Source organism: Rattus norvegicus, chromosome 6 (assembly GCF_036323735.1).
Source record: "Rattus norvegicus strain BN/NHsdMcwi chromosome 6, GRCr8, whole genome shotgun sequence".
Classification (NCBI taxonomy): Eukaryota; Metazoa; Chordata; class Mammalia; order Rodentia; family Muridae; genus Rattus; species Rattus norvegicus.
In genome coordinates, this window is record NC_086024.1 from 130,583,875 (window position 1) to 130,648,474 (window position 64,600).

Consider the following 64,600-nt stretch of genomic DNA (forward strand, 5'->3'; position numbering starts at 1 on the left):
AAAACGTGGGTTCTGGCAAACAGGGGTCAATGATCAGAGGCCCAGATTAATGGTACAAAGGAATGGCGTTGACGAAAGTTTGGCGGATACAGGAGCTGATGTTGGTATACTTTTCCCGAAGTCTTGGAATCCAGATTGGCCATGGGAAAGAGGTCCACTTCCCCCCTTATCCTAATAAACCTTCTCTCCCGTTCCCACTGATGGGTGGTGGGCCCGAAGAGGGTTTAAAGCATTTAAGAACGTATACTAAAAGGAGGTTTTGAAAAATCAAAGCTGGCAGTCGAGGCTTCTGTCCTGTTCTTGTGCCTTCCTGACTTCAGGGCCCTTGAGCCTTTGCTCCTGTGACATTGGTCCCGCTCTTGCTGGGCTTGGGGATTCTATGTGTTCTCAGTCTGACACTCCTCCGGTTTCCATTTCTATCGAGGGGCCAGGATGTCACCTGTTCTTCTGTGAAGCAGGGCACTGTGGGATGCGGTGGCTCTCCGGTTCTGGCTTCCTTGGGCAAACCAAGAATATCAAGAAAAGCGTGAGACTGTGGAGTCGGGTGAAGATTGGTGCGGGGGCTGTCTTGGGAAACCGGCAGAGAACAGTCATCAGTGGCTTTCCCTGTAGAAGGTCCAAAGTCCAGCACATGCAATACAGTTCTTGCTTTGGCCCTCTGCTCTCTGGAGCACTGTTTATATTTCCCCACGGCTGTTGGAAGTCAGCGCCAGGGCATTCCACCACAGAGCATGCGCAGCCTCCCTCCCACCCCGCCCCTTCCCTCTGGTTACAGCAGTGTCTCTTTCCTGCTTCTCACTGGTTCTTTTCCTGGTCCTTGTCAGCGCCCACTGAGGAACTTCATCTCATGACTGTGCTTGGGTCATCTCACTGAGCAACCCGTTCCGTGATTTCCAAATGCATCTCCCTACTGGGGGTCACCTTTAAACACATGCTGCTTCCCCCACTGCTCCTGTTCGAGGCACTGTGTAGACTCTTATCCTGTCCCCAGCAAGTTGCACACGGAACCTATCATCCATCTTTTTTTTTTTCTCTCTTTTCTTTTCTTTTTTTTTTTTTTTCAGAGCTGGGGACTGAACCCAGGGCCTTGCGCTTGCTAGGCAAGCGCTCTACCACTGAGCTAAATCCCCAACCCCCTATCATCCATCTTTACTCTTCCTGGATTACCTGGCAAATTGTCTGGTCACTCACCTGAGCCGGAAGTCTGGAAGCAACACTTCCTTTCTCGAGGCTTATGGTCACCAGTTACCAAGGCTAATGAGTTTCCATATGAGGCCTGTGTCATCCTTGGTCCTGCCCAATAGCGGTCTCCCTCCCTTGCACAGACCTCCGGGCAGGGGAGATAGAGCCCAGGCAATGTCACTGTGGTGACTATGATGTATCTTGCTCATCAGTGCAACCGGGTTGCAAACTGGAATGTCTTTACATGCGTCCAACCTGCAGCCCATAAGGCACACATGGCTGCTTCTAACCAGGGGTGATTGTGAGTATGGCTCGATCTAATTGTAAACTGCTTAAACGTTGCAAGGTCATTATATATATATTTTTTTGCATTGTTTTATAACATGATTTCATGGTTATCAAGCATGGACCGTGTAAATGACTGTGTCCCTTTGCAGCGTCAGAAGGCTGGACATGCATGCTCTGCATTTTTATTTTACCTGGGGCTGGGGGACTTTAGCTACAGGTGATCTCCCTTGCTTGGCCTTTCATACCCAAGGATACAGCTCTCCGGACAGGCGACCGATGGGGCTAACTTCCATGCAAGATAGTATGCATGGTGACCCTTGGGAAGCTGCCTTCCAGCGGCCCCAGCACAGGAAGGAATGGGTGTAGCTAAGGTTCCTGACTGGGGCTGCTGGCTGCCATCTGAAGAACTTGAACGTCTGTAGCCTCTGCCTCTTTGATAGAGCGAATGACATCAACCTGTGGCTGAGCCTGACAGCTGTGTAAGTCTGGGTTCACTCCATGCACCCCACTTCTTGACTGTGGTCTTGTGGGTTGTTGCCTATATGCAGGTGAGGGAGGGCACACGATAATGCAAGGCCTGTGATTGGGCAAGGAAAAAGTAAGGCGGGCACAGAGTTTTGGAAAGGCAGGAGAGAGAGGAGAAGGATGACCCACCCCTGTGTGACTTTAATTAGCCACAGGTAGCTATGAATATCTTATAAAGGATGGATTATTATAGGACAATTTGTCTCATCTAGGTGGGCACTTTATATCAATATCAATTAGCTCTGAGTTTATTGTGTGGGCGTTTTGTGGAGTGAGAATTCACTGATATAAATCTGATTGATAAATTACAAGCCTCTAGAGTTTTGATTTTACCGGGATACTGGGAGTCGTGACCATAACCATAGGGGGCGGATGCTGGGAATGTGAGCAGAGAGGGCGGCCACTGCTGGGGCCAGAGAGCAGCCGGTGCCAATGTGGGGCTAGCCATGGAGGCAGAGAGACTGCTGGAGACAGAGTAACGGGAGATAGTGTGGCTTGGTGCATGGTCTCCTTTGACAATTATTAATATTTACCGCCATATGGTCTTGGTCACTCTGTACTTCTGCACTGAGTCCATGTGTATAAATAGGGACCTGGCAGAATCCAGGGTCAGACGAGCCTGTGTATAAAACGCCCAATGTAGCGGCCTTACACCCGAAACTGTGGATAGGGACAGAGACAGCAGGAAAGGTGTCCTCTGAGAGTGACATCAGTCATGGGATTGGAGGTGGGAGGGGGAAGTAGCAAGAATGGTCCTGGTGGGCCACCTGCTGTAGCTGACCATGTGGAGGTTCCTCAGGAAACGATCGATCAATCGATCAATCACAGGGCTCAGCCATCCCTGGGGTGAGATTTCAAAAGACTTGCAGTGTCCCCAGAGCTGTCTGTCTCTGTGCCTGCTTGTAGATCAGGATGCGAGCTCTCAGTTGTTCCTGCTGCCATGCCTTTGCTCGGCCATCATGGACTAATCCTCTGATATCATAAGCCAAATTAAACGCTTCTGTCCGTAAGTTGTTTTGGTCATGGTGTTTTGTCACAGCGATGGAAAAGTGACTAGAACAGAAGTTGGTACCAGGGAGTGGTCTGTTTATGGACAGATCTGACCTCATGGTTCTTTTGATGAAGCAGAAGATTTTAGAGCGTTGGAAGAGAAAAGCAGTTGAATGCTGTAAGCAGACCTTAGTGGCCTATCCTAGAAGGAGCTTGGAAGGAAGTCGTGCTGAGAGCCATGCGGACTACGGAGGCCCAGCTCAAGAGCTTTCAGAAGGTAACAATATCTGCAACTGGGCCACAGAACATTCTTTGGCAAAAACGTGGTTGCCTTATGTCCTCATCCCGAGAGCTTGCCCGAGGCTGAGTTGAAGAGAAATGGGTTGATTTACTTGATGGAAATTTCGAGACAGCCTAGTACTGACTGTGTTGGGCCGTTATTCGTATCATCCTCAGGCAGGTCTGCAGTGAAAAGGGGTAGACATGGCAAAAAAACCAGAAACAAACAAACAAAAACACAACAACCACAACAAAGCGTACAGTTTGAAGAGAAACGGGGCACCAGTAAATTGAATGTTGGAGCCAACGCTTGTGGTGAAAGAGAGGAGGACATTGAGGAGAGGAGATCAAATAGAGGAAGGAGTGGCCTCAGGGCAAGACTCCCCACCCCCACCCAGCTCAGCTCCCAATTTGTGAAGGAGACAATCCTAAGGAATTTGCTGTTCTTACAAAGCAGCCATAAGCAAAAGCTGACTGTGAGGGACCAGGCTCCATCCCGAGCAGGCGGGCAGATGTGGCCGATGTGTCTGCGGATCAAGATGTGAGTATATCAAGTCCATGTGGTTCCAGCTTTAGAGTCATGAAGAACACACAAGGAAAGGGGCTTGTAGAATCTTCGTTGTCGGAGGTAAGGCGAGCAACTGAGGCCAGGGGAGTCCCTGTGTGGAGGTTCCAAGAGGCCATTGTGTGGAGCTGTGGGGGTGAGCCTGGATTATATTGGAGACCCCAAGATGTCGGAGAAGCCAGAGCCATGAGCTTTCTGCCAAGGAGAGCTCACAAAGGGAGGGAGGGAACCAGTCTCAGAGAGAGAAGTGTGTTGCCCTCAGCAAAGCTGGACAGTGGAGGCATCTCAGCTCTTTGACAGAAGACCAAAAAAAGCAAGCTCACCATTTTGGCAATATGGATAAAATTTGAGGGTATCATGCTAAGCAAAAGAACCAGACACAAGGACAAATTATACCTGGGTTCTCTTATATGCGGACTTCATTTTTTAAGGAAGGGGAAAGGGAACTGATAAGGTGGCTCAGTGGGTAATGATGTTTGTGGGTCAAATGCAAGCCTGAAAACCTGAGCTCACTCTCAGACTTTCCCACACACCAACACATAGACACACACACAAACAGACACACATAAACACACACAAACACACACAGACACAAACACACACATGCTAACACATAAAAACACACACAAACACACACACATGCAAACACACACAGACACAAACACACATAAACACACACAAACACACACAGATGCTAACACACAAACACACACAAACACACACATGTAAACACACACAGACACAAACACACATAAACACACACAAACACACAGATGCTAACACATAAACACACACATGTAAACACACACAGACACACACACAAATACACACAAACACACAGACACAAACACACACATGCTAACACAATAAACACACAAACACACACACAGACACACACACAAACACACACATGCAAACACATTCAAACACACACGTGCAAACACACACAAACAACACACACACACACAAAGTTGAACTCATGATGGTAAAATGATGGCTACCAAATGTCTAAGCTACTTTTCTGCTGCTGTGATACAATACCAGGAGCAACACAGTTTATAGAAGCAAGGGATTATTTGGAGCTTGTAGTTCCAGAGGATCTAGAGTCCATCACTGTGGTGGTTTGAATACAAGTTGCTCCCACAGTTCATGTATTTGAATACTCAGTCACCAGAAAATGGCACCATTTGAGAAGGATTAGGAGGTGTGGCCTTGTTGGAGAAGGAATGGCCCTGTTGGAGGAAGTCTGTCACTGGGGGTGGGCTTTGAGTTTTCAAAAGCTCATGCCAGCACCAGTTGCTCTCTCTGTTTGAGGACCACGTCTGCCTACCACCTTGCTCTCTGCCACGGTGATAACTCTTGCTTTGTAAGAGTTGTATTGGTCATGGTCTTCATAGCAGTAGAATAGTGATTAAGGCAATCACTGTCATGGCAGGGGACATGGCAATAGTCAGGCAGGAGTACACTGGAGCAGCAGCTGAGCGCTCACATTGTAATCTACAAGCAAGAGGTAGAGGTAGAGGTAGAGGTAGAGGTAGAGGTAGAGGTAGAGGTAGAGGTAGAGAGAGAGAGAGAGAGAGAGAGAGAGAGAGAGAGAGAGAGAGAGAGACTGGGAATGGTGTGGGTATTTTAAAATCTCCAATCCCAACCCTAGTGACACACCTCCTCCAACAAGGCCACACCTCCTAACCCTTCTCCAAACAGACCCACCAACTGGAGGCCAAGTATTCCAACATGAGCCTGTGGGCACCATTCTCATCCAGCTACCACACCGGATGAGGAAAAGTGGAATATTATATCCAGGAATGTGATGTTGCAGTTAGGAAAGAGGAAACTATCTTTATACACAGGACTAGTTAGTAACCAAATTCTGCACACTGGAAATTTGCTAAATGTAGCTTTTAGGTACTCTTAATGTATGCACCAAAATGATGGTCACATTTAGTGTTTTTGTTTTCAATAATCATGTATAATGCGTGTGTGTGAAAATACCATATTGAATGTGGCTGTTTTGGGGTCTCGAGCGGAGCCTGGCTGACTGTTGTCACAGCTTGTTCAGTGAGGACAGGGCAGGGCAGGACGGGACAGGATCCATCTACGCGGTCTCTGAGTACCCAGGCAGCATGCATCCCAGACCACCAAGCAGGACTCTTGGGCGTTTTCTATTTCATCCTCAGCCAGGATGGATTAGGCAACTGTGTGGTACGAGAGTGCTTTGGAAAGTCCATTAGCAGCGAGGGAGACGGCTAAGTGGGTAAAGGTGCTTTCTGCCAACCCGATGACCTAAATGCCATTCCCTGGGGACTCACATGGCAGAAGCAGAGAACTTACTAGAAAGAGAACATTCAGGGTTGGGGATTTAGCTCAGTGGTAGAGCGCTTGCCTAGCAAGCACAAGGCTCTGGGTTCGGTCCCCAGCTCCGAAAAAAAAAGAAAAGAAAAAAAAAAAAAGAAAGAGAACATTCTCCTATAAGTGGTCTTCTGACTCCACATGTAGCCTTTGGCTTTTGAGCACATTCCCTTCACGTGTGCACATGCATACACACACACGACACACACTCACACACTCATGCACACACATACTCATACATATACACACATATATACACATTCACACATTCACGCACACATACTCACACACACATACATTCACACATTCATGCACACACACTCACACACTTGCATACACATACAGTCACACTCATATACACATATTCATATATATAGACACATACGCATATACACTCACACATACACTCACACACCCACACATTGACACACACTTACACATATACACACGTATACACATTCACACATTCATGCACACACATGCACACATATACACTCACACACACTCACACATACGCCCTTATACATATACTCACACACACACACTCATACCCATACTGTGTAAAAATTTAAAAAATAGAATTAATTACTTTGTGTACCCTTCACACCTGCCGCTTAGCCTCCTCACATCAGACCACACAGCTCAGCCACCACCACTGTCTTCCTGGGGTGTCCCACACCGTTTACTGAGACAAGTGGAGGTCCCCATGGCCAATCCTTTCCTTTGAGCCTTCGCTGCCCTCCTAGCAAGGGCAATCCGTCGGCTTCATCAGAGGTGAGGGGAAGGCTCAACGCCTTGAAAGGAAGCAGAACGCGTGCCCATTCACCTGGAGTAGCGCCCTCTGTAATGTCTATTCATCTAGTCAATTACACCGGGGAACAATGCCCACATTGGGAGGGCGGAGGAGCCGGAAGCAGAAGGCGGCAGTGTCTGAGTCAAGGTCCTCCCCGTGATCCAGAGAGCACTGGGTAATGAAGATGAAGCGCACAGTGAGCCATGCTCTGCTCGGTGTACACACAAATGGCTTTGGATGTTTCTTCTTTTGACAATGAGGAAACTGAAGTGGGCAGCTTCGGGGAGACCTCTGTCCCCAACCAAGACGCGCGCTAAGTGCCTGATCTGGGAATGTGAGCGCCTTCTCTGAAGGTATTGTCCCCAACAAAGGCTTCCTTCAGAGGCCTTTGCCTCGCTGCTTTCTCTCCCTGGGAGGATAGTCTAGCAGAATTCTTGCCTGGAGGAGTGGGGCTGTCAGGGGAAGGATGCCAGGATCTCGATCTCAGGAGGGAAGGAACTTTGTGGTAGGGGCGCAATGGGCGCTGGGAGAAAGATGTATTAGTAAGTAATTGATGCAAACAAGCCCTCTCAAAGTCAAGGGTGTGTGTGTGTGTGTGTGTGTGTGTGTGTGTATGTGAAGCCCTCTCAAAGTCAAGTCAAGGGTGTGTGTGTGCACACATGTGTGTGTGCACGTGTGTGTGTGTGCGTGCATGTATGCATGTATGCATGTGAAGCCCTCTCAAAGTCAAGGTTGTATGCGTGTGTGAGTGCTTGTGTGTGTGTGTGCGCGCATGTATGTGTGTGTATGAGTGTGAAGCCCTCTCAAAGTCAAGGGTGTGTGTGTGCATGTATGTGTGTATGCATGTGAAGCCCTCTCAAAGTCAAGGTTGTGTGTGTGTGTGTGTGTGCGCATGTATGTGTGTGTATGAGTGTGAAGCCCTCTCAAAGTCAAGGGTGTGTGTGTGTATGTGTGCATGTATGTGTGTGTATGAGTGTGAAGCCCTCTCAAAGTCAAGGGTGTGTGTGTGTGTGTGTGTGCATGTATGTGTGTGTATGAGTGTGAAGCCCTCTCAAAGTCAAGGGTGTGTGTGTGTGTGTGTGCATGTATGTGTGTGTATGAGTGTGAAGCCCTCTCAAAGTCAAGGTTGTGTGTGTGTGTGCATGTATGTGTGTGTATGAGTGTGAAGCCCTCTCAAAGTCAAGGGTGTGTGTGTGTGTGTGTGTGCATGTATGTGTGTGTATGAGTGTGAAGCCCTCTCAAAGTCAAGGGTGTGTGTGTGTGTGTGTGTGTGCATGTATGTGTGTGTATGAGTGTGAAGCCCTCTCAAAGTCAAGGGTGTGTGTGTGTGTGCATGTATGTGTGTGTATGAGTGTGAAGCCCTCTCAAAGTCAAGGGTGTGTGTGTGTGTGCATGTATGTGTGTGTATGAGTGTGAAGCCCTCTCAAAGTCAAGGGTGTGTGTGTGTGTATGTATGTGTGTATATGAGTGTGAAGCCCTCTCAAAGTCAAGGTTGTGTGTGTGTGTGTGCATGTATGTGTGTGTATGAGTGTGAAGCCCTCTCAAAGTCAAGGTTGTGTGTGTGTGTGCATGTATGTGTGTGTATGAGTGTGAAGCCCTCTCAAAGTCAAGGGTGTGTGTGTGTGTGTGTGTGTGCATGTATGTGTGTGTATGAGTGTGAAGCCCTCTCAAAGTCAAGGGTGTGTGTGTGTGTGTGTGTGTGTGCATGTATGTGTGTATATGCATGTGAAGCCCTCTCAAAGTCAAGGTTGTGTGTGTGCATGTATGTGTGTATGCATGTGAAGCCCTCTCAAAGTCAAGGTTGTGTGTGTGTGTGTGTGTGCGCATGTATGTGTGTGTATGAGTGTGAAGCCCTCTCAAAGTCAAGGGTGTGTGTGTGTGTGTGTGCATGTATGTGTGTGTATGAGTGTGAAGCCCTCTCAAAGTCAAGGTTGTGTGTGTGTGTGCATGTATGTGTGTGTATGAGTGTGAAGCCCTCTCAAAGTCAAGGGTGTGTGTGTGTGTGTGTGTGTGTGTGCATGTATGTGTGTGTATGAGTGTGAAGCCCTCTCAAAGTCAAGGGTGTGTGTGTGTGTGTGTGTGCATGTATGTGTGTATATGCATGTGAAGCCCTCTCAAAGTCAAGGTTGTGTGTGTGCATGTATGTGTGTATGCATGTGAAGCCCTCTCAAAGTCAAGGTTGTGTGTGTGTGTGTGTGCGCATGTATGTGTGTGTATGAGTGTGAAGCCCTCTCAAAGTCAAGGGTGTGTGTGTGTGTGTGCATGTATGTGTGTGTATGAGTGTGAAGCCCTCTCAAAGTCAAGGGTGTGTGTGTGTGTGCATGTATGTGTGTGTATGAGTGTGAAGCCCTCTCAAAGTCAAGGGGGGGTGTGTGTGTGTGTGCATGTATGTGTGTGTATGAGTGTGAAGCCCTCTCAAAGTCAAGGGTGTGTGTGTGTGTGTGTGTGCATGTATGTGTGTGTATGAGTGTGAAGCCCTCTCAAAGTCAAGGTTGTGTGTGTGTGTGTGCACGTATGTGTGTGTATGCATGTGAAGCCCTCTCAAAGCCAAGGTTGTATGCGTGTTCACACATGCTTGTGTGTGTGTGTGTGTGTGCGTGCACGTGTAGAATAAGGACTTGTTAGTTGGGTGTACAAATATGTGAACACAGGTGTGCACGCAGGACAGGTGCACAAGTGTGTGTATATTCAGAGGCTAGAGATCAAGCGAGGCCCAGTGTCTTCCTCAATGACTGCCATGTAATTTTCTCTTCTAGAGGAGCTCTCTCCTTGAACGTGGAGGCACGGTATCACACATTTGTAACCTCAGCAAGGCACTCCATGATCTGCCTGTCTCTGTTTCTCCAGCACTGAGATCACAAATCTTTGAAGCCACACCTGGCCTTTAGCACAGCGCTGGGGATTGGAACTCAATTTTTCATGTTTGTACAGCAAGCAGTTTACTGACTGAGCGATTGGTCCAGCCCGAAACATGGGTTTTAAGCATCGTTATTCTCGCCTGAATGCAGGTGAGCAGGCCTCCATTGCGCCTCTCTCTCATGCTGAAGGCCTGCCCACTATGTTGGCAACTGGACTGAAGTGGGAGCAGCCACTCAGATGGAGGTCTGTCTTAGCAATGCGTGCCGGGCCTTGGAGTGCAAAAGCATTGGTATAAATGTTCCACAAGGGGCGAGCATTTGGGAGCCCTTTACCCTTCACACTTTAACCCTTTCTGAGTCTCAACAGTGCTGCTATCCACTACAAAAGGAAGCTTCTCTGACCGAGGTTGGGGCAGCTCTCATCTATCACTGTAAACATAGGTCATATCTGTAAACATAGATAGTTAACATGTCCAGATCATTTAGCAAAACAGTAGAGTGCCAGGGTCTTTGCCCAGCAATGGGCTTTCAATGAGGTTTTTCTTTCTTTTTTCTTTTTAAAAAAAGATTTATTTATTATATATAAGTACACGGTAGCTGTCTTCAGACCCACCAGAAGAGGGCATCAGATCTCATTACAGATGGTTGTGAGCCACCATGGTGTTGCTGGGATTTGAACTCAGGACTTCTGGAAGAGCAGTCAGTGCTCTTAACCACTGAGCCATCTCTCCGGCCCACAGATGATGTTTTTCATACCAAGTACGAGTTCCTTCTTCTGGAGCAGTCCCTAAATCCAGTCAGATTGGGTTGGTCGCCATCTTAACTACCATGACGCTGTTTCACCCGTAGCATGTCTGTCCTGGCAGATTGGGATTATTGCCTGCAGGGTCCAGGACTATGTAGACCATGGCTGTCTTTTTTCTCCCCTAGAGGGCTGTATTAGCCTCATTCTGCACCTTGAACCCTAGCCAGCGGGGAGGAAGTTTCCAAGTTAGTGCCAGGTTGCTGTCCCTGTCCTGCAACCAACGTGTGTGTTGCCTTCAGCACTGGGCCTCACCATGCAGTTATGGTGTGAAACCGAGACTGTTAGGAATGGGCCGTATTGTTCCAAGGGCTTGACCAACGACCAGTGACTCCTAGGAAGGTATCACGTGACTGGCCCTAAAATTTTCAGTTAATAATTTACCAGTACTGCCCATCTATGCAGGATACCTCTGTTCAAATATCTTTTAAAATTGTATTTTTATTTATTTAAATATACTCATATTTTTAAATTAGCATGGAGAGAGACGGCTCAGTGGTTAAGAGCACTGTTTGTTCTTCCAGAGGTCTTGAGTTCAGTTCCCAGCAACCACATGGTGCCTCACGACCATCTGTAATGGGATCTGACTCCCTCTTCTGGTGTGTCTGAAGAGTGTACTTATATAAATAAAATAAATAAATCTTTTTTAAAAAATTAGCTCCTAAAATAGAACATAGAGCTTTTATGTATATCTTTAGCCTTTTCTTTCCCTCTTCTTTTTTCTTGTTTGTTTGTTTGTTTGTTTGAGACAGGGTTTCTTTGTGTAGCCCTGGCTGTTCTGAGACCACGCTGGCCTTAAACTCAGAGATCCGAGTGCCTCTACCTTCCAAGTGTTGGGTTAAAGGCGTGTGCCACTATGCCTGGCCACATCTTGGCTTTTAACCCATTTCTGGTCCCTCTTCTACCCCACGTCCCCCCCATCCCTAGTCAAACTGTTTTGTCTCTACCTTTCCTATCACACACGTTCTAACATCTTTTACCCCAGTGAGGTCTGTCTTCCCTATCACGGGTGCTTTCTGGCTTACTGACCTCTATAAATCTACAAATCTAAAACTTCTGGGCCAGCCAGTGAGGTCAGCAGGTTAAAGCACTTGTCACCAAACCTGCTGACCTGAGTTCAATACCCAGGCCTCACATGGAGAGAACCAAACTACAGATTGTCCTCTGACCTCTAAACAGTACTCATGCCTCCACAGTAAATAAATAAATGTAAAAAACAAAATGAAAGACAAAATGGAGGCTGGAGTCCTGGTTCAGGGATTAAGAGCACTGGCTTCTCTTCAGAGGACCCTGGTTCAATCCCCAGCAACCACATGGCAGCATACAACTGTAACTTCAGCTCTAGCGATCTGATGCCCTCTACTGGCTTCTGTAGGATTTACACTCAGGGACGCACGCACAGTTTGTTATTGTTAGGTGGGATTTGAGTGAGGCTGACTTTGTGTTCTCCTAATTAACTTGGTGTGACCTTAAGCATGTCCATTTCATTTTCCTCTTCTCATCTGAAGAGGAGGAAGAGGGTGTGTGTATATGTGTGCATGTGTGAGTTCATGTGCGTGTGTGTGTGTGTGTGTCTGTGTGTGTGTGTCTGTGTGTGTGTGTGTGTGTGTGTGTGTGTGTGTGTGTGTGTAGAGGCCAGGGTAGATCTTGGCTATCGTTCCTCAGATACTGTCCAGATTTTTTTCCCTTTTAAACAGAAAGATTTATCTAGTGAGGCATAGTGGCACATGCCTTTAGTCTCAGAACTCAGGAGGCAGACTCAGGTGAATCTTTATAAATTCCAGGCTAGTCTGGTTTACATAGTGAGCTCCCAGGCAGTGAGAACACAGTGAGAACTTGCCTCAAGAAACAAAACACACCCAAAATGTTTGTCTTTAATTATGTTTGAGGCTGGAGAAATAGCTCGGCAGTTAAGAGCACTGACTGCTCTTCCAGAGGTCCTGATTCTAATTCCCAGCAACCACATGGTGGCTCACAACCATCTGTAATGGGATCCGATGTCTTCTTCTGGTGTGTCTGAAGACAGTGACAGTGCACCTACATACATGAAGTAAATAATTCTTTTCTTAAAAATTTATGTTTGTGGGCTGGAGAGATGGCTCAGAGGTTAAGGAGCACCGACCTGCTCTTCCAGAGGTCCTGAGTTCAATTCCCAGCAACCACATGGTGGCTCAGAACCATCCCTCTTCTGGTGTGTCTGAAGACAGCTACAGTGTATTCATATAAATAAAATAAATCTTTAAAAAAATTTATGTTTGTGTGTGGTTATAAACGTGTGAGAGCGGTTGCCCAAGGAGACCAGAGGTACTGAACCCCTTGGAGCTAAAGTCATAGGTAGTTGTGAGCCACTCATCGTGTGTGCTTATGACCAAATACTGTTCCCCTCCAAGAGCAGTATAAACTTTTTTAAAAGATATGATCTGGTCATTCGTTTTCAGTTCACCAAATAGGCTAGGCTGGTTGGCCAGAGAGCCCAGTGGACCCTCCTGTCTGTGACTGTCTAGTTCCAGGAATACAGGAGTATACCATGTTTTCTGGCTTGTATTTATTTATTTTTTAATGTGAGGACTCAACCTCTGGTCCTCCTGTGTGCAAGGTGAGCACTTTACTGACTCAGCCACCAGCCCTGGGAAGATGACTTCATCGCTAATTACAGAATGGTGGCTTTTGGGGGTAGACACGGGCACCAGGGCATTTAGAGTTTGTCCGCTGCAGGACCCAGACGTGGGCCAGGAAATATTGTCGAAGGGCGGGCAGAGCCAGGAAAGGGACTGAGGGCATGACTTCAAGACAAAGGAAGGTTAAGATGGTGCCAGTTGGGTAGGCGAGGGCTGCACGCTGGTCCCAGAGGTTAGAACAAGGTGGGACATTAAGCCAGGTGCCTCGTAGTGGCCAGAAGGATGCAGATATTAAGGTTGTGGCTTGGCTTACAGTGCCGCCACAACCATCATGGTTTTAAGTCCAGAGAACGACTATAGGCTGAAGTGTGAGTGACCCCAAAGCAGTAGCTCTGTACCCAGCTTGGATGACGGCTCCCCTGGGCCACAGAGATGGGGCGTCTTCAGCTAACTCTCCATCTTGTGTGCTCAGGCACCCCCTGAGACGCAAAGGGTGGAGCTCCATACAGGTGGCTGGGAGGAGGGGCTGGAATCACAGGTGGGCGGGGATTGAGAGGAGCTCAGTCAGTGAACCACTATCCTGAGTTTGAACCCGGGACACGTGATGTTGTTTTGTTCCAGTACGTGTAATGGTGCGTGCTTGGAATTCCAGGGATACCGAGGTAGTGGCGGGACTGTGGGGCTTGCCGGCCAGACAGCCCAGCCTGCTTGGAGAGCTCGAGGCCAGTGAGAGACCTTGTCTCAAAACAAGGCAAATGGCTCCTGAGGAATGACGCCTGATAAGAGCCTGTGTGTGCGCGCGCGCGCGCATGCTGAGGGGGGGGAGGGGAGGGGAGGGGAAGGAGAGGGAGAGGAGACAGATAGACAAACAGACAGACAGACTGACGGACTAAGTACCATTGGGAAGGGACAAAAACAACTTGTGTCCTCATGCCTCTCACCAAACCTCCAGTGTCCAGACCTCAAGAGGCCCTACAGCCTCCTTCCAGCTCCATTCTTGCATAGGCACAAGGCCCTCCATCCCCACCCCACCCCCAAATCCACTCAATGAAATCAACACACAAGTGGAATGCCACAAAGCAAGCGTCACCTTGGTCTGTGGAGTCCCGTGTTCAAGGCCCGTCTGCGGTGCCCTATAGGCACACCATTGTCATCCAACCCTCCCCCTCCCCCCGCCCAAGAAAAAAAACGAGCTGGATGAAATCTATTTCCACTGAATGGGGTACATGCTTGTCTGCTGCTTTCAACAACAACAAAAAAAAACCCACCCCCCTCCCCGCTTTCTATGGTGCTTTCTCTCCCCTTCAGCAAATTCCTCCTCCTCTCCATAAAAGACTCCTTTCTCCCCTCACCACATGTACTCTATGAGTGGCATTATGCGGAGACTCGCAGCAGTGGAAGCTTCTGGTGACCTTTGTCTTAAGGAAGCGCTTCAGCGTGTGATAATTGCGGCTATCTCAAAATAAACATCTACCTCTGAGGAGCTTAACCTTCAGGTACTGTGCTGGGAAGAGGCCACGCTTAATGGACTCCGTTCAGAGAGAGTTGGAGTGGGCTCAGCTGAAAACCAACACATGTGCTGCCCCCGAGCCTCATGCGTGGTGGCTTGGCAGGCTACGGCATCTGCCCAGACCTGGAGGGAGAAGGCTTCTGCCCTGAACTGTCTTCGGACTACCGCCTGATCTGTGCAGGGTGGGACAGAGCGGGCACACCCACACAGCTCATGTTTTGAACACATGTTACTCACCCAAAGGCATCATTTTGTGAAAACTTTAGGAGATGGGGCTTGGCTAGCAGAGGTAGATCTCCAGGCTATATGATGGTTATGTTCTGGCCCTAGTTCCAGCCCCACCTTCTCTCATTCCTGGTCCACTTAAACAGCAACCTCAAGCTCCTATTGTCACAAACTGACGGTTCTGCCATGCATCCTCACCACGATCAACTGAAACCCTCCACACCCCTGAGCCCACACCAGTCCTTCCTGTCTGACAGCTCTGACGCTAAAGTGAGTCCCACTGAGGGATCCTCCAGATGGATTTGACCTGTGGGTGTGTCCACCGAGGGTTGCTGGGATTACCTTAATGGATGTGTGACACTCTGCCCACCATGGGCAGCAGCATTCCCTAGGTTTGGGTCCTAATGTAGAAGAGGGCTGAGCAGGAGTGAGCGTGCGTGGGTTCAGTCTTTCTCTGCCTTTGACTGTGGCTATTCCTGCGTTGACTTCCCCGCAATCACAGACTGTAAGCAAAATAAGCTCCTTTTCCCTTAAAGTTAATTTTGCTGGGATATTTTATCACAGCAACAGAAACAAAACTGCGACACAACAGGAATCCAGGGACGGAATGGGTGTTGCATATAACAGATGTGTAACTGGTACAGAATCATTGGTGGATCTCCCACGTGAGAACACTTCTCCTTTTGGTTCTTTACTAGGAAGGAGCAGCACCTCTCTGCCAGGCCTGCACAGTGCTGGGGAGCTGTCTGCTGTGTCCTAGCCTGTGTTGGAAGGAGTAATGGCTGACTGGAATGAACTACAATCCAGAATTGGAGGGCTCACCTGGGATCCAGATCTTGAGGCTGGAAGACACAAGTTTCTGACCTGGATCTTGGCCTGGAGATCCTGAGGCACGGTGGCCATGGAAGGCTTAGGTCCAGGCATGGTGATATGCACCTTTAATCCCAGGAGACTGAGGCAAGCAGAACTCTGAGTTCAAGGTCAGCCTGGGACAAAGCAAGTCCTAGATCCAGGCATGGTGGTGCATCTTTAATCCCGGTCACCCCTTCTGCTGGAGGCCTACATAAGGACATTGGAAGAAGGAAGATTCGCGCTTCTCGCCTGCTTGCACTTACTCGCCAGCACATCTGTTGGAATCTACTTCTACAGAAGACCAGCTGAAACAACCAGCCTCGTGGGACTGAGCAACTTCTAGATCCCTGGGCTTCCCATTCACAGCTGCCCATTGTTGGGGAGTTGGACTACAGACTGTAAGTCATCACATTCAATTCCGTTAATGTAAAGAGGCATTGCATAGGTTCTGTGACTCTAGAGAACCCTGACTAATACAGAAGGGTTGAACTGGGAGCTTCCTTCCTCTTTCTCTTCCAGGGCAAAGGCAATTCGAGGGCATCCTAGGTCCAGGGTCAGTGTATGTTTATCAGGGTTCGTCTTCTGTCAGTGGCTCCCCCAAACCATCTGTCTCAGTCAGGGTTTCTACTGCTGGGATGAAACACCATGACCAAAAAAAGCAACTGGGGAGGAAAGTGTTTACTTGGCTTCTACCAAAGGACGTCAAGGCAGAAACTCAAACGGGGCAGGAACCTGGCGGCAGAGACTCAAGCAGAGGCCATGGAGGGATGCTGCTTACTGACTTGCTCCTCATGGCTTGCTCAGCCTGCTTTCTTGTAGAACCCAGGACCACCTGTCCAGGGATGGCCCCACCCACAAAGGACTGGGCCCTCCCCCCTTAATGACTAATTAAGAAAGCACCCTACAGCCGAATCTCATGGAGGCATTTTCTCAACAGAGGCTCCTTCCTCTCTGATGACTCTAGCTTGTGTCAAGTTGACACACAAAACCAGCCAGTACCATGACAGAATGCACTTACTTGTTTCAAATCCCATTTTCTTTTGTAGTAAGAGTTAGATGGGCCGGGTGGTGGTAATGCACACCTTTACTCCCAACACTCAGGAGGCAGAGGCGGCTGGATCTCTGAGTTCAAGCCAGCCTTGTCTATAGGGTGAGTTCCAGGACAGACAGGGCTACACGGAAAAACCTTGTCTCAAAAAGCAAAAAAAAAAAAAAAAAAAAAAAAAAAAAGTAGGGGTTGGGGATTTAGCTCAGTGGTAGAGCGCTTGCCTAGCAAGCGCAAGGCCCTGGGTTCGGTCCTCAGCTCTGGAAAAAAAAAAAGTAAAGTTATATATATAATTAAATACGATTTTTTTCCCTTATAAAGAACAATTAGACAAAAAATTGTCTAAAACAATTAGACAAAAAAATTACGCAACTGTACCAGTGTTCACCACACTTTTTCACGTCCTGCGTGTGCAGTCTCTGGCCTCTGTGCATTAGAAGTAATCTAACCAATTAGGACATGATCACTTTTTAGAAGAGTCATCCCTATTTGGGGGGTGGGGGAAAGAGTGCATAGTCTTGCTGCTGTAGATAGGATGGCCTTAAATTCGGGATCCTCCTGCCTCAGCATCCTGACTGCTGGGATTACAGGTGCTTGGCCCCAGTTTTGATTAAGTCTTGTTACCCCAATAACCGTGGCAAGGTTACCCCGCCCAACACTAACCGGGCAAATCAGTCTTGAGAACTCTTGCTGGGCCTCAGTTTCCCCAGGGAGGAAACGATCTGTTTGAATGGTAACCCTAACCCGGTGGTCTGAGCCCACCACACAGGAATCAGTGCAAGTGTTGATGGCAACACAAACACCCACTTCTCAGTGCTCGGAAGTCTCTGGGTCAGCTTTGATGTTTACCTGCCCCACGGAGACGGAATCTACCTGCTGGGAAGAAGCCTTTGTGTGCAGATTCTCTGAGGATAATAAGTCCTTTTCTTACCCAGCGGCACATTAGGGTAAGATGACTATAATTTCTCGTCTGCAAGGACAGACGGCTTCAAAAGCAGAATTCCTCCTCGCAGGGGTATAGGAGGGACAACTAAAACGCGCTCGAAATTAGAGGGAAGAAAGGGACGGCCTGGGCAGAGCTATTTTGGATATTTTCTGTGATCCAGATTGTTTAGGAAATAGAAAACGCGCATTGTCTGCCTCAAAAACCCATCAGGAAATTATGAAAACCCCTGAATTCCTGTATAATCAATCACCTAAAATGCACAAATTACACATGCCGTGAATGGGAATAAACCTATTACGAGGGGCTCATTCGAAATGAACTAAAAGTTTAGACCCTCTTTGTTGTGCTAAGTAGGGTTTTGGAAGAGAAATCCCTTAAATAGACACTGCTATCTTATCGTCAGGGGAGGAAGCCGTCAACAGACGCCTGTGTGTTTGCTTTTCATTTGTATTGACGAAGCAACGTGACAGTCGCAGGTTAGCAATCCCTTAGTCTGACTGTCCAAACCGTCCGACGATTACTGCCGCTTTTGTGTGCTTTGTTCTAGTGCACGCTGGTGACCGCACATCCTACAGTACTCTAAGCGCAATGTAGATGCTATTTGTGTCATGTCTTGCTTTTCTCCCCAGCGGAGAGGCTCTTTATTATCATATTTGTTCAAAGCTGTGTAATATTCCTTCCTTCCCTCAGAAAGGTGACAGCCCAGGCACCCATTGCCTGAGAAACAAATGTCTGACTTTCTCTCCTGCGTTTGTACTTGTGCTCACCAAGCTTTGGGGATATGTTGTCTCTCGCTGCTTCTGTTTTTATTGTAATCCAGGCTAACCTTAAACTCAAGACCCTCCTGCCTCAGCCTCCAGAGTAATGGAGGTACAGGTAAACACCGGCACACTCTGCCGACATGTCCTTGACTCCTGATTTAGTTCCAGGAGTTGGGCTTACTGAGACAAAGGCAGTGTGTGTTTGTGTGTGTGTGTGTGTGTGTGTGTGTGTGTGATGTATGTGTGTCTGTGTGTGTATAGTGGTGTGTGGTGTGAGTATGTGTAGTATGTGTGTCTGTATGTGTGTGTGTGTGGTGTGTGTGTGATGTATGTGTGTAAAATGTGTATGTGCATGGTATGTGTGTGTATATGGTGTGTCTATATGTATCTCTCTGTTTGTGTAGGGGTGTCTATCCATGCATATTTTGTTGTTGTTGTTTGTTTTTAAAGACAGCATTTCCCTGTAGCCCCAGCTGTCCTGGAACTCACTTTGTATACCAGGCTGGCTTTGAACTCAGAGATCCTCCTGCCTCTGCCTCCAGAGTGCTGGGACTAAAGGCCTGCCCCAGCACACCCAACACAGGGCCCTCACTAAACCTGGAGCTTACCCCCTCAGCTAGACTGGCTGGACAGTGAGTCCCCGGGATGTGCCTGTCTCTGCCCTAAGTGCTGGGCTTACGGATGTGTGAAAGCAGGCCCTGCTTTGTCCATGGGTTCTGGGGACCTGGACTTGGGTGCTCACATTTATGTGGTGGAAACATCACTCACGGAGCCACCTCCCCAGCCCTCAAGGGCCTTCTCAAGGCTGCATCTTTTGCCATTGGGGAATGGACAATAAGAAGGCTTGGTTTTTCCCCACCAGCATCAACTAGGACTGTTAGGATATTTTCCTATAGTTTATTAGCGCAGTGTGTCTCCGGTGTGTTGCACAAGGAGCAGTTGGGCCACCTGGAGTGAAGGCGTCTGTATCGGGCTATCTTCTTGGGGATTTTTTCATATCCTTCCTCTACTGGCTGACCCAGCCATACAGCGGTCACAGTACCCACCCACTTCTTATCACTAGAGCAAATGCCTGCGTCCAGAAGCTCACAGTTTTGGAGCTTTGGGTTCATGTGGACGGCCGTCCTTTAACCCACAGCCTTTGAGAGAAGGCTCAGCAACAGATACCATAGCGACAGCCGTAGCAGAGGCAGCAGATGAGGCAGAAGAGGAAGTAGATGCAGGAGATGTGGATGCAGCAGAAGCACTGGCAGTGCTGGTGGTATAAGCACACAGTGGGACTGGGAGCAGTGGTGTCTGGGTGATGGTGATGGTGACAGGCAGCAACAGGAGGGCTGACAGAGGTATTGATGGTGGGGTCAATGGAGAGAGGGCACAGTGCCTGTGGTCCTCGGGGCAGAATTAAGGGTGTCAGCGGTAGTGTTCGTGGTGATTACAGTGATGGGGACGTAGGAGGAGTCTCCAACTATGTAGTAGGCCTGGTGGAAGCAACCAGAGTGCAGCAGGCTCACTATTCAATGTGCCAGACAGCATGAGGTGGTTACCAGACATCCAGTGGGCTGTGGTAACATAGTAGCTGGCGTGTAGTCTGCCCAACACAGCTCTTGGTTGGTGCTCCTGAATGAAGCCGTAGGTACCGTTCTGGGCTGGCCGGGTACAGACATCCTGGTCAGTCCCAGATTCCTGAGCAGCGTTATGCCCCTCCCCCACCCAGGGACCACCTGTCACATTGGCTGGCTAAGCTGTCTTTCACTCAACACTGAGTGTCCCCTTTTGTGCTGGCCAAGGAAGAAGCGAGAGATTAGGTAGAGTTAGTACGCCTGCTCCGAGGATCCTACCTTCCGGTTAGGGTGGCTAATCCACTCACCGATGGGAGAGAAGTTTCCCTAGGGAAGGCCGCTGTGCCCTTTGAGCCTGGCTGCCCTAAGGCACGCCTCTGGGTTCCCCTAGAGCCTCTGAGCTGGTTTTCAGGGAGGATTCTAGGCCCTGAGCTGAGTTCCCTGCAGGCCCTATGGTTTGGTCTGCAAGCACTGTGAGCAGAGCAGGGGCAGGGTCTGTCTATGTTCAGGTTGACCATGGTCGCTAACTTTAACTAACGGAGACTTTGTCCCTGGTTTGGGACCATCCGGCTCCCACTTCTCGAATGTCAGCACCCAGATCTGTGCACCTGCATGCACCTTTGGGTCTCCACGAACACCTGACACAACCACACAGTCTCCCAAAGCAATTTGGCCCATGACCATTGTACAGGCTGGTTTTGTGTGTCAACTTGACACAAGCTGGAGCATCACAGAGAAGGGAGCCTCAGTTGAGGAGATGCCTCCATGAGGACCAGCTGTAAGGCATTTTCTCAATTAGTGATCAAGGGGGGAGGACCCAGCCCATTGTGGGTGGCGCCATCCCTGGGCTGGTGGTCTTGGGTTCTATAAGAGAGCAAGCTGAGCAAGCCAGGAGGAGCAAGCCAGTAAGTAACATCCCTCCATGGCCTCTGCATCAGGTCAGCTTCCTGACCTCTTGAGTTCCAGTCCTGACTTCCTTTGGTGATGAACAGCAATGTGGAAGTGTGAGCTGAATAAACCCTTTCCTCCCCAATGTGCTTCTTGGTCATGATGTTTGTGCAGGAATAGGAACCCTGATTAAGACAGCTCTCCTGCTCCAACCCCGCTCCCAGCCTCTCTTGTTCATCCCTTGGCACCTATGAAAAGCCTCGAGCCCATGTCACCAATGTCATAAATGGAGATGACAGAATATTTGGGTCAAATCCTAGCCAGACATCTACTGACAGGTGCCTAGTGTGCTCTCTCTCTCTCTCTCTCTCTCTCTCTCTCTCTCTCTCTCTCTCTCTCTCCCCCTCTCTCTCTCTCTCTCTCTCTCTCTCTCTCCATACCCCTGTCCCTCACCTCTGTGGACAGGATAGGAAAAACTGCTGCTTGGATTGAAAGAGAGCACAGTAGGACAGATGTCAGCCCTGACACAAGTTGTCACTCCTTATCTGTCCCTTCTTACAACTGGTACTACCTAGGGGAGAAAACGGACCACATCTCCCAACATCAGCCATTGAGGGATGAGCAATTGGGGACGCTGGAGAACAGGGTTGAAGATGGAAATCCCCGTTCAGATGCCCAGAGAAGAGACAGAGAGCCCTTTGCCTTTTAAAGAAGACTAGAAGAGAAGCCACCTCCCTTCAGCCAAGAGGAAAACCAACCCAGCTCCTCTCAGTTTACCCGAAACCTTTCCCTATTTTCAGTTTCGACTCGATGTGTCAGAAGCTGACATTTTTGCAAGCACCGAGGAACCCAGCGTCACTTTGAAAACTTGCAAGTGGAGAGGCATCACGAGGTAGCCAAGACTCGCTCTGCGCGCAGATGGCCACGATTAGGTGCCAGTTGCCAGTTCGCAGAGAAGCTTGGAATCTGCAGAGGCGGAGGGCAGCTGGCTGCGAGGCTGCAGGCAGTCAAGGATGAACTGTACGGCGGGAGGCCACGCCCCCCAGGCCCAGGCCACACCCCTTGGGGGCGCAGGTGACTAGCCTTGGAAGAGAGGCAACCTGAGCCTGGGTATCATCTCATCTCCAGGCAAAATGTTCCTACTTGTCCTTGACTCATGCAGAGGCTGAGGCTTTGTGTGGTCCCAGCCCACCCTTGCCAACCGCCTAGCTGTGTGTCTAGGGTAAGCGGTACTTCCGTTTTCTCAATAGGAGACAAAGAAAGAAATATGGGCCCGAGGAAGCACGAACCCTGCCTCTCATGGTTTCTCAGTGAAGGAAGGTGATCTTTATGGAAAGAGATCCTTTAAAAGACAAAGATTTGCTCCTGAATTCCCTGCATTCGGTGGTGCAGTATCGCTCAGAGAGAATGGTGACAGGACAGAGTAAACCTCTGCTCAGCTATCCTGAGGGTGTACACATCTGAGATTTAGAGCTCAAAGGTGAGCATAGACCAGCTCCTTAAATACAGGGTGGGGGATGGGGCCTGACACGGTGAGGCTCACAGAAGAGGAGCTGATCCCATGTGGCCTACAGAGAAGGGGTGTCAGGGCAGAAGGCATGCTCAGTCTGAATGGGTCTTGAGCAGGAGGCATGTTCACGGCACAAGGAGGCCCCAGGCTGGAAAGGGGGTGGCAGGAGACTCAGACATACATACATCACACACACACACACACACACACACACACACACACATATATGTGTGTGTGTGTGTGTGTGTGTGTGTGTGTGTGTGTGTGTGTGTGTGCCGAGGCTTGGGAGATGGCTCCGTTGGGAAAGAGCTTACTTTGCAAGTGTGAAGACCCAAGTTTGAGTCCTCAGATGCTATCTTAAAAAGCCAGGCATGGTAGCACATGCTGTAATCCCAGCTGTGGGGAGGCAGAGATGGGAGGATCCCAGAGGCCAACTGGCTAAACAGCCCAACCCAATGAGTGAGCTCAGGGCCAGGGAGAGACTCTGCCTGAGCAATAACAGCTCAGGTTGACCTCTGGTCTCTCCCTGCACACAGATACGTGTGCTCACAGTGACACACACACACACACACACACACACACACACACAGAGAGAGAGAGAGAGAGAGAGAGAGAGAGAGAATATGAATAATGCATATGGTATGTATGAGGACACACACCTTTAATCCCAGCACTTGGGAGGCTGAAGCAGGAGAATTGCTGTGAGTTCAAGACCAGCTTAGGCTACAGAATAAGACCCTGTCTCTAAGAAGGAAGGAAGGAAGGAAGGAAGGAAGGAAGGAAGGAAGGAAGGGAGAAAGAAGATGCCTACCCTCTCTGCAGATAAGTACTGTTGGTCTGCGTTGCTGTGTATCTCCTTCTGGGATGCTATAGGTTGATGTCATTATGCAGGTGAAGGCAGGTACAGGATAGAACAAGGCCTGTCATTGGATGAGAAGAAAGGATGGGTGGGAGAAAAGTTTTTAGAGGGGCAGAGGAGGTCAGAGTGAGGAAGAGGCAGCTGGGAGAACATGGCAGCGGATGTTAAGATTCCTCTCTGCACATGTTACAGGTTGTTATGACTATTCTTTTTTTTTTTTTTTAAAGATTTATTTATTTATTATATATAAGTACACTGTAGCTGCCTTCAGACACACCAGAAGAGGGCATCGGATCTCTTTACAGATGGTTGTGAGCCACCATGTGGTTGCTGGGAATTGAACTCATGACCTCTGGAAGAGCGGTCGGGCGCTCTTAACCGCTGAGCCATCTCTCCAGCCCCTGTTATGACTATTCTTAAGGGATGGGTGTGTACAGGACTTTGTGTTGTCTAGGTGGACAAATTATGTCTTATCCATTGGATCAGAGGATATTGTGTGTGTGTTCTTTCATGTGGCAACTTAATTGAGTTCAAGAGAGTGTATGGTGGCTGGATGAACCGACCCACCACAGAATTGGGATGTGTATGCCTGGCGCGGTGGAAACCAGTCAAGAGAGCTATGGGTGAGGGCCGGGCAGCCTGACAGGGTGCCATGTTGGAATGGCTCGAGGAAAGTGGGTCAGAAAGTGGATGGGGACAGCATGGAACTGCCGAGATGAACTAGCACTAGTTCCAATGGCCGGAGCCATAACTAGGGAGAGAGAGCGACTGCCAGGGTACGTGCAGAAACAGTTCTGCCATGTTTTTATTTTTACTGCAACAGGATACAGATGTCTTTGTTTGCAACCAGGAGGCCTGAGTGTAGAGGGGTGTGTTGTTCCTACGTAGGTTTTTTTCTAAGGTATCCTCACCCCTGAAGGGGGCCTACCTTTCCTCGGGTGTGAAATAACAAAAGCCTCAGTCATCCCTGCTCTCCTACTCCTGAGCAGTGGGTCCTCAGGCAAGTCACCTGCCCTCTCTGTGCCTTCTCAGACAATTCATGCTGCTGCTACTGGAGTTGAGTGAACCACAGTGAAAGAGGAGGTGACACCCCCAGGGTGGCGCCGACAGCAGAGGAGACGCCTAGATTGTTTTTTGTTTTTGTTTTTTGTTTTTTTTTTTCGGAGCTGGGGACCGTACCCAGGGCCTTGCGCTTGCTAGGCAAGCGCTCAACCACTGAGCTAAATCCCCAGACCTAGATTGTTTTAATTAGATCCGAATTCTGTGACTGCTCCTACTCACGCTGAACGTTAACATCCCAGTGAGCCTCGAGGAAAGGGGACTGTTTGCCAATCAGATGTTCAAGAGAATCGTTCCCTTCGACTCTGTATAATCGTGTAGAAAGCCTCAAGGTGAGAACTGAGCGTTTCAAAGGAGCATGGAGTTAGAGACTCACCAACCGGCCCCTCACTGATAGCATTCATCGGTAACCGTCATGACCGGATGTGACAGTAGCTGCTAGGGGTTGGACACCCGAGTGTTGTCTCAGTGTGCACCCTTCACGGCTCACACACCCTCAGAGCCACACTCGGTGGTACCCAGTCCTAACTGGAATAGGTTAGATCTTCCTAGATTTCTGAGCCTTCCTGGCCTCAGGAGCTCAGCAAATTGCACAGAGGAGACAAACTGAGGCAGGGCAGACAGAAGCCTGGCCCCACGGAACCAGATTGTCTTCCAAATGCAGAAATCCTCCGCAGACCCAACTTGGCCCGGATGTCTAGATTTGGGGAGAAGTAGATCTCATCTTGTCCTAATCCGAAGGAAGCAGCTTTCACTTCCTCTCAGAGGCGCGGCTCCTCCTTGTGCACTGAGTACACACATCCCTCCCGCTGGCCCCGTTCCTCAGCCTGGGCACACGCTGCAGGCTGTTGGCACGTGCGTTTAAATAAATGCCCATCCTCCAGATCCCTGCAGACGGAGCTAAGCATTTGGCTGCTAATGGGGGCTTGTGAACCTTCACCTGTCCTCCATTCCCCTTCTCGCATCTGCCATCGGTTTTCTCCTGCCTCTCGCGTAGAGAGATATAAAAGCTACTGCTAGTCTGAAATGCTTCCTCTGTCAATGGCCTGTTTGCTGAGCTGCACTTCTGGGTCAGGGTGATAGGAAGGACACGTCTCATCTCTCCTGGACCAGGTTCTACACCACACATTCACATGTAACATGTAACAGTTTCCATTGTATATAACAGTTCTAGGTTTAGTACTAATGGTCCCTCACAGGCACCACAGACACACACAGGAGAGTGACAGTGGTCTGGAACAAAATGTAAGCTCTCTCTCTCTCTCACCTCACACCTCACAGCCTCTTTGAGGCAGAGCTTGGGTCTTCGTGACTTTCATTATGGTCATCTTCTAGCAAGCTCCACAAAGACTCCAGCACCTCTTCCTGGCAAAGGTTTGCTGACTGACTTATGAATGAATGAATGAATGAATGAATGAATGAATGAATTAACAGAAGATTGAATGAGCAAGCATCAAATTTCCAAGAGTACTGTGGAGAGGGAACAGCCTGGAAAAGTTTCAGTGCCTTGCTTAGAAGCGCTGATTTGATTGGAGGAACGCTGTACCCGCAGACAGGGCTCACACCTCTCTCAGCGCTGATGTGGTAGTGGCAACATTGTAGCTTGACCCTGCCAAATCACAAGCAGCAGACCACCTCTTGTTTCCTCTGACTATGCATTAATAGAGTCGCATCTGTTACGTCAGACGCTGTGCTTCCCCGAGTCTATGCATCAAGGTGAAGGTTTGCACACGTCTTAACAAACACACAGACACAATGAGTGTCACCCTTACACAGAGAGGAGGGCGGTAACAGCCTTCTTGATGATGGCTGAATTTGCAAACATGGCTGACTGAATCAGCACGCCATCATCTGGCACCGGTTGTCCTCGATTTCTCTGGCTTCTCCCTGAGGTGCCAGCCTCCAAGAGGAGCTGCTAGAATTTTCTTGGTAGAATAAAGCTTTGATGTCACCACCCATCCTGCCCCTGCTGCATGTGAGACATCTAGGTTCCTGAGGATATGTAACGGACCTAGCAAGTGGTCTATCCCAGTCCCTGGGTCTCCTGTTGTCTGACTAGAGGCCTCTGCTGAAGTGGCAGCCTAGAGGATCAATTTAGCATTAGAATGGTGTGCATCCCTGCTCAAGGAGCCCCAGGCTCCTCTCCAGATAACAACAGACTGATTTTAAAGTGTTTCAGTGCGGTACTGCTATTTGCCGTGAGTGTTAAAGACATGGAAAAGCTATGTTCCTGTAATTTCCCCGTTAGGAGCTGGCCCTAAGAAAACAAGCCAGAAATGTAGACAAAAACTTACGTGGCAAGGAGATAGGAGGATGGCTCAGCCAATCAGGGCCTTTCTCAGCGTGCCTGCAGACTTGAGTTTGGAGCCCTATACCCGCATAAAAAGCAGAGCACAGAGAAGCACATCTATAATCTCAGGGCTAAGGAGGGGAAGTCAGGCAAAGTCCTGAGCCTCACTGGATGGTCTAGCCAAATCCATAGACTCCAGGTTCAGTGAGATACTCTGTCTCAAAAAAAAAGATGTAAGTGAAGAAGAAATCTGGTTTCAACCTCTGACCTCAATATGTAAGTGCACACACACATACATGTCTCTATGTGAACATAAACACACATATAGACATGTGCATGAGCAAAGATTTCTACATCAAGGTATTTATTATCACATCATATCCAACAAGAAAAAAGAGAAGCAACCTTACAAAAGAGTAGAGTGAGCTATTAGACCACTGGTTCTCAACCCATGAGTTGCGACCCCTTTGGGGAGGAGGTCAAACGACCCTTTCACAGAAGTTGCCCAAGACCATGGGAAAACACAGATATTTACATTAAGAGTCATAACAATAGCAAAATCACAGTTATGAAGTAGCAACGAAAATCATGTTTGGCTTGGGGGGGTCAGTCGTCATAGCAACAGAGAACCGTACTAGGACTTGTGTTTCTTGTGAGAGTGGGTCAGTTCTCAGGAGTGGTGTGTGTGTGTGTGTGTGTGTGTGTGTGTGTGTGTGTGTGTGTGTGCCTCCTGCCTGGTTGAGAAGCAGCATGTTACCGTGTGCGGCCCATGTCAGACGCTCCCTGTGACTCACAGATGTTCATTCTCCAGACTTACAGACCAAGAGAGACCTGTTTCCTTTCCAGATGATGCAGTGTGGGTATACAGCCAGAGAGAGCAGGCTGAGAAGCCGGGCTGAGGTCGGGCTGCCCAGCTTTGTGGCTCCAGGGCGGAATCTGTTCCTACCTTTAAAATTTATCATCATCATCATCATCATCATCATCATCATCATCATCATCATCATAATCATCAGTTTCTGGTGGTCACTTTCAGTCCTTGCCCCATAGACACGGTGTCTCTCTTTTCAGAGTTTCAAAGTGATGACTGGAACTCCGCCCAACCCTCCGCCCTCCCCTGGCCAAGTCTTCCCTTTTACCTCAGAGAGATACCGTGCTTACCTTCAGGTTTCCCGATAATGCAGGCTCCTGCTTTCACCTCTAAGTCTCCAACTTATTCATCTCTGCAAAATCTCTTTGCATATAAGAGACTGTTCACAGGTTCCCGAGATTATGGCCTGGCTATCTTTGAGGGCGGAGATCCAGCCTGCCACAGGACTTGTTAAAGTTCATAGCTCTACTGAGTCACGCCCATCCTGAGGCAATCTTAGAACAGACCCATCGAAGGTGTGTGAGCCTTCTTGTTTTCCAGTGGGAAAAGAGTAGTTATTTAAAATTAATATGTCCCATTAGACACTAATATCTGCACATGCATGTCCATGCATACATACACACACCATATACACACACATACCATACACACACACATACCATACACACACACACGCCATACACACACACACCATACACACACACACACCATACACACACATACCATACACACACACATACCATACACACACACATACCATACACACACACACATACCATACACACACACATACCATACACACACACACATACCATACACACACACACCATACACACACATACCATACACACACACCATACACACACACATACCATACACACACACTATACACACACACACATACCATACACACACACACACATACCATACACACACCACCATACACACACACACACACCATACACACACACCATACACACACACACATATACCATACACACACATACCATACACACACACTATACACACACACACATACCATACACACACACACATACCATACACACACCACCATACACACACACACACCATACACACACATACCATACACACACACATACCATACACACACATACCATACACACACACACATACCATACACACACACATACCATACACACACACACATACCATACACACACACACACCATACACACACATACCATACACACACACACCATACACACACACACATACCATACACACACACACATACCATACACACACACATACCATACACACATACACACACCATACACACACACCATACACACACACACATACCATACACACACACACCATACACACACACACATATACCATACACACACATACCATACACACACACACCATACACACACACACATACCATACACACACATACCATACACACACACATACCATACACACACATACCATACACACACATACACCATACACACACACCATACACACACACACACACATACCATACACACACACCATTCACACACATACCATACACACACACATACCCTACACACACACATACCATACACACACACACATACCATACACACACATATACCATACACACATACACACACCATACACACACACACACACACACACACACACACACACACACACACGGTCTACACGGAGCAAGCACTGAGTACAGAAATGGAACAGAGGAAGAGACAGAGCAGGGTGGAGAACTGTCGTGAGCCGAGACTTGCATTTCAAACGCAGTCCAGTTAAAATGTTTGACACCAAGCGATGTGGACATTCGTGGGGAGGGCCGTGCACTTGTGGGTTTCTGGGGTGTCGTTGGGTGTTTTTGTTGCCTTGTTAAATATTCATGGATGAATATGAAGGATATATTCTCTTGCAAACTGACAGAGGGCAGGTAAGGCTTATCCAGGGGTCTCCATCTGTGTCCACGTTTCTGAAAAACTGTCTAGTCGGGGGAGGAAAAAGGAGGGGTACATAGAAACAGCACCATAGACCGTAGAGTACCTCAATATCTTGAGCCCCTCTTTGCCTACATGTCCCCAATGGATATGGGCTACTGGCTTGACCAGTGTCCCTGTCTCCACACTTGGGTCACAGGGCACAAGAGGACAAGCTTTCAGAGGACAGTGCTGTGATGGCAGCAGACTTAGGGCCCTGGGGAGGTGGGCAGTGCCTGAGCCCATGTCCACTGGGGGTACTTAAGAAGTTTCTAGTGAGGGCCCCTTCAGAAAGAGCTGAGTCTCTCTCTCTGCCAAACCCTGAGGCTTTTTCCTTCCTAAAGACTCCCATACCTGCACACCCAAGGACTGGCTGCCACGGGATGCTCAAGCTCAGCCCAATTCCCTCTCACTTGCCCAGATGTGCCCCAGACTGTCTTTCCAAATGGGGACCAGGCCTGCCATTTCCAGGAAGATCACATGTCCTGGATGAACGGGTCCTTGTCAAGTCCCCAGCCTTGGAGCCATCTGCAGCCCCTGGGTACCACCCTGCAACTGCCCATGTAGTCAGCATCCTCAGGTAGACTTTGAGGCCTGTCATAGGCAGCAGCCCTCAGCGACACTATGTTGGTTCTGTCCACTTTCCCTCCACTTCCTGTTGAGCAAACTATGGTGCCCCAGCCTCAGCAACACCTTCCCTGTGACTTTTATGGAGAGATGCTACTCAACAGGAAGTTTCACCTGAGGTCCTAATCCTGGGACCGCAATGTGGTGGGAGAGAGGAGGACCCTGGCTCAGTTTTTACAGACAAGGTCGTGTGTGTGTGTGTGTGTGTGTGTGTGTGTGTGTGTGTGTGTGTGAGAGAGAGGGGGGGGGAGAGAGAATAGTGTGTGTGGTGTGTGAATGTGTGAGTGTATATGAGTGTGTGTGATGTGTGGTGTGTGTGTGTGAGTGAGTGTGTGGTGTGAGTGTGTATGTATGAGTGTGTGTGTAAGTATGGTGTGTATGCTGTGTGAGTGTGTTTGTGTGGTGTGTGTTTGAGTGAGTGTATGAGTGTGTGGTGTGTGTGTGTGTGAGTGAGTGTGTGAGTGTGTGAGTGTGTGGTGTGTGTGTGAGTGTGTGGTGTGTGTGAGTGTGTGGTGTGTGTGTGAGTGTATGAGTGTGTGTGTGGTGTGTATGAGTGTGTGGTGTGTCAGTGTGTGTGTGAGTGTGTGGTGTGTGTGCGAGTGTGTACGTATGTGTCTGCATCATGCTGGAAAGGCCAAGGATCCAGTAGTTGTTCAGTCCCCGGGGCTGGCTGTCTCTGAGGACCTAATTTGGCACTGGGCTCCTCTTAGATTCCTAAAGAGCTGCTGATCTTCAGTCTGCATTAGAATCCAGAAGAAGCTGGATTTAATACCAACCAAAGCAACATGAGAGTGAGCGTGCCAGAGAGAGGGGAAACAAGCAGGTAAAAATCAAAGGCTTCTATCTGGGTTGTCACTAGAAGGCGTGACTCAGAGTTAGGAGGCGACTCCCTGCTTCAGATAATCTGAGTAAGAAGATCCCTCACGGGAGTGCCTAGGAACTTAGGTTTTAGCTTAGTCTAGGTGCCTTCAGGTTGACCACCAGGATTAGCTAGCCCGATCTCCACTGTGCTTGCTCAGATGGGCTCCCTCATTTTGACCTGGAAGCTGAAGATTAGGCAAGACTGATTGGCCAGCCCACCCCAGGGAACTTCCTGTCTCAGCTGCCCAGGGCTGGGTTACAACCACAGGCTGCTGCACTCAGCTTTTCAATGTGGGTTCTGGGGATTGAACTCAGGTCTTTACGCCTGCATGGCAGGCACCTTATAGACTGAGCTCTCTCTCCTCCACTGTGTCCTCCTTTGGTTCATGCCAGGAACACAGGGGTGATGGGAGAAAATTAGCTAGGATCCCCATGGCCTCTGCTGAACCTAGCTTTCCCAGACCTTGTGTGCACACAGGATTCCAGGGCTCTGAACTAGACTGGTAGTGTGCAGTGGCCTCTAGGTATTCAAGCAGCAACAGCTGATGACCAAGTGTTCTCCCAGGACTCCTCTGCCATGAAGCTGATACCCAAGACCACTGAAGATGGCTGAGCCTTCCCTGTGGGCCCGGCTCTGAATGTGAGCACGTGTATGCATGTTCATGTACTGGGGTTGTCTGTGCATGTATGAGTGTGTGTGTGTGTGTGTGTGTGTGTGTGTGTGTGTGTAGCCCAGAGGACTACCTTGGGTGTTATTTCACAGGAATCATATTTTTGAACTGACCTGAGGCTCATCATATAGGTTGGTTGGTGTGATGTTTGTATGTACTTGGCCCAGGGAGTGGAACTATTAGAAGGTGTGGCCTTAAAGGACACTGTTGTTAGGACAAAATGGCAACCAAAAGATTGGGAAAAGATCTTTACCAATCCTACAACTGATAGAGGGCTTATATCCAAAATATACAAAGAACTCAAGAAGTTAGACTGCAGGGAGACAAATATCCCTATTAAAAAATGGGGTTCAGGGGTTGGGGATTTAGCTCAGTGGTAGAGCGCTTGCCTAGCAAGCGCAAGGCCCTGGGTTCGGTCCCCAGCTCTGAAAAAAAGAAAAGGAAAAAAAATGGGGTTCAGACCTAAACAAAGAATTCACAGCCGAGGAATGTCAAATGGCTGAGAATCACCTAAAGAAATGTCCAACATCTTTAGTCATAAGGAAAATGCAAATCAAAACAATCCTGAGATTCCACCTCACACCAGTCAAAATGGCTAAGATCAAAAACTCTGGCAACAGCAGATGCTGGTGAGGATGTGGAGAAAGAGGAACACTCCCCCATTGTTGGTGGGATTGCAGACTGGTACAACCATTCTGGAAATCAGTCTGGAGGTTCCTCAGAAAATTGGATATTGAACTACCTGAGGACCCAGCTATACCTCTCTTGGGCATATACCCAAAAGATGCTCCAACATACAACGAAGACACGTGCTCCACTATGTTCATCGCAGCCTTATTTATAATAGCCAGAAGCTGGAAAGCATCCAGATGCCCTTCAACAGAGGAATGGATGCAGAAAATGTGGTACATCTACACAATGGAATATTACTCAGCTATGAAAAACAATGACTTTATGAAATTCATAGGCAAATGGATGGAACTGGAAAATATCATCCTGAGTGAGGTAACCCAATCACAGAAAAACACACATGGTATGCACTCATTGTAAGTGGCTATTAGCCCAAATGCTTGAATTATCCTAGATGCACAGAACACATGAAACTCAAGACGGATGACCAAAATGCGAATGCTTCACTCCTTCTTTAAAAGGGGAACAAGAATACCTTTGGGAGGGAATAGGGAGGCAAAATTTAGGACAGAGGCAGAAGGAACATCCATTCAGAGCCTGCCCCACATGTGGCCCATACATATACAGCCACCCAATTAGACAAGAAGGATGAAGCAAAGAAGTGCAGGCCGACAGGAACCGGATGTAGATCTCTCCTGAGAGACACAGCCAGAATATGGCAAATACATAGGCGAATGCCAGCAGCAAACCACTGAACTGAGAACGGGATCCCTGTTGAAGGAATCAGAGAAAGGACTGAAAGAGCTTGAAGGGGCTTGAGACCCCATATGAACAACAATGCCAACCAACCAGAGCTTCCAGGGACTAAGCCACTACCTAAAGACTATACATGGACTGACCCTGGACTCTGACCTCATAGGTAGCAATGAATATCCTAGTAAGAGCACCAGTGGAAGGGGAAGCCCTGGGTCCTGCCAAGACTGAACCCCCAGTGAACGTGATTGTTGGGAGGAGGGCAGTAATGGGGGGAGGATGGGGAGGGGAACACCCATAAGGAAGAGGAGGGGGACGAGTTAGGGGGATGTTTGCCCGGATACCGGGAAAGGGAATAACAATTGAAATGTAAATAAGAAATACCCAATTTAATAAAGATGGAGAAAAAAAGGTGTGGACTTGTTGGAGTAGGTGTGGTCTTGTTAGAGTAGGTGTGGCCCTGTTGGAGTAGTTGTGTCACTGTGGACGTGGGCTTTAAGACTCTCACCCTAGCTGCCTGGAAGCCAGTGTTCTGCTAGCAGCCTTCAGAAGAAGATGTAGAACTCTCAGCTCCTCCTGCACTATGTCTGCCTGGATGCTGCCATGTTCCCATCTTGATGATAATGGACTGAACCTCTGAACCTGTAAGCCAGCCCCAATTCAATGTTGTCCTTTACAAGATTTGCCTTGGTCATGGTGTCTGTTCACAGCAGTAAACCCTAAGACAGTGAGCTAGTGAGCTCCAGAGATCCTCCTGTCTGCCAGGGCTGAGCATATGCATGTACCGCCATGCCTGCTGTATGTTTTTTTAAGATTTCTCTTTTAAATTATACATCTCTGTGGTGTGGAGGTGTGCACGTGAGTTTGGGTGCCACAGAGATGCCTGTCGAAATCTCAAGCCTGGCATGGGGACAGCTTGCCAGGCAAGGCCCTAGACAGCTTCTAAAAATTGGGGAAAACCAGGAGGCGTTGTTCCAGAGTCTCCAGAAGGAACTGGCCCTGCTGACGCTTCGCTGTTTACTTTGTAAGGCCTAATTTCTGGCTTCTAGACGACTTTTCCAAGATACTTCTCAGGAACATTCCAGAAGCCAATTTGCTGAATTTGCACTAGGATGAGTTCAGCAGCCAGACAAAACCAAGATTAGGAGGCCGGCTCAGCTGGCAAAGTGGAGAGACGGCTCAGCAGTGAGGAACTCGCTGCTTTTTCACAGGACCCGAGTTCAGTCCCCAGTACCCACATAGGGAGCACCGTAGCCTCCTGTAACTGCTGCTCCAGGGGTGGGGATCTGAAGCCTCTTCCATCAGACCCTGTCCTCCCTCCTTTGACATCACTCATGGTCACATTTATGGTCCACTGGGATAAGTCAGGTGCACTAGCTCACCTTGACGGACAACTTGATGCAGCCTGGAATCATCTGGGAAGAGTGTCAGCTGAACAATTGTCCTCACCAGGTTGGCTAATTGCTAATTGATATAGGAGGACCACCCCATGAGCCATCTGCAGGCAGTCCCGGATTGAATAAGAAAGCTAGCTATTGTGAGACAGAGAGTGAGCCAGAAAGCTGTACTCTCCTCTGCTCTAGTTCCTATGCCGTGCCTTGACTTCCCTCAGTGATCGACTGTGACCCAGAAGTGTGAACCAAATGAACCCTTTCCTCCACAAAGTTGTGTTTGGACCTAGACAGGGTGGACCTAGACCACCAATTGTGACTTACTAACTCAGGCCCACCAGCCTCCTCTTGATATGTGACGTGACATGTCCACAGGTTCCTGGAGTCAGAACATGAACATCTTAGAAGACCATTATTCAACCTGTTTCGGAAGATTTTTGGGCTCGGGGTAGAGAGCACATCAGGGCCTGTGATTCCCCTGAAGCAGTGGTTCCCAACCTGTGGGAACCTGTGGGTCATGACCCCCAGAGACCATCAGAAAACACGAATATTGACATAACAATTCATAGCAGTAGCAAACTTAAAGTTATGAAGTGGCAACAAAAGTAACTTTATGGTTGGGGGTCACCACAGCATGAGGAACTGTATTGAAGTGTCGCAGCATTAGGAAGGCTGAGAACCCCTCCCCTAGGCTGATTTGGCTCTCGGTTATACCCCCTCCACTGGAATACTCTGCAGAAGGATTCATGAGGACTGGACTTAAACAGTTGACCTGGTTAGCGGGCTGAGGGGATCCAGCTCCTCAGAGATGGTAGCCAGAGACTTGTGAATTATTTAGCAGTGTGCACATTAGACGCCATTACATTAAGGTTGCAAACGGTCAACACCCCCTCCCCCACGATAAGGTAATAAAATAAAAACATTAATGAGGCACCATGCTGTGTGTGGGAGGGGGCAGTGGTCACTGAGCCTACAGGGTACAGAGCCTGTAGGAATGAGGATAGACCCCCCAAGCACCATGTGAGAATGGTATGGGCTGGGGGGGCGGGGGCGCCCTCTTTCCCACCATGAATATCCAGGGTCCGTGTGTCTGTCTACAGCCAACTATGAGGTTTACTGTGCTGAAGAGGGCACACTCACCCTGGGTTTGCTGAGGGCTGAACTCTTGGATGGCTGTATGTCCGGGGGTACTAGCTCAGGGACTGTGCATCTTGGGGTCGAATTCTGGCTCGGCCGCTTCCTGAACCTCTAACTGTTCACCCGAGAGATTCAGGGTCTCGATCAACAAGATCCTTCCCAGAGTCTCCTCGGCAAGGTGCCCTCCCGCAAGCCCCTACCATGCCAGACACACAGCAGACCACAGTGGCGCTGTTTCCGTTGTCCCAGCTGTAGGAGGCAGAATCATGGGCCCCAATCCCAAAGTCCGAATGCGTCACCTTACGAGGCAACACGAACCGAGCAGATGCGATTTAGTTAAGAACTGGGAAGGGAGGTTAACCCGGACTATCCAGAGGGCCTTAAGTATGTCCACAGAATCGTTCTGAGAGTGAGGTGCAATCTGTTGCCCAGACAAAGGTACAGAGACACCAGGGTGCTGGGTTGGGTGGGGCTTTCCACAGAGCAAGAGGCAGCTAGGCAAGGAACATAAAGACGGTGACTTTAGAGGGTAAAAAAGGCAGGAAACGTCCTCTTCTCCAGTAGCCTCTGAGCAAGGAATCCTTGCGGGCCCCTTGAGATCAGCTTAGTAAAACTGTTTGGGACTTCTAAGAAAGAGCTGAAAAAATAAATTCTTTACCGCCACTTCCGGAAGCCTTGAGCAGTAATTCGCTATTCCAGATACCTCCTCTAGGGGGCAGTACAGCGAGCCCTGTCCCCGAGTACCTGGGCCATGGATTGTACCCACTGTTTGCTGAGCACCTAGTTATGTGCATAGTATATATTATTTTGGCACTAGATGTACAGAAATAAAACAGCCAAGCACAGTCTCTTGTGGGTGGCAAATGTCCTCTGTCAGGATCTCTGCTCTGAGGTCACACAGGCCTGGGTGAGTATCGTAGCTGTGTGTGGTCTATCATTTTTAGCTTAAAGACCATAACTGGCTTTCTTTTTGAATCTTCCTTCACTCAGGAGGCTACAGACCGATTAAGGCAGGAGAGTGTGGAGGCAAAGGGTGAACGTGGCTGGGTCGGTATCAGTGTCTCTCCCCGTAAGTCAGACATGGAAAAGCAGCTGCTGGGTGGACCCTGGGTTATGTCTCTGGGGTAAGGATCACAACAGAGGGGACCTCACAGCCATGAGGTCGGCCAGCTTTTGTCACGGTGACAAGCACACAAGATAACAGTTTTAAAGAGAAAAGGCTTAGCTCAGTGGTAGAGCGCTTGCCTAGGAAGCGCAAGGCCCTGGGTTCGGTCCCCAGCTCCGAAAAAAAAACCAAAAAAAAAAAAAAAAAAAAAAAAGAGAGAGAAAAGGCTCCTCTGGGCTCACATAAGTTTAGGAGGTTAGATTCTACAGTTTGTTAGTATAATGGCTGGGAAGGGGGAAGATAGGAAGGGAGGGAGGGACAGACGCATTTTTGTGCGCGCGCGCAAGAGAGAGAGAGAGAGAGAGAGAGAGAGAGAGAGAGAGAGAGAGAGAGAGAGAGAGAGGAAAATGAATGAATGAATGAGACCTGGCTCTTCAAGGTTCCAGCACCTCCCTTAGCCCTGTGGTCCCAAAATGTTGGACATTTTGGGAGGATATTTTAAAGACAGACTATGGCACATGTGGACTAAAGCTGGCCTGTCTGGGAAATTTTACCTCTATGGATTTCTTAGATGGTCACGTGACAACTTGGCTTCTGTTGGTGACCTAGAATTTGAATATTCATAATTGTACTTTAAGTTTGAGGTGAGTCTTGGGGGGAGGGATAGTGCAGGAGCCTAGGGTTTTGATGGAAGCCACTTGGGTCTTCTGGCCTGGTTGTTTAAAACTCAAATACCAATGCCAACGACTTTGGCCTCCAGGTCTCCAAAGAGACTGTCCTAGACCACCCCTGCTGCCACTAATATTCACCCAAATCCTTCCACTTTACACACAGTTTCCCTTTAAAGTTTGGTCTTCCACATCTTTTAGGGGGCAAGGGTTGAAATAGGATTTTAATGAATCTCAGGCTGGCCTCGACCTCGCAGTGATCCTCCTGCCTCAGACTCCTGAGATTACAGACATGTGCTACCTGTCTTTGTATCTTTCATCTTGCCTCATGAAAGTCACATTTCTGCCATGGCCGGGTCACATTATCTCTCCAGAGTCCGGCTCACTGCTTGCTGAGTATTTGTGAACAGAGCTCAAAGAGCAAATGGCTTTGGAGCCCTTGAATAAGGACCTCACACACGTGTGTTTGGGCATTAGTGCTCACGGCTACAGCAAACACCCACACAGGACATGGGGAAGCTCTGGTCCCCACTTGGGAACAGCACTGGCCAGTGGTGGCAACTTCTGGAGATAAAGCCAGGTTAGAGAAGAGCCTTGGTCAATCTCATTTCCTGCTGTCAGGAGGTGACTGTCTTCTTCCTCACATGTTCCTGTAGCCATGTGGCTACCTCCCCACAGGCCTCAAAGCAACAGAACCAGCCAGCCACGGGCCTCTAAAATCATGAGTTAAAATATCTTTAAACGACTTCTCTTGAACACTTGGCCATGGTGACAGAGAGCTAGCTATTATAGACACACAATGGCCACAAAGAGGCCACCAGTTAAAACGTCACGGGGAGAAAGGGTTGATTTCTCCCTTTTAGAAGGAGAAGTCAGGATTGTGAGAGTGGACTGTTGAAGGTAGACAGAGGGCAGAATACACAGCGGTCACCGCCCCACACCATATATGTCTGTCATGTTTACGGTTTCTTTCTTGCACGAAGAGCTTTGCCTAGGGTCTCGAGGTTCCATGTGCCGCATTACCCTGGCTGTGACCAACCTCAGACCACCTGACACATTTGAATTCAGGTGGGCAAGTTTAGGTGGGTAAGAAGGGTGTGTTACAGACATACTGAGGAGGGGGACCCAGCGAGGTAGTCAACATGGGTCAAACCCCTCAAACCTGCTTGTTGGTGGAAAGGAAGTTATGGGAAGGGTCTGGTCTCCGAATTCCTCTGCAAGTTGCTTCTTTGAGGGTGGTTTTGAATGAGCATCAGGATCATCCTGACTGCTTCCAGTGGGCAGCCAGACAGCCTCTCACAGGTAGCAGCCTCAGTTGTCCCCTCTGTCCCCTGTGTGTCTAGGAGAACCAGGTCTTCACGTTTGCTCCGATTCCCCTCAGCCAAGACCCCGCAATCCCGACCTTGGTCACACCTTTGGTTTCCATTCAGGGTCTTCGGAACCAGACCATCCCTTAGCTGGTGGCTCTGCACTCTCAGCAAACTCTTCAACACAGATGTAGAATTAAATTTTTCCTGTAATGAGATTTTCCTTAATGCGAGTTGTTGGGACTCCCCTCCCCATTGCTTTCTGAGCTGTCCTTTGCTACCAAAGTTGCGGCCCCAACCCATGCTTAAGTCACTTGCGATTTCACTAATCAGGGGGCTTGGAAAACAGTTTCCCCTTGACAGTGACCCTTATTACAATTAAAGTCTTTGAGGTAGGGTCTCCTATCTGCCTAAAGAGACAGTGAGACCCGCCAATGTAATTTGAGAGGCACTTTCCAGGACAGCCATCCACACTGCAAGTTGATTATAAATAAGGCTCAGCTGATGGCTTCCATCAGCGTCTACGGATTCACAGTCAAATGCAAGGTCACAGCCCTGATGCGCAGTTGGTCCTCGTTGCTCTCGTACGTAAATCAGATTCTCTTGGCGCTGGCTTTCATATCATGTTTACGAAACACCTTCTGCTTATTACAGAGCTGGGCACTAAAAACCATCCCTCCGGTAGGAGTCTGGAAATCTCTCAGCTCTTGTTTTAAGATTTCTCTGGGTGAGAGGCAACAGTTCCTGGCCTGACCCGCCCAAGAATAGGTACTTGGGCACCTGAAGACTTTGAGATGCCTGGGCCAGGAGGATTCTGCAGCTCACCTGAGCAGAGAGGTTCTGTTAGCATTTTTGTCTAAGCTCTGTCAGCCCCATAGTTACCTGGCAATAGCCAGGTGTGCCTAACTCACTGTAAAAGGGGCTGCTCGACCCCTCCTCTCTCTCTTCCTGCTCCTACTCTCTCCCCATTCCCTTCCCCCCCCCCTCTCCACATGCTCATGGCTGGCCTCTACTTCTCTTCTTCTTCTTTTCATCTCCTTCTTCTTCTCCTTCTCCTCCTCCTCCTCCTCCTTCTTCTTCTTTTTCTTCTTCTCCTCCTCCTCCTCTTCCTCCTCCTCCTCCTCTTCCTCCTCCTCCTCTTCCTCCTCCTCCTCTACCTCCTCCTCTTCCTCCTCCTCTCTCTCCCTCTCTCTCTCCCTTTTTCTGCCTCTATTACCCTTTGAACTCCCCTCCCCATGCCCTGAATAAACTCTATTCTATACTGTATCATGGTCATGTGGCTGGTCCTCAGGGGGAAGGCATGCCTCAGAATGGGCGCACCAAGGCACCCCTTTCTCCCATACCTTACCACACCTCCATAGAATATATCCCCCCTCTTTATCTTTTTATAAACACATCATATGTTGCCGTGACTAGTATCAGGTTCCTTATTTTCCCTCATGCTGTAAATCAAACAGTGGGTTGTGTGTTCAACCCTGTGGCCTTCGGGGACCATAGGAAGGAAGAGTGTCACTCTCACACTGGGGAGGTGGCTCAGTTGACCTGAGTTAGATTCCTAGAACTCGAATAAGAGTTTGTGACCCCAGCACTGCATGGGGATGGTGTTTGTGGAGACAAGAGGGTATCTGGGGCTTGCTGGTCAGCTCATCCCATTACTGGTTCAAGAGAAACTGTCTCAAAAATAAACACAGTGGAGCGGGGGGGGGGGGGAGCACAGGCCTTTAATCTCAGCACTCGGGAGGCGTAGACATGCTGACATCATTGAGTGTGGGGGCAGCCTGGTCTACAGAGCAAGTTTCAGGCTTGTCAGAGGTACATAGTGAGATGCTGTCTCAAAAGAGTAAAAAAAAAAAAAAAAAAAAAAGAAAGAAAGAAAGAAAGAAAGCTAGTATGTGTGCCTGCACACACACACACACACACACACACACACACACACGAAAGCAGGACTGACGGCCCCCACTCATCACCTTGATTAAGTATTCATGTGCATATACACATTCAATGTAAAAGTTGTTACTTTTTAATAGTCTTTTGGGAGCATCTTTTAACAGACGCCAGAAACCCCTCTACACCAGTGTGCACGCGTGCACACACACACTTAGCACACACACTTGTCTCTGATGGCTCACATTCACTGTCAAGCTGACTGTGTCTAGAATCACCTAGAAAGTGTGTCTGAGGCCTGGAGAGCTGGCTCAGCGGTTAAGAGCACTGACCGCTCTTCCAGAGGTCCTGAGTTCAATTCCCAGCAACCACATGGAGGCTCGCAACCGTCTGTGATGAGATCTGATGCCCTCTTCTGGTGTGTCTGAAGACAGCTACAGTGTACTTATATATAATAAATAAATATATCTTAGAAACAAAGAAAGAAAGTGTGTCTGAAAGCATTTTCAGGGAGGGATAACCCAGGGGGGATGCTCCACCCTGAACTTGGCTGGCACCTGGGCTGGAGTTCTGAGTGAATCAAACCGGGAAGGGAGAGAGCGGAGCACCCTCGACCCGGTCACTGTACTTCCAGGTCTGCCCAGATGTGAGGAGGCCTAATCACACCCTCCTATCACCGGGCACACTGCCATACCCTCCTCACCACGATGAGTACCATCTTAAACCATGATACCAGCCAAGATAACCCCCCACCCCTCCTTAGGCCGCTTTTCAGAGATAGTCTGTTACAGCAGCAAGGGACGGATTTTAATGGTCGTGGGCTACTTAGTAGCAATGGCTATAATCTATCTAATTGTGAACATTCAGCACCAGTCTACTTCCCGCCCCACCCCACCCCAGCTCCAAACAATTCCTCACACCTTTTGCGCACGGTCTGCATGACTATCTGAAGAGTCTGAAACAGAGGCCTATGTGTCCAAATGCTGTATCCTAGGGCCATGGTGCAGTTTAAATGGCAGTAGACAGTAGCCGGGCTGTTCATAGACATCTCTGCCTATGCGGTGAGTGGTTTTCAAGGTCAGCAAGTAACTTGGCTTGAACTTTACGATAACGACTTCATTCAAAGATTTTACTTTAGTTTTACCAAGGAGTCTTGTTTAAAACACACACACACACACACACACACACACACACACACACACACACAGAAATTTTCTTGTAGAGGAGAGCGCCCCACACCATGGTTGGCGGCTCAGATGTACCTGTCACTTAGCTCCTGAGGATCCCACACCCTCCTCTGTGGGCCTTGCACTCAGGTGTGGCAAACCCACACTCACAAACACACATGATTCAAAATAAAGATTAAAATGTAAACAAAATTAGTCAATTATAAATCCATTGCGGAAAAAAGCAGAAAAGGCGAAAGAATGAAGGCTGGTGGAAGTTAAAATTCTCTCTCTCTCTCTCTCTCAAGCTGCATCAGAAGCTGGTCTTCTAGGCTGCTTCTGCACAGTTTGCTTGCTTCAATGGCACCAGCTTGGGCTCCTACAGTCTTTGGTTTGTATCGAACCGCTTACTTTTAGCCCTATTTCGTGGGTTCAGTCATCTCTGTGGCTGTGTGGATGGCTGTATATTTTCTCAGGACCCCATCTGTTGGGAGCTATGTTTCCAGTGCCACCAGGTGCTGTGGCTATTTCTCCACGTCCGTACACATGTTTTCTCACACACGTGTATGCTCTCACAGGTCTGTACACGTGTATTCCTCCTGCTTATTTCATCCACTCTGCCCTGGTCGTGGGCCATCTTCGAAGCTACTGCTGCTCAAACTATAAGAACCTCCGTTTTCCTGCCCCCCTCACCACTTCATATGCGTCCATCTTTGATTTTCTGTGCCGATTCAAGGACTTGCCCTAATCTTCTCAAACAACAAAAGCCTGCCTCGGCCTGCAGAGCTCTGCCTCAACATCCTGGGGCTGCCAGAACTCAGCCTGCTTCAGGTGGACAGAAGTCCAAGGTCAAAGTGTTTGCATGGTTGTGCTCTCTGCCCAGGCCCTGGGGAGGATCCTTTGGATTCTTTTAGTGCCTGGTGGCCCCTGTGTCCTTTGGCTTGGAACTACTTCCCTCCGCTCTCTGCCCCATATCCTCTGCCCTTGCCTCTGTGTCCATGTGTCTCCGTTCCGGACTTACGGTTTATTTTGATGCTTTAGATTTACAAAGGTGTTTCCACTGTGGGGACACACCCATGGAGATTTCTGTGAAAGCCGCTCAAGTGGTCCAGCTCAAGTCCCTGAGCTCTCCTAGGGCCTAGCATCCTTAGGGAAAGCAGGAAGAGAACACTCTTCCTTGTGGAGTCGATGCGCGCCACACTAACTTTTTTTTTTTTTTGGCTCATGCGCATGCGCATGTGCATATGTACTTGTAGAGGCCAAAGGTCAAACCTTGGTGTCTTTTTAGGAACTGTCCACTAAATAAGTATTGAGATACGGTCTCTCGCTGGCCTGGAATTCACCAAGCAGGCTAGACTGATGGCTCAGCAAGTCACCTTCTGGTCTATGCGGTGAAAAGGGTGGACTACTGTGCCCAGTTAGTTAATGTAGGATTATACTCGGACTCCTGTCGTTACACAAAGACCTTCACCGTGCTGTGTCCCCAGCCTTTATTTGCTATGCTTGGAGACAGACTGTCAGTCAAACCGGGCTTCAAACCTGAGATGTATTTGAGCATGACCTTGAACTTCTAATCCTCCTGCCTCCACATCCAGAGTGCTGGGATTAAAGGGGTGTTTCATCGTATGCAGTTTGTGTGGTGCTGGGTATTAAATTTAGGACTTTGGGGGTGCTAGGCAAGCACTTTACCAACTGAGACACATCTCTGACCCCCTCACCATTAATCAAAAAGGACCAAATCTTCAGGGGCCATCTCACTGAGCCCCGGTGAGCAGGTACCTCCCTTCCGGAGGGTAATTCATTTTGTAAAAAGTGTCTTCCCTTTGAACCAACAAGTGCATTGTTGGGCAATTTTAAGGTCACAATCAGAAAGCATTCAAAGACAAATATACCAGGATGTGTTCCTAGCCTACGTATACCGAACAGGTATAAAGAATCTTGGCGTCCAAATCTCCTTGGTGAGGGCAGAGTTTCAGTGAAAAGAGAGCTGGAGGTCAGGTCTGGGCCTGATGATAATTTAACCAACTCTGTGACCTGAGCAAGTGCTTCTGGTTTGGCTGGCAGGAGAGATAAGAGACAGCCTCCCCCTGGGTCTGAGACCCCAGGGACCCTGGACTGGAGCTGAGCTGGGTGTGGGACAGTGTGGGCGGGTGCATGTGGGAGTTGTCATTTTGAGAATTTGCTTCTGAGTTCACCTTTACGTAATGGGGCACCGGTGTGGGACAGGTGGAGATGGTGTGCCTCTCTGTTCTGTCTGAAGTGTGTGCCCCATTTGGATGGGGGCGCGGACTGCAGGTCATTTACTCTCCCCTGGCATTTAGCAGGCAAGGAGGAGTAATTTTCCTCACAGTGTCCTGGCTGGGTTCCAATTTGGGTGATTACATCCTGCTTAAAATTCCCCTCTCTTGTATCCAGGGCAGAAGCAACTCTTGCAGCCCTCTCCTGGTTGGGAGGAGGGGGAGGTGAAAACTCGGGGATCAGCCCTCCCCTCCCCCAGTCCTCGCTATGCAGGCTTGTTCTGCACACTCCAGAAGCGCATCCCATGAACGTAGGCATTGAAGGATCTCCACTGGAATGAACCTGTTAGACATGTTGGAATTTTCCAGAAAGTTTCTCTATAAGGGAATGAAGCAGAGGTGAGTGGGACTCTGAGAAGCCGGTCCTGCTCTGGGTGGGGCTTCAGAGACACCCCCGCCCCCATCTACATCTCGAGGTGTTGTCTCATTCTCGGATGCGAAGGCTCCCTTTCGTTTGAACACTGAACGGAATGAAGTAGGGTAACAGCTTGAGAATCCAAATAATTCCACCGATCAACATAACCCAGGAGAAGAAAACGGTTTTATTATACTAAACAAATCAGGCTGGACATCAGAGAGTGGCTAGGCCAGCAGTGGGAGTCTCACCTGGCCTTGTCCACTCTCTTCCTGATTGACTTTCTTCATTAAAGTGTCTTTTTAACACACACACACACACACACACACACACACACACACACACACACACACGCATGCACAAGTTGCATTATGTAGGCAGCGATCTGCAATTGTGTCCTTCCCTCATTGCTCTCTCGGTGACTTTTCCCAAGTCTCCTTCTTTGCCTTCCTTTCTTCCTCTCCTCCTCTTTCTCCTCCTCTTCTTCCTCCTCTTTCTCCTCCTCCTCCTTCTTTTGTTGTTGTTTGTCTCTTAGTTTGTTTTCAAGACAAACTGGCTGTGTAGACCTCACTCAGCAGACCAGGCTGACTTCGAACTCCACCTGCCTCTGCCCCCAGGTGCTAGGATTAAAGATGGCCGCCACTACAGCCCAGCCCCTAAGTCTCATCAACTGACATCCATCTGTCAGTATGCAAGGGTCACAGCGAAACTCTGGCTTACGGAAGGGCTGTGTTGCGTGACATAAAGGGAACGTTCTGGAGCAGACACAGAGCGTGGAGACTCCTGCGTGGGATGGCGTGAGGTCAGCTTCCCTCCACCACTGGGTCTGTGCAGGAGACTTTATGACAGTGTCAATACAGAGCTGGATTAAAAGCCCAAATATCCCCTGCACTTTAGTGCCTTTGCATCCATGCACCCACCATGTGGCAACTGGCGACCACAGTCCTGCCCTAGCCCCACTATTTGGCTGCTCGTGATTCAGGATGATTTGATCCATGTTCCCATCACTTTGGTGTCTGGGCAAGATTGAAGACATAACCCGACTAAAGCCCCTGCTTCTTACACATTCAACTGTCGTGGAACAAACAGCCCAGGCAGGTTCTGTCTGTGGGTTCTTTTTTTCTGCCATTGTTCACAGAAACCAAAGGAACGTTCTACGTGCAAATCTTGGGCATTTCGGAGGTGTGTTTACATACCTAGCCCCTCGGGGTGGGGATGGTGAATCTAAGAACTGGTGCGTCCTTCATGATAATGTTCCTATGAATGTTCCGGTCACTACAGCCCCACTGGTGAACAGCCTGCTCGGTTCTGTGGGCTAACACTTTAAATGAGCTGGGCTGATATATGCTAAACTTACCATTGCGGGGCATTCTGGGTATTTGAGAGCATTCAGGGGCCACCTGACACCATCTACTTACAAACCTTTGTGCTTTGTTTTGTTTATTTTAATTGTTACATTGTTCTCTTTCTCTCTTGTGTGCCGCATAAGTACCACTGCAGAAGTCAGAGGACAGTTTGAGGGAGGTGGTTTTTTCCGTCTACCATGTGAGGGCCAAGAATTGAACTCAGGTCTTCAGGCTTGGTGGCGGTTGCCTTTTCCAGCTGTGCTACCTCGCTGGCTCAAACCTTTGTGTCTTAATATCTGGAGCATCTTCCTAACCATCAGCACGAGACAAAGCTTGGAATTCAGCTGCAGAAAGAAGAACAAGAGAAGGTGTAAGCATCCCAAGAAACCTGGGAGCACAGATTCCAGTTCCTGCCCGTCATTCACACATCTTTTCTACACCCTATTTTGTCATTCCCAGACTATGTTTATTTTTTTAAATCTAATACATGCATGCATGCGTGCATACTCAGGAAGATTATTGCACATCTCTGTGAACTGTCCTAAGCCTTTCAGTGGTGATGGCTTAGAACATCATACAAAAGAAAACGAGGAGTGAATGGAGAGGAGATGCCGTCACCAGCAGTGATGTACGGCTGCCTCTAAGCTTGCCAAGCCAGGCGTTCTGCTTCTGGTCTAAGCCACGATGTGTCAATATTACAGCCGAGTTGACAATCAGGGTTTATTTCCTTCTGGTGGGACTTAATGACAAGATGAGAACTCTTTGATCAGTTCCTTGAAAGGAACAAACCCTAACCACCTGGTGGGTTTTTAAGAAAGCTGGTTGAGGAACTTAGCAGCCACACTTTGGAAGGATGTCTGTCCAGCCCGAGACGGTGGCTGGTTGGTAAGGAGTGACTGTTAATGGATGCCGCCCCAGACTTTCATTTGCTGGCAGGATTCACTAGAAAGCAGGATGCAACCACTGGATAGAGCTCTGATCAGTCCACACATGCACAGACAGACAGAGAGATACAGACACACACAGACACAAGCATTCCAGCTGTTTTCTTTTTCCTTAAATACATTATCACTTTCTAAACTGATGGGTATAGGAAAGAATGCAGTCTCTCTCTCTTTTTTTCCAGCCCAGCGAGGCTGCAGGAAAAGTGATTCTGTTGAACAGCATAATGTTGTTTTCTAGAACGCCACCATCTCAGCCATGTTCCCTTTAATGCCGTTCTCTTTCCTTAGAAAAGGGGTTAAAATTAGTAGGCACATTTCATATTAGCGTATTTCATGCAATAAAGCATAAATTATTTAAAATAACACGACCTTTTATCTTGCACCTTTTGAAGGAAGCAAATTAAAAATGTAAATTGGGAGCTAATTAATATGCAAATGTATTCATTCGCAGTTAACAATTAGCAATTAAACCTGCAGTGTCTACAAAGAGCACGGACAAAATTAGTAACTTAATTTATCATTAAAAAATGAAAACGTACACAAAATTTTAATTGACTTTCAAAATATTTCCCCTGCATTTCTCTTTCTTTCATTTTTTTTTAATACTGAAAGAAATTCTTAAAAAATATTATGCCTTAGCGTTTCGAATGTAACTGGGTGCACGCAGTATTCTGGGAGTTCATTTAATAGGAAAGCATGTTAGGAGAAGTTTGCCTTTTATATGAGGTATTAAAAAATGACATTTAAGAATGTTGACTTGTGTTTCATAGTTGAGTTCAAGACAGAAATAAATACACAGACTCCCCCGTGTTTGGGAATATAGATGGCAGAGCTTTGTATGGGTAAGGGGCACACTTCCTGTAGGAATAGATGTGGCTGTGCATGTGTGTGCATTCGAGTCAAGTCGGCGCCTTCCAGAGAAGATACACAGCGAGAGCCCAATTGGGCCATTTACATGCTTCTGGTTCAGCTTTGAGAATTCCAGTACAAAACGGTTGCAGGGAAAAAAATCAGCAACAAACAGCTTAAGATGTAAATAAGACACTCTAGGCTGATCGGGAGACGCATTTGCATTCCGTGTTACATTAAGCCACCCACACCGCCACCCAGGCACGCAGATTTTTCCACTTTTGCATATTTTTCTGACTTTGAGGTCGGTCTCCTACACCTTCTCCCTGTCAGCCTAGCTCTGCCTGCAGATGTAGGCTTGTGTTTTCTGCACGTCTCCATTCTCGCGTCACGCAGCCTAGGAAGGCGCCCAGCAAACGCAGACGATTCGCTTGCAACCTTATTCTGGGCATTTAAACAGCACCTGCTGCCTGGCCCCATTAAGTCTCCTTCACAAATGTTTTCCTTCCGTTTTGTCTCCATTCAGGGATGGTCTTTCTGCGTCCCCCTCCTCCGGGAACCTCTTCTGTTTAGAATAGGGCTGCACTGGCTGTCTTCTAGTCCGAGTTGGCTCCTGATCTCATCCCTTTGAATGAGGTTTTATCATCAACAGAGTCCCTGCAACACTCACAGGGTACTTTCAGGGAGGGTGGCGAGTCTGGCTGTTTTCTCTAGACAATAGACATCTCTCTCTTCCAATATGACTCTAATGCGATTCAACCCACATTGTACAGCCCATTTCCATTAAAGGCACAAAGGACAATGGTCCCCAGTGTGAGATCCTCAGAAGCCAGGAGGCCATGCGAGTCAGTGTTTAAATTGATTTCGCCAGAGAAGGTGTTTGCTCTCTTTCCGGTGAAGGTAACGACACCGGCAGGTTCTTCTGGCTTCAACTGTTATTATTCTTAGATAGGGACTTAGCTTATAAACCCGTGTGTGTGTGTGTGTGTGTGTGTGTGTGTGTGTGTGTGTGTGTGTGTTGGGAATAAAGAAGTAATCTACCCTTTTATAACAGTATGAAAAAAGTGTCTTCTCTCTCAAAAACATGTACCCCTCAGATGATTTCCAATGTGCCACAAACCCCCAGAACTTAAAATAAATAAATAAATAAAAAGCTCAGTTTGAACTTGCAATTAGGTTACAGTGGTAAAAACAGAACCCTCGACTTGAGTGAAAATGTGTTGTGGATCTGCTTGTGTCTTATCGACAGGAGAATTTTTATGTCGGTTTCAAGGTATGGGGAGCAAGCAGGAACCAAAGTCGTGTCTCAGCTCAGCGGCACCCACGGGAAGTAGATCTCCATTCAGAGGAACACACCACCAAGTCCAGTCCTCAGCTCTGGGGTTTTAAGGTTCTCAGACGGCAGCCAGGGACCAGTGTATAGAAGTGACACTTCCTCCTTTTAGAGGAAACAGCATGCAATCTCAGTGTGGGGAAAATGTGGACTTCGTCACGGCCACTGCTGCTTAAGGAGCGCCTCGCGCTCTTCCTTCCTCCTGAGCACCCCTCGGGCTGCTGATGAGAGTGCGGGGTGATCTCCTCCCAATATGTAAATCTCAATACAAGAAGCAAATAAAAACCCAACCTGCACGCACTGTACCTCATCTGCCAAAAGAGACCCAACGGGCCTTCCATACTTTTTTTTTTCTCCTTTTTGCTCGGGCGCCTGCGGTAGCAAGCAGTTACAACAATCCGAAAATTAAGTTACCACAATTAGGAATTAGAAGCAGGTGGCATAATAATGGTGCTTTTTTTCATTTCATTTATTAGCAAAAAGAGGGAGAGGCGCTTCATTTATTTTCATCAGCCCTCGGTAAAAGCATAGCAATTTGCAACACAAAAATCATTTCAAGTACCTCAGCCTCGTGCAACCTCGTTTTCCTTTTTTTTTTCTTTCTTTTTTTTTTTTAGCTTAAAAGCCTTTTAAAGTTTGCCTACCCACCACCCCCGCCCCTCGAAAGTGGAGTGTGTGTGTGTGTACGCGCCCCCCCTCCCCCGCGTTAGGTGACGAAGTAAGTGCTGATGGGATCGGGCTATTTCTCCCCTTAAGAAGTTTCGGGGAGCAGAATTGGAGGTTGGGGAGCCCCAGTATGCCCTGCCTCCTTTTGCCTGGTTTCCGTTTCACACGGCTTGTTTAATCTTGCAAAAATTTAGTTCGTGTGCAACAACAAATAAGGCACTGGACAACTATCTGCACGGTGGCCCCATCAGCCACCCTGGCCGCATCCGCATCTCTGCACCCCAGTGCAACCCAGCACCCGGCAGGCTTCCCGGATGTTCCAGGACCCCATGGCACGACAACCCTTGCGCTCCCTCTAGCGTTAGTATCTGGGATCGCCATGAGCTGCGGTGCAGCTGGGATGCCTGCAATCCCGGGAAGTGGGAGACGATGTGGGGTGCACACCGTTGCTGAGTGCACCGGATGTGCGGGGTGCACGAAGTGTGCCGGGCGCTGGGGACTCCTGGAGTTGCACGCGGCCCCTGCGACCCCGCGGTGGGAGATGCTAATTGCCGGCTTTGGGCAGCTCTTTCCAAGCCTGGGGCCCCTTTCTCCTGTTGCCCCCTCAGTCCAAGAACTAAGCTCCAGGCGAGCCACCGCCGGCTTTCATCCCAGCTCGTAGCTTGTGTTTCTCCCGGTCAAGGAGAGGTCGCGACGCTAGGCGGTCCCTGCTTTGCGTACCCCACTTCTGCCCCCGCCCTCAGCTCCGGGCTGGTTTGACTTTGTCTCCTGTTGGTCCATCTTGGGTGTCCGGGATAGCGCTCTCTGTTCCTGTTTTCCTCTCACCACCCTCTAGGTCCCTCCTGGGCTTCCCGCCACAGGGAGCTTGTTTTCTACCGTCTTTCTTCTTTGCCGCATACTTTTCCTTTGTATTTCATCCTTTCAGTCTGTTCCTCTCTCACCCTTTACGACTAAAACGAGTTAGAATTCAGGAGTCACAGGCTAGAGGGCCCCACAGCCTGTCCGGTGCTGAGGAACACACTGTAGGCTCCTATGTCTTTCTTACATTAGTGTAGAGTGTGTCGTCCTTTCCAGACTTCGCAAAGATTGTAGGGATTTGAGGAAGATCAAACAAGCCTGGGAACACCTGCCAAGGGGGCGCGGGGGGTGGGGGGTGGGGGGCAGGGAGGGAGGTGGGAGGAGGGGTGGGGGTGGGGGCGAGGCAGCACTGCCCTTCTGGAGTAAAATTTGGCAATCCCTATCACGAACCTTTTGCACATTATCAGTAATGCCACTTCTTGGAATCCAGCCCAAAGAAATAATATGAAAGGTTAAAAAAATATTTTGGACCCAAAAAATGTTAATCACGGGCCTGTGAGATAACTGATCAGCTAGAGGAGAAAAGCGACTTCAGCAAGTTGTTCTCTGATCTCCACAGGATGCCATGGGGCCTACATACCCTGCCCTACATAATTCATTAATAAATAAATGTAATTAAAAAAGAAGAAACTACAGGGGCATGGAGAAATCTTGGAAATACAGAAGTCTCAAAATGTCCAACAACAGCGGGCTGTAAGTAACAGAGTCGGCTGCCGTCTGCGTTGGTGTTGCTCAGGGGGTCATGGTTTTAAGAATGCCAATACCCCCGGAGAAGCAGGCCATGGAGTGGTCAGCCTGAAAGCAGGATCAGAACCACTGGTGACGCTGGATGCAGATGCACACAGAAAGCATCTGTACACGCCCGTCCTGGCAGTCGGTGCAAACCATGGTTTCTTTCCTTCCTCTTTTCCAATTTCCCTTCTGCCTCCTGATTTTTTTTTTTTAGGATGGAATTAAAAAGCATCGGCTTCTCGGTTTCCTTTGAAAACCGCAAGCCCCTGAGAAAAAGGGCAGGGAGGCCCAGTAACTGCAAGAACAGGAGCTGTGGAGTACCGGAAGTGACCTACAAGGATGTGGGAGTCCAGAACAGAGCACGAGTTTGGGGAAACTCTGCATGCTTCCCACAAGCTGGGCAGTGCTTGAACCCATGGGCAGAGCTCCACGGTTCTGCCGGTTATGGGTGAGGTATGTGACTACTACAGTGAGTGTATGTGTATGTGACAGAAGTGGGGGGAGAGGGAGAGGGAGGGATGAAGGAGGGAGAGAGAGGAGGGGGCGACTTGTGGGAGTCCTCTCCTATCATATGGGCCCCAGGGGTTGAACTCAGGCTGTCAGGTGTAGTGTCAATGTTGGCATTTTGGTTTCTTTAGAAAACACAGAAATATTGTAACAATATGTTTTGTTTTAATCCCAGGAGTGAGATATGGGGCTGCTTCAGATTGTCCACAGCAGCTGACTGTGATTTGCCTCCTGCTCTAGCAGGGGCTTGATTTTGCCAGCTGCAGATATTTTTTGGTGATTGTGTGACTTTGGAATCCTGGGGACTTTTCAAAGGGTACATAAATACCAGGGCCCTGGGAGGTGTGGTTGGTCGATATAGGTCGTTGTTGGTCACTGTTTGTCAAGTAGCGTGCCCAGAGAAGAAAGAAGAAATTAGATAACCCGTTGGGGAAGATCATATTTGTCCCAAGAAACCTGATACCCCTAATCAGCAGGAAGTAGTCTAATGATGTCACCCCTTTTCCTTTTCCCTGTTCTTTTCTCCCATCCAGTGTTAGGGGGTTGAAAGGTTGGAAGAAAGAAGAACCCACAAAGTAGCAAAGATGAGCTACAGCCGGCCTTAGCAGCAAGCTCTACCCACCCTGACAGCCCAGGACTGACTGGTTCTTTCATGTTGAGGAAAACTCCCTTCAGGCCTGGAGTTTTAATCAGAACGAGACACCCCTCCCCCCCCCATCCCTTGTCACCTGATCACTCATTCCAATAGAAGTCATAACTGGCTTCTGTTGTCACGAATAGGGTTGTGTGTGGTAAGTACTCCCCAGAGTATGCTTATTGTCTGGCCCAAAATGCTGGGTGCACGCATTGAGTACTCCCTGTATACCAGGCTATACCAGGGCTGTAAATTCCATAGACCCTGAGGAAACCAGAAGCCAAGGGGGTTCACGTCCCATGACCTTTCGCCTTCTACGTCAGAGCTTCTGATACTGCCTCCTTGTCCTTCCTTCCCTGCTGTCCAGCAAGACACTGGACCTGTTGTGACAGCCACCCACACATGACTAGTGAGTGCTCAAAAATGTGTCCAGGACCACTTGGCAATCAAGGCTGCATTTTAATCTACTCTAATCGACGTGTCAGCATGTGGGTAGTAACTGCAGTGTCGGATGGCCCAACTCACTGAGAACCTGTCCTGAGCTCTGCCTGTGACGCTGTCACATCTCTCCCTGCCACCACCTCTGCAGTCCGAATGTCACTGCTGTGGTGTGACTGAGCACGTCCTGGTTTACAGCAGCTCCCGCCATGGGTTCGAGCCCACATGAGCATCGCTTCCAACTCTTCAGGGACCTCCATGTGAGGGCTGAGAGCCCTTTTGGAAGTCTTTATGCCAGGGGAATGAATGGTCATTGCTCTCCAAAGTTTCTTCTGCTCAGACAAGCACATGCTAAAAACTCACCAGCAACAGAGCCAAGACTTGCTGAGGACAGTACTAGTGGATATTCCTTAAGTTTTGCTCACTTAGCACCTCCTGGGTCTCCCCTAGCCCGGAGCCATGCTCTACCGAGCACCCCTACACCCAGCTCCTCTACTCCTGTAGGACCCTGCAGCTTCTGGGGTTTCTGTCTGATGTCTGTGTTTGTATCTGTCTTCTCCGTTAAGCTTAGAACCCCTACAGGGCAGATAGTTTCTCTGTCCTTGTGGACTGAATCCACAGGACCCACTGCACAGTGGGCATCCCATAAGCATGCACAGGAGCCAACACGACACACACTAGGTGCTCCTTCGGACCCACTGCACAGTGGGCATCCCATAAGCATGCACAGGAGCCAACACGACACACACTAGGTGCTCCTTAGGACCCACTGCACAGTGGGCATCCCATAAGCATGCACAGGAGCCAACACGACACACACTAGGTGCTCCTTAGGACCATGTAGAAATAAGTACCACACACAGTGGGTCCTCCATGAGAGTGCATGTAAGCTGGGGCTGGGGAGATGGCGCAGTAGTTAAGAGCACAGGCTGCTTTTGCAGAGGACCTGGGTTCAGTCCCCAGCAACCCACACAGTGTCTCACGACGTTCTGTAACTCCAGTTCCGGGGGGATCAGATGCCTTCTTGGGTCCGAGGCATATGTGTGGTATACATACACACAGGCAAAACACTCATGCACGAAAAATAAAAATAAAATATTCTTAAAGAATGAGGTGGATTAAAAATAAATACATTTAAACAGGCGCAGCACACAGTGGGTGCTCCAGTAGGATATGTAAAAGAAACACGAAAACTTAGTGGAAAGATGGTGGGGCTAGAGACCTAACCCTAGACTCCGGAGTTTGACTCTTCTTGTGGTTCTAATGAGATGTGTGACATGAGACGCATCCCCCTGGACTCGGCGTCCTTGTATGTTAGTTCCACAGGCATTCTCTCTCTTTCCTGCTCACCTCGTGAAGATACCGAAAGTGAAAATAAGACACCGTGTGGCTTTAGAAGGTTATTCTCATGAACAAACGGCTCTGAAAATCTGGAACATTGAGTTCTTTTGGGCCTTTGGCCATTTTGTACATGAGCAGCACCACTTGTGTATAGGAGAACCAAGGGCCACTGCTCTCTAATAACAGACCAGAGCGATTGCTAACACGCCGAGCAAGGAGGGGGCGCATGCGTGGCTCACTGAGCACCAGCCTCCCAGCACAGCTTGCAGGTCCTGAATCTTCCTCCCTAGGAAAGTAAGGGCTGGCTACGCTGGAGGAGGGCTGTTTGTCAGGAAGGAGGCCTCCAGGGGAAAGCCAGCCTCTCAGATGGGAGGTTTTCTCATCTGACTTTTAGGAAAGTTAAGTTTTCTCCCGAAAAAACACAGATCTTTGTCATTTCTTCCTCGGCTTGAGAATTTCTTCCAATCTGTGATTCTGAGAACCACGGTGGGCATCTGCGGCCTGTGTCAGCTACGGCGTCACCAGGACTGCTCCAGGGGGGTTAATTGCATCTAAGCGTTGGAAAGCGACTCTCTAATTAAACTTTGAAACGGAATGGCAAAATCGCTGGGTGACAGACTGTCTGTGGGAGGGTCCCCTGAGGTGCTCTTCGGTTGTTGCTAATCATCTTCTGGGCCCAGGCTGTGCCTGTGTGCGGCGGGGCCCGTGTTCAGACCTCGCTGTGCAGAACTCTGGATTCCCTTGGAGGTTTGTCAGACAGGCCCCCCGCGGTGCTCTATGCCCTGCCTGAACCCCACAGTTGGGCCTGGATATCTTGGAAGACTTTCACTGCTTGTCTTCGGCTCTCTGATTTCTATTTAAAAATCAAAAGGTTATTTCTATACTTAGAACTGTGACATCAAAAAAATTCGAATGTTGGAAGTTAATTCTAAATGTTTGTGAGTATTTCCCAAAGAACTCGAGTTTGAGACCATTGGCACCGGCTATAAAATCCCCTCACGCTGAACTCCTCAGATTTACTCAGTACTCCAAGCCAGGGACCCACCAGACAGTTCGGGGGGATGCTGAGTGGGTCTACAAAGCACCATGCGGTGAAGCTTAGTGGTCAGGCATGTCAATGGACACCTCACAACTTCCAGAACATCCCCTTTGCCCTTTGCCCTTTACCCCTCCCATTCCTTCGCATGGAGACTGGCATCTCATGGTGAAGTGGCTTCCCGAACCCCTCTAAGGGGTTCCTCTAAGATTTCCTGATGTCTGTAAAAGATTTAGATTAACTGGATTGAGGTGGGACGATCTGCCCTAAGTGTGGGCAGCCCCGTTTTGTGGACTGGGGTCCTGGACTGCCAGCGTTCGCTGCACTCACTGGGCTTCCTGACCACAGAGGTTCTGCCTCAGGCACTCGCTGCTGTTCTGTTCCCACCTTGATGCACGGTGTCCCCTCAAACTGCAGGCCAATGTAAGTCTTCCTCCTTTAGGTTGCTTCCTGTGTACTTTGTGACAGTAATGAGTAAGTAATAGCCCTCGTTTTTTTTCCCCCCCCTGTGGCTTATGGTGGGTTAAACACAAAAAAAAATAGGCTCTGACATTGGTGCCACCAACAAGGGACCACACGTTCAAATACATGAGCCTGTTGGGGGCATTTCTCCTTCACATTACAAGCACCCATCACCATGTGCCAGGGTGTGGAGATGATCAGATTGGATAAGAAGGCTGCTTCTGCAGTCTGCACGTTGGGAGGGGTCCTCTAAGCAGTCAAGGCAAATTCAGATCTGGTTGAGGACGGTCACTGTGTGACAGAGATTGCAATGCAGGTGGCTGGGCCCGAAGCTTGTAGACCCCTGAGAAAGGCCAGGGAGAGCTCTTTCTGAGTGGAGAGGTTTATGGGCAGCTTGGAGTGCAGCTTCGCTCCTGTGGGCTCTTTTGTCTTTATCTCCATCCTCCCAGAATTGCCTCGTTGGGGCTTTAATAGACGTCTGTAGCAGAGGTCACCCAAGGTGTCTGAAGAGCCACCCCAGGAATAGAACAGCATTGTTGTATTCAGTAACCATTGAGACTGTAACTCGTTACCCTGCTCAGTGCCATTTACCCACGATGTTCCTGTGGCAAATGCATCCTAGGGCACTGGGCCAAGAAAACTGGGTCCTCTTCACACCCGCTTGGATCCTAGCTCCAGAGAGTAAGAACACCGTGACCTGCTGTCCTGTCCCAAGGACTCTGGTGGGAGGGAGCTCCAGGAGAGACTGGAACTTGGTTCTCTCTGTAGCATCACCTGTATCATCGCCCCCAAAGCTGGATCTAAGTGAACCTTATTTGTGTGAGGTTTTATTCCCCACCCTTTTAATTGTAAGCTGTTCTTTTGGAAAAGAAAGTGGGGGGAGGGGAGTGGTTATGTCTGTCAATATGTGGTTTAGAAGAGATGATGGCAGCCCTAAATAAAGTTGGTACCTGTCTCTCAAGTGCCATTTGCCAAACTCCGTTCTGTGACACACAAAGCCTCTAGGAGATGCTCACGGGTGTTCCTGCCGAGGGAAACAATCAGGGCTGGTGGTGTGTGTCATCTACATCAGGAAAATAACAAACATCTTTACAGCACAAATGACAGAGTAGGAGTGGCGGGACCTGCAGAACAGGGGCGTGGGCTCTGGAGCCACAACCCCCCAGGTCCCATTTACCCTGAGACACAGCTTGCTCTGCCCAAGTGTGCACATGTGCCTGCATGTGTGGGTGTCTGTGCATTCGTGTGTGTTCCTGTGTGTAAATGTGCCCTTACGCGTGGGGAAGCCAGAGGGTAATCTTGGCTGTCATTCTTCAGGTGCCGTCCATCTCGTTTCGTTTGTTGTTCTGGATTTTTTTTTGAGACAGAGTTTCTCATTGGCTGTTACTTTCCTAGTAGGCTAGGCTAGTCAGCAAGCTCCAGGAGTGTCCCTGTCATGGTCCCCTCCCCCTGGCAGTGCAAGCACACCCCCATGCCCTGCGTTTTACATGGGTGCTGGGTTTTGAACTCAGGTCCTCATGTTCCTCATGCTTGTAAGACAGACTTTTTACTGGCTGAGCCGTCTCAGCATACTTTAATGGGTTTAACACCCATCTCTTTAATGGGTTTCTTTTTAAAAAAAAATATTTATTTATTATATATGAGTGCACTGAGCTGTCTTAGACTCACCAGAAGAGGGCATCAGATCTCATTACAGATGGTCGTGAGCCACCATGTGGTTGCTGGGAATTGCACTCAGGACCTCTGGAAGAACAGTCAGTGCTCTTAACCACTGAATCATCTCTCCAGCCCTTTAATGGGTTTCTTGTTGTGTTAGGGTTTTACTGCTGTGAACAGACACCATGACCAAGGCAACTCTCATAAGGACAACATTTAATTGGTGCTGGCTTACAGGTTCAGAGGTTCAGTCCATTATCATCAAGGTGGGAATATGGCAGCATCCAGGCAGACATGGTGCAGGAGGAACTGAGAGTTCTACATCTTTATCTGAAGGTATCTAGGATGAAGGTCTTAAAGCCGCCCACAGTGACACACCCACTCCAACAAGGCCACACCTACTCCACCAGGGCCACACCCTCTAATAGTGCCACTCCCTGGGCCAAGCATATACAGACCACTACACTTGTCATAAAATATCCCTGGTTGTAGAACCTGCCTTTGGGGCTCAGGACAGTGGCAGGAAGTGTGGAGTCCACAGTTTGGAGTAACTTCTCTTCTCTAATGTTATGGTCTCATTGGGAAAGGGTCTCCCCACCCTGATGGCCAATGGCCATGGCAGGAAATCCCATGAGAGATCACCTTCTGTAGGAAGCCATGACAGTCAGTAACAGGCTGTGCATTTCTCCTACCCTCTGCCAAGCTGTGTGCTTTCTAGTTGACAATTGCCTATCTTTGTCTCGCCTTTTATCTTGTAGTTTTAACATTTATTGGTGCAATTATTCAATGTTTGCTTTTTATTAAGCATATGGATCAAATTTTGATCTCTTCTCACAGCAATTAATTCTACTCTAAGACACCCCCCCCCCTCGTCTCCTTCCACTGAAACAACACGGTGTGAGCCTCCGCTGGCATCCTGACAAAACAGTATCATTTAAGTAACACACCACGGCCAAACAAGTTTGGGAAATGTTGCCTGGAGTTATGGCTTACTGCTCGTGACCCCTGGGAGCAGGAGAGCAGCCGCCAGCCCCCTTGATGCACAGCCGCCCTTTCCGTGAGAATGGGACCTCTGGCATGTGGTTTTGTTGGGAGTGTTACCAGGGTGAAGAGGAAACGGCCACTGGCTAGAAGCTCTTTGTAAAACGGTTTGGGTGGAGAGGCCAGTAAACCCCAGAGCTCTGGAGCTCTCTGGAGTTTCCCACACTTCCCCTCAGCTGTGCCTGCAGAGAGCCCAGGGGCCGGGTGGGAGCTGGGGTGGGGTGGGGGCGGGGCGGGGTGGAGTGGGGGCGGGGCGGGGCGAGTGGGAGTGGGGGGTGAGGGTTGGGGGAAGGGCACCTAAGACGGGAGAAGGAAGATGAATCTCCATTTTTCCTTTTATGCCTCCACTTCCTCTTTCCCCATTAAGCCCCTGCCCCCATTATTATACCACCACAAAGGGAAGCAGGGCTCCATTCTGATCGGTGGCAGACCCCCCAACCAACCAGCAGCTATTTCTGTGCCTGAGGACAGAAACAGGGGTGCACAATCTTCATATTAGAAGGAAGCCATGGTATGGTCACTTTGTGACTAATAGAGGGAGGAAGAAAATTTCCAGGATGGGTATCCAAACCCAGTCAACACCGAGGACATCCCCTCAGAGTCATCAGTGTCCCCTCGATTCTAGCAGCCTTTCTCGAGGGGTCAGCACATGTGCCAACCCACACTTGGACTTTGCACGGAGATGTTACCCGTCTTTCAGTTCTTTAACCAGCAGAGAAAAACCCACCCACTAGCCAGAATCACTGCTTAATATCCCATGAACTACAGCAAGTCCCACAACTGGCACAAAAATCCCAAGGAAGCAGAAGGGATATATATATTCTGCCCTTGTGGGGCCTGCGATGGTTTATCTGCATTGTGAACTTTATGGGATACAGAGCAATCATGGAAATACAACAATGCATGTGGCCATGAGGGCAATTCCAGAGAGGTGTAAGAAGGGAAGACAGGGGGTTGGGGATTTAGCTCAGCGGTAGAGCACTTGCCTAGCAAGCGCAAGGCCCTGGGTTCGGTCCCCAGCTCCGAAAAAAAAGAAAAAAAAAAAAAAAAAAAAGGGAAGACAGGGCAAGGCGAGCCCAGGAGCTCCCACTCTAGGCTACTTAAAAAGGAGAAAGCAAACTGAACACCAACTACTTGAGGGTGGAGACAATGTAACCAGCTGCCTCAAGCTCCTATCACGTGGCTTTCCTGCCATGACGGACTGCGTGCCCGCAGACAGTGAGCCAGATGAAACCTTTCCTTCATTAACTTGCTTCTGTCGAGTATTTGTCACAGCAACACAAAAGAAAACTGAGAGGGCCAAGGAAAGTTCTTGGTGCTCAGGGCATGGTGGCTGTGTCCATGGGTATCTGGTGAGGTTGTGTTATACGAGCTCGTGTATGTCTGAGCTGGAGTGTGTACATGAGGAAATGATCCCATCTCGAGACAGGAAGCCAGAGAATAAACCAGGGATCAAACTCAGGTTTCTGTAACAATTGGCTCTTTCTAGAGCAAACTCAGTGTCTCGTGTTTCTTAAGAGAATCTTTATTCCCTCCCAAGGCAGGGCTCCTATGACATAAGGATCTCACTAGACTCCATCACTTAATGCCTCATATTACCACAGTGGGGACCAAGCTTCCAGGACATGAGCCCTGGAGACACATCATAACCAGACTGCAGCACATTGTTTGCTATGGCATGGAGTGGCAGGTGCTAGTTCATAATTCGCTAAACGAATTACACACAGCCCTGCACGTATGTGAACTACAAATCCCAGGCTCCTTTGTAGTTAAGAGACACCATATGACTGTGTTCTGGCCAATGGAATGTGGGGGAAATGATTTACAGGATGCCCCTCCTACAGGGCCATGGAAATCCCCTGCCCTACATTCACCCACACCTCTCTTTTTCCTTCATCCACCTCCAGAGCTGTAGGGGTATGGCTGAGTGAATGGACAGACCGGAGTGATTCCATTCATGATGGGGGAGGGGGAGGGATGGCGAGCATGATGTAGCAGAAGGTCATAGTGAAGCAGGAGTGTAGCAAAGCAGACACCCAACCACTGGACCTCAACAACCGCTTCCCTTCTGTTAGAATGGACTCCTCTGCAAACCAGTGAGCCACATTAGGCCCAGGTCTCTGTGGGAAAGGACAGTAGCATCTGGTGGAGAGTCAAACATGTAGCTGACAGGGATAGTTTTCCTGACCTGGAGAGATCTGGTGAAGCCCTCAGGTGCATTAGGCATAGACGTTTGACAGACAGCAGTTGGGACTGAGAAATGGGGGTCTTCAGATGGTGTCATCGTCCCCAGCAGCCATAGAAAGGTGACTGTTGTGAAAAAGAAATGGAGGCCAAAGTCAGGATCTGTGCTGGGCTCAGGTCAAAGTGTCTGTAGTAGAGAAGGTTCAGGCCTAGTGTAGATGCAAGCTCCTTGGGGGAATTCCTTGCTGCTGGACCAGGATGTAAGGGAGAAGAAAGTGCACCAGAGTACCCTACCTCATGAAACAGAAGCTTACTGATACCCTGGAGGAGGATGCCCTCTATCTACACACACCGTCATCTAGGCACCTTTTGTGTGTCCCTCCTGAACTGGGGGCAGGAGGGGCATCCGGTCCAGTGTAGAGACGATAAAGCAGAGCTCAAGAGAGGGAGGGAAGAGGATGGCATAGAGGAGAGTCTGGAAGCCAGAGCAGGTGGCTGTGATCACAGTAGCTGCCCAGAACCGGAAATGACCCCCCTCCACCCCAGCAAGACAGAAGGAAGCTGGGCTCTGCTCATTCCATAGTGAATGAATGTCCCTTTGTCCCTCGTCCCTCTTCCTCTGGGAAGGACAATGTCGTGGCCTGGTCCCTTTATGCTCAGTGGCCAGCAGGCTCTTAGAAGACATTAAATGCAATAACACTTCAGCAGCTTTGGTGACTACCGGTGAGGATGCACGTGTATGTACACCACACACACACACACACACACACACACACACACACACACACACACAGAGCCGTTAGGTCTGGCAGATGCAATTAGCCTCTGGGTCCTTTAGAATTAGATGCAGGTGGCTAATTGTCCATGCCAGGAGGCAACTATGGCACAATTAGTCATGTCTCTTTCTCTGCTTGGGGCTAATATCTGGGGGTGGGGCTGAGGGAGGGGGTCTGAGAAGCCGAATCTCTCCTTAGCCTTGGGCCGTGATGGGTGACTTTCGGTGGGGCTGCTCACCCTGTGGGAGTGGTCAAGGGCGGGAAGGCGGGGAGGGAGGGCAGCAGCTGCTTCAAGTGGTCCCTGCATTCTCTGCCCCACGCTGTCAGTACACTGGGATCTAGATACTGGTGCTGAGCTCCATTTGTCCTCAAAGCCCTCTGCCTTCACCATAGCTCCAAAGCCACTCACTTCGCTGGAGACGTTCTCATTCCATCTCCTCTCAGGCAGAATGGCGAAACCCAAGCCTGCTCATGACCAGGTCCCCAGGTTGCTTTTAGGTTCCTTCCTATAGGTCTCTCTCTCTCTCTCTCTCTCTCTCTCTCTCTCTCTCTCTCTGTCTCTCTGTCTCTGTCTCTCTGTCTCTCTCTCTGTCTGTCTCTCTCTCTCTCTCTCTCTCTCTCTCTCTTTCTCTCCCTCTCTCTCTCTCTCTCTTTCTCTCCCTCTCTCTCTCTCTCTAAATTTTATTTATTTATTTTTTTTTAAGACAAGGTCTCACTATGTAGCTCTGGCTGTCCCAAGACTCACTCTGTAGACCAGGCTAGCCTCAAACTCACAAAGATCTGCCTGCCTCTGCCTCCCAAGTGCTGGGGTTAAAGATGTGCACCACCATGCCCAGCTGCTGTTGGCTTAGAGCAGAACAGGTCTGGAAAATCCCCGGACCTTCTGCACCGCGCCATTCCTGCCTCTGACACTGTTCTGGATCTTAGTCACTTGGTAACATATTCTGTCTGGGTCATTTCCTGATTCAGCACAGTACAAAGACATTGAGGGTGCATTCTGATCCCCTCAGTAGTGTCTGATCTTTTGACTCTACAGTACAGCATTGTCATCTCAAAGTTCATGCACAATCCAGTTTTACACACAGACACACACAGACACACACAGACACACACAGACACACACACACACACACACACACACACACACACACACACACACCCTGCATGCACATACACACAGGCACTCACAAAAGAATCTCATAATGTTTTAAGGAAATGGCAGCTTTGCACTGGACAATGTTCGTAGTTGTCCTGGGTTGTATAAAGTCCACGAGACACGGGTTGAGCATGCCAGCCACAGTGCGACTTAAAGCCACTTGGTGAACTTGGGTGTCAGCCCTACACAAGTAACATCCTCAACTCCGAAGCACTTGTTCAGAAAGGAATGTCTACGGGGGCTGTGTATTACCAAAGGGGGGAAGTGAATCCCTGGTTGGCACAGATATATGTCCATTCCTATGTTACTTTCTTCTCTCTTTGTTTCCTCTCAATTTAGAAAAATTCAAGAAGTAATTCTTGACAATCAAGTTCAAGGCAAGTACTTGACAGCAGGGGTCACTGCCAGCACCTGTGGCTTCTAGAGATAGCTTCAGAGCAGAGGATAGGCATGATTCCTCTAAGCCAAGCCTTCTCTACCATGTGGAAAGAGCCAGCTAGAGTTCCCCAGTGGAAGGCAGAACGGAACACGCTCCAAACAGGACCATTTCCCCCCCGGGTCCTAGAGCCACATGTTTCTGCACTAGAAGAGTTTAATAAGTCTTCTGAGGCTTCCTGAAAAATTGAAGTCCAGACTTGAAAGAACTAGGATGAGCCTCTGAGAGACAAAGACCAGCAGATGCCCCTCCTGAGCCTGCAGTGGAGCTGAGGCACGCCCTGAGGGAGGTCTAGCCTCATCAGTACACCCACAGGGTATTGATTTTCTTTATTGATTTTTCTCAAAAGCCCTGAATATATGTAGACAAAAGACTTTTACTTTGAGCAGCAGCACAGGGCGAAAGCTCAAAGAAATATTAAAAATAAGAAAAACTTGGCCTGGGGATGAACATCAGTTGGTAGAGTATTAGCCTGGCATGTGCGAAGCCATGGGCTTGATCCCCAGCACCACGTAAAACCAGATATGGTGGCATATACCTCTAATCCCAGTGCAAATATATATATATATATCCCATAGAATGTGAAGGCAAAAGAATCAGGAGTTCAGTGTCATCCTTGGCTACATAGTGAGCCTGGTTGCACTACATGAGAAGCTGTCCCAAGAAACAAAACAAAAATTAAAAAAAAAAGTTAAGAGGAACTGAGTACCGAAAGTAGGAAGACCATTTTCCATGATAAAAGCTGCTTAATTCTCAAGCTCGATTCTTCAGGTCTGGAGTACAGTAATTAGTATTTCGTCCATGTGAGGATGAAACTTCCTAGCTGCCCACCCGCCCATTCATCCGTCCATCATCCATCTATCCACTCATTCATTTACTATCCATCCATCTACCCATTCATCTACTCATTCATCTACTCTTCCCAAATCCATTCATCCCTCCTTCCTTCCATCCATCCATCATCTATCTATCCACCCACCCCTCAATCCATCATCCATTCATTATCCATCACCCACTCATCCATCATCCATTTACCCATCCTTCCATCACTTGTCCATCCATCCACCCAGGACCCATCCACCTCTCCATCCATCCACTCATCTATCCATCATCCATCTACCTATCCTCCCATCATTTCCCACCCATCTATCTATCCATCCATCCACCCATCCACTCACCTCTCTATCCATCCACCCCTAAACCCATCATCCATCCACCCACCCATCCATCCACCCACCCATTATCCATCCATCCATTTTCCATCAACCTACTCATCTATCATCCATTTACCCATCCTTCCATCATTTGTCCATCCATCCACTCAAGTATCCATCATCCATTCCTCCATCCACCCATCCACCCATCATCCATTATCATTTATTCATCAATCTCCACTCATTTACAATATGTCTACCATCCATCCACCCAGGATCCAGCCACCTCTCCATCCATCCACCCAGGATCCATCCACTATCTATCTACCTATCCTTCCATCATTTGCTCATCCATCCATCCATCCATCCACCCACCCACCCATCCATCCATCCATCCATCCACCATCCATCCACCTATCTATCCATCCATCAATCCAACCACCCATCCACCCACCTCTACATCTATTTGTCCTTCCACTAAACCATCTACCCATTGTTCTGTCTATCTAATGAACTACTCAACAGACTCTATCTGTAACAAATCAGTGAGAGGAAACTCCAGTGCTGAGGATAGACTTAGAGAGAAA

At 48.8% G+C, this 64,600-nt stretch overlaps 1 long non-coding RNA gene across 1 annotated transcript; it reads left to right on the forward strand.

Annotated features, from left to right (window-relative positions):
- The first annotated feature begins 15,655 nt into the window (after positions 1-15,655).
- LOC134479472 (uncharacterized) lies at positions 15,656-56,557 on the forward strand. The gene is made up of 3 exons (XR_010052832.1): positions 15,656-16,234; positions 51,407-51,645; positions 52,233-56,557. It is a non-coding gene; the product is annotated as an uncharacterized LOC134479472 (long non-coding RNA).
- Positions 56,558-64,600: the final 8,043 nt, after the last annotated feature.